This window comes from Diadema antillarum, unplaced genomic scaffold (genome assembly GCF_040938485.1).
Source record: "Diadema antillarum isolate AM-2024a unplaced genomic scaffold, OU_Dant_1.0 seq00001171_RagTag, whole genome shotgun sequence".
NCBI lineage: Eukaryota > Metazoa > Echinodermata > Echinoidea > Diadematoida > Diadematidae > Diadema > Diadema antillarum.
Window position 1 is genome coordinate 573692 of NW_027271974.1, and position 72089 is coordinate 645780.

General features: G+C 38.0%; 1 protein-coding gene across 1 annotated transcript; it reads left to right on the plus strand.

Annotated features, from left to right (window-relative positions):
- Window positions 1-344: 344 nt before the first annotated feature.
- Window positions 345-41392, plus strand: LOC139744409 (ecdysone-induced protein 78C-like). Its single transcript, XM_071654849.1, is given in 10 exon segments — window positions 345-540; window positions 25328-25512; window positions 26078-26222; window positions 27712-27720; window positions 30098-30100; window positions 35024-35373; window positions 36488-36663; window positions 37467-37747; window positions 40195-40253; window positions 40255-41392. Coding segments are annotated over 9 exon segments (1377 nt in total). The 5' UTR covers window positions 345-540; window positions 25328-25359; the 3' UTR covers window positions 40456-41392.
- Window positions 41393-72089: the final 30697 nt, after the last annotated feature.

Consider the following 72089-nt stretch of genomic DNA (forward strand, 5'->3'; position numbering starts at 1 on the left):
GTAGCCATTTCCTGGACCTGTGTAGTCCTCGGAAAGGTGAGAACCCATGTGTCATGGTGTAGTTTGTGAGATAAGGAACTCTGTGGTAAGATCATGCCACGCAGTTTTTTTTTTTTCTCTTCCTTTCTGTTGTCTTCCCCCCCCCCCCCCCCATGACGTGGTTTGAACAGCCCGCTCTAACTTCTTCTCGGAAATGGGAAAGAAGGAAAGCGCATTCCCTCTTTCGTAAATCCCTCTTGTCATTTGGAAGCAGAAGTTTTGCAGCAAAACGTTGGAAGGTTTTCATTTTTTTTCTCTCTCTCTCTCTTTTATATTATCAAATGTGGATTCTTGTGGACATCACATATAATTTTGTTTCTTTGTTCTTGGGTATTCTGTGTTACTGTTGGTGTGCTTCAGTATATTTTGGATCAACTGCCATATATCACTAGCCAGTGGAATTATGTCTCAAGTTGCGGTGGTTCCTTTCTGGCTGTGAGCTGGTCCCATATGTAGCTGCACCTGTATGGAAACGGACCCACTGGAAGCATTTGAACACAGGTGAGATAGGCCGACATATCACTTTTGAGATAGGCTTGATTATCACAGAGAAGACAAGAATCATTGTATCAGGAAGATATTTCTTTCTGTTGACTTTTTGAATATCTTGATATATTTTGGTTATATCATGCTCTATTTCTGTTAGTGAAACATTTGCTTCAAATTTTCTTTATTCATTTGCAGTGAGAAAAGACTATGGTGGAGGTAATAGGCAAAAGAAAGTAGAATATCATACATAGGCCTATATATTCATACATGTTTGTTTGTCTGTGTATGTATCATGTATGCTTGTATGACATTTATGTTTGTATGTCTGTGTGTTTTGTGTGTTTGCATGTGTGTATATACCCGCTAATGTAAAAGTATGTGTTTATCGTTGGATGGGATATGAACCAGACATCTCGTTGTCCAAAACAACAACAGCAAAGAAGAAACACAACAAATCTGTTTGTTAGTTACCTGGTGCTAGGCAGACTGTATCGAGATTATAATCTACTAAAAAATAAAGAGAAAAAAAATATTATTACCAAGTAATATGTAACCAAATATTCCTGTAGCATTCATGGACACTTGACCATGAATAGAGGGTCCAGACCGAAACAGACAGTGTTATTGTATTCAAAGTCTGTAGCTATTTCTGACCACTTGTGTGTATGTGTTTGCTTATTTACGTGTCTGTGTGTGTGTGTCTCAAGTGTGTATGTGTGTGACAATCATATGAGCGTTGTGGTCATTTCAGTAACCAACAAGTATTGTCTTGTATTTAAGCTCCACTGGTGCGTAGTGCCCCTGGCATTGCCAATTTAAAGAGGAAATCCAGTCCAAATATAAGTTAGTCTGATAAAAAAGAGTAAAATTTTATGAGTTAAACGATAAAAATTTGACTGAAATCACATGAAAAATAAGGAAGTCATGAAATTTTGAAGTTTTGATAATTTTCCTAAAACAGTTCTTGTACAATGGGTATGAATGTGCAAATGAGTGAGCTGACCATGTCATACCCTCACAATTTTCCATTGATTGTATACAAAAAGTGATGAAAATTCAATGTTTCTATCCTTGAAGTCTGAAACATGACGTTATTCCTAGTTGAATAACTTCAGAATAGTAAATCAGTCAGATATAGTATGTGGATTTGAGCCTCGGGCATAATTGTGTTTGAAGGAAAAACTGGACATTTCAAAATTTTATGTATAAACTATATGGCAAGTTGTGAGGGAATGACATGCTCACTTTGTCATTTGCATATTCATATTGACCGTTAAAGAACTGTTTCCCACAAAAATAGCGAAACTTCAAAATGTCATAACTTCCTTATTTTTCGTCTGATTTCGATCAAATTTATACCGTTGAACTCGAAATATCTTACTCTATCTCATCAGTCTAACTTATATTTTGACCGGATTTCCCCTTTAAGGAAGCACACATACCAAGAGAGCTATCTGAAAGTTCCTGTGATATTTGTGATATCACCATATTTTCTTGGGTCATATATATTGTAAGATTGAGTATGATAAAAGGCAGCACTGTGATTTCAGCAACTACATTATAGTTCAGATTGATAAATTTCTTGCATCAAGTTGTTTGTATTGCAAAATCTGATTGACAAATTGAGTATGTGTGTGCATTGTTTTTTTACATTTTTTTATCATGGCTACTTCTAAGACACTAATTAATTTGGTGCTTATTTACGTCGATGTGAGGCAATTTGGTGCTTATTTACGTCGATGTGAGGCAATTTGTCAGTCATTTGCAATACAGTATAGTTTGTGTATGTGTATCAAGTGATCCATGTATTATCATATGCTGCATACAAAGTACAATGAGTTTTGCTTGTCTACCAACTTTTTGTAATTTTTTCACTTGAACAATTGTCTCCATGCATCGACAGTAACAAGTGTGCTTGTATCCCAATTTTGATATTTTACCAATTTACAGTGTACTTTGAAAGAACTAAATAGTACCAGTCATTCCATTGATGCTTCTCTATAGGACATGTTTTGATTCACCTGATTGGGGGTGGGGGAGGGGGGCAGAGTCTCACCTTTCCACTACCGCCTTATCAATGACCTGGTTAACACCAAGGAGGTTCAAGAGAATGGAGTCACAACTGTCGTATTTCCTTTGAAGTCACGTTCGATGCCGCTACTCGAAAGTATTTGAAGCATGTAGCAAACTGGATCTGCCGCGCAGATAGGAAGACAATTGACTCATGTCTCAATGCATAATCATCAGCCACTTTCTAACGAAAACATGTTTTTGAGATGGTAATTACTTTTCGCCATCCCTACTTATAAAAGATAGGTGGTGTATGATGGTAAAGACACGGGGATGCGCGAATAGAAATTGCGCAAAAAATGATGAAATGAAAATGAAAATTACTCGATTGGCCGTGCCCAGCCACTAATCTGATATATCTATTGATATAGAATTATACTCGAAGATTATTCCATATCAGTTTTATGTGGAGGAATTAAGTGGAAAAGTGATAAAACCGGCTTTCCGGGAGGGTACAGTTTTAAACACTTTCACATGATACAGCTCTGATTTATACTTTTGCACATACTTCTTGAAGGGATTGACTTTTGTTTAATGAGCTTTATCATTAAGTGAGATTTCGTTTCATTTAGTAGATAAACAAGCAAAATATAGCCAACATTAAGTTAACGTTCAAAATGAATCTTCAGATTGCTCAGCAAGACGGCGGCATCAAACCCCGCCACCAAAGGCACTGATGTACCTGTGGAATTCTTTTGTACATCACTAGAAAAGTGACAACTGTTTGAATAATTACAGCCAGTTGGAACTCCATCTCATAAACCTCCTTGTTAACACCTACTGCAACACAACACAACATAGCTTTTAGATAGTCCTTAGGGAGGAATCAACCACCATTTATCAAAGGGTTAACCAAATGAATGTTTCTTCTGGTCAGCAAAGGTCTCATACTAGAATAAGGAAACTAAAGTGAGAAAGACACATTCGGGGAAGGGGGGCAGTTTCTATCTAAACCCCATGCATGTATGCAGAATATTAACCCAGAACACACAAGAACCCAGCAAACTACGTGTGGAGCATAGTGATGATGACCATAGTTAGGAGGTAAAGGGTTAATACCTAAGTCTGAAGATTATACCCATGCTGCTAGTCCGGAAGAAGAGAGGATATCCGGTAGCATAATCTCATTTCAGTTTGAATTGTATCAGGTGAAAAAAGTCTTTTTCTCTCCTGTCTCAGAATAGTCTGGATACTCTGACATTATTATCTGTGACATTTTCTTTTCTCCCTCTTCTCCAAGGATAGTTAATCTTCCAGCTCTGACAGTGATATATACGAGCCTCTCATTTTGTTGAATAGATAGTGAAAGGGCTTTGTCCAACTTTGTGCAGTTTGAAAATGACAATTTCTGACTCATCATGATTGCCATTGTTGACGTTCTCGACATGATCTCCTCCGTTTTTCTCCTCTATGTCTCCAGAGTGTGGTGGCACGGAAATGTTTTGCCATTTATCGATGATGACAATTTTGTTCCTTTCACAAAGTTGAGCATACCAGGTCCTTGGTATTTACAAAGCCTTTGTGGTGTGGCGCTGATATACCGTCCTCAGAGAATTAAGGTTTTTAGATGAAAGAAAAAGAAAGTGCCCATCATTTTAAATGTCTGATCGTATCCTTCAAGTATTTCCGCCCTTCTAATAAGCTCACTTCCTATCTTTCTCTACCAGTCTTTCCTTCCTCCCTTTCTTCATCCATTTTTTTTCCTTTCCAACTCTCACCTCTCACCCCCAACTCTAAGAAAACATATTCAGAGATTTAAAAAAAAAAAACTCACCTGTAAAAATCTACAGCTATTGTATGCCAACTTCCATTAAAGGGACTGCACAGTAGTGGCTGAGGTGGGAATTCATGTTATGAACATTCCTAAGTGAGATGATGAGAAACCTCGTATGAAATATGAAAGAGCTTGTAATTTTAAGAAGGATTCAACATTTATTTGATGAAAATTGGTTTTCAAATGGCTGAGATATCCAAAAAAGTGATAATGATAAAAGGCGACAGGCCATGCCTTTTTCTTTCACCTTGTTTTTGGATATCTCAGCCATTTCAAAACCAATTTTCATCAAATAAACTTTTGATACCTCTTAGAATTGCATGCTCTTTGACATCCCATAGAGTGGTCTCTGAATATCTCGCAAAATGTTAAAAGCTAAATCCTCACCTCGACCAGAACTGCACACACCCTTTAACAAGAGCCCAGTTTCAATTCCTATTGTCTTATATTCCATAATTTCGTTTTGCATACTTGTGAAAAAGCACATCTAGTTTACTTTCCTTCAAAGCTTTTTGTATATATGTGTATCATTTGTTTGTGTTGGAAAATATGGAAATCATTGTTTTGATTGAATAATTGGAAATGTATAACATCTTTTTTTAAAAACAAATTCAGGCTACTAAGTCACTGCAACTGGAGCTCTATCTGACATTGTCCAGTCTAATTTGCATATCGTCGCTTGGGCGACAAGACCTCGTATCTGAAATTTGGGTGAAGATGACTTTTTTGGATTAATGGTCAGATAATGAGATAAGTGATGTCCTGTCCAAATCCTAGCTGTTGTACCCCCAAAAATGAAGCCACCACAGCATGTCAAAGGAAACACTCTCCAATTTGATGTAGTGCCTTGGCTGCCATGTTTTGTTGCTCTCCTGAACATTTGACATTTTGCAGATACGAGGTCTTATGTGACTGTGGCCATAATCATTGGGTATAATAGGCCTGTACTTTCTTTCTTGAGTTACCATGAATTTATTCTTATCTTTGAAAGTGCAAGCTCACAACAGAACAAGTAGGCCTAGACTTTTGCTTGAAGACAATATCAGTAAACATTCGAACTTGTGTGAAGTGGACGCCATTACGCAAAATTGCAATGAGGTCTTCAGCCTGATGTATCTTTGCATTATGCAAGTGAGGTTGGCGGACTGTTGGTGGCTTTTTCTTTGTTTCTTGTTTGTTTTGGGCTTTTGTTTAAGATTAGAAAAAAAAACAATGAACAAGCTGTAAATTTTAGCAATTATGCAGAAGACAAAAAGTCTTTTTTTTTTTTCATTGTTAACCTCCAAAACATAACATCAATGCCAGGAGACAGACAGTAGAAAAATACCAATGCATGTAGACAGCTTATACCCCATTTGAACAGGATGCTTTATTCTCACAGGTTACTGCACACTAGAAGTGCCGTAGGTTTCCTGGACATAATTGTCTTGTATTTCTCAAAAACATACGTAACCTCTATTTCAACCCAAAATTTTAGACAGGTCCTTCTAGAAATTTCCCTTTATATGACTTTTGAGTAAATACAGAGTGATTTGTGGATTACATGCGGTTGTAGCATCCCACAGACCCCCTGTGGTTTCCCGCAGCAGTTGTAAAGATATATCAGTTTTCAATCCGGCATCAAATGCCATAGATGTGTATCGTGCGGTCAATTCAGTAAAAGTTTTCTTGAAGATGGTTTCCTTGTACAGCAGAATGCCACAAATGGGAGAGAATAATAAAAAGCATAGTGAAAATGCGACCAATTCTCTTTTTCTTCTGAACACACAGGTTATGATATCTCTTGCTCTGTCCAATCCGTCAACAACATGATAGACGTTGATTTCTCCTGATATACTGCGAGGAATTTCGCTCCCCCTCTTTTTGAGTCACACACGAAAACGCAGATAAATCCTTCCTTTCACGCGAAATGCTGGTAATATATCGTCTAGACAGGAAGCATTAAAAAATCTCTCTCTCTCTCACATTTTTTGCCTCACCATTTTGGTACAAGCAGGAGAGGGGAGACAATTCCATCCTATCACAAATTCCGACTGGAAGCGGGCAGCGGGGCACTTTTGGTTTCTGCCAAACCACCAGATTTCTGCCAACTCATTCCCCCTCTTCATCGCAGTTCTGTTCCGACATGTCTAGTTGCATTCCGACAGTCATATGAATTCTGTCGTTAATGTTACATGCACATGATTATTTTGTGTCATCCATAATGCTGCACATCAAGTCAACAATAATCATGACATTTGTTTAAAAGTGCTGCATGCACAGTTTACATGTGGATGACGTAAGATCATCGTACAAGATGATTATGATAGGAGTACAATATTTCCTAGTTGACTTTTTTTTTGTTATGTCTATTAGCCTGTTGAAGACACTCTGATTTTTCCCATAACACGCATTTCCCATTCACTGCAGCCAAAGAATACTTGTGAGTTTCAAGGGGTTAATGGGATAAGCAGAAAAAAAGGGGGGGGGGGGAGAATGAAAGATTGAAGGTAGAAAGAATTTACAATAAGTTACATGGTTATCTTGGCTCCAATTTGTACCCGATAGGTCAAAGTTTTGGTGTTTTTTTTCAGATTGTGACAGACAATTTTCTTTTTTTCAGATTGTGACAGAAAAATCTGAATATGTTTGGAGCAAAACAGAACCCTTCTCCATCCCCTTTAGCTTTATTTTTTTATTTTCCTTTTTTCTGCTTCTCGCTGTGTGTAAATTTACATTCGTGTGAAAGATGCCCGGTGAAGTAATGAAACTTTTTATTTGCACCACTGTCCATTCTGTCTGACTTTTTCTCTCTCTCTATCTGTCTTTTTGTCTGTCTCTGTCTCTCTCTCTCTCTCTCTCTCTTTCTGTCTCTCTTTCTGTCTCATTTTGGCTCACAATATTTTTTGTCTTCATGCTGGAGTTTGGCAGAAAACCTCAAATGATTGATGGTGTGTATATTTCATCAAAATATTCGTGCAAGATATGTGAGTTTTCATCTGTGGAATGCTGGGACTGCTTTTTTTTTTCATTTCTTTTCATCCTCAGTCTAGTCTTCCTCACAGACTTCTGACAAAAGAAATAGCTTTGAATTTGGGGAAAGTTTAGTTGATATGAGAAAGATTACATTTAAGAATTTATATGACAGGTGAAATCAAACGTGCAATATTGTAATGAGAGATTTACACCTTTGTAGTAATAGCAATCACAGGTGAATTTCTGTTTCGGATGTGAGAAGAGATGTCTAACAAGATTTTCAAATCAGTAGAGTTGAAAAAAACCGCCATCGAAAGGTAATTAGAAATAAAAAAGACAAATTTCATGTAAGTAACAGGGGAAAGGGATGTGAAATTGATGGTTTAGTCTGAAGCGTATCTGTGCTGTGGCGTAGGCCAAGCGTGAGAGAAAGGAGAAGAGCTGGACAAAAGGGGAAGAGGTCGCAGAAAGCTGGACAGAGGAATTTCCAGACAGGAGGGACGGGTGAAAGGATGGGCTGGGGCAGTCACAGCATTGACCCAATTCTCCTCACCTACAGACAGTCTGGTCGGTCATTCAATATGAAATATCCCATCACCATGGCAACGGCATAGTTGCGAGATACAGAGAGAGGGGGGAAGAAGGGAGGGAAAGAGATGCCTGTTACATACAGTATTACCATCCCCCCTCCTCCCTCATTCTCCTATGGGTTTCCGTGGGCCACGCCCGTGAGTTGCACCCATTCATGGCGATGTGGACATGTGTGGTTTGCACATTTATACAAATGCACTCTGCTAGCCTCAGTCCAAGGGTGAGTTTTTGGTGTGCTGAGCTCGCATTCAATTTAACTCTCGATGTGTCACACTTGTGTATTCACCACAGCATTACTCAACCCCATTGCTCGAACACAATAGGACCTACGGCAATGGACGGAGACCAACAGAGGGCGGTAGATTGTTAGGGCAGCGTGCCATGCTAATCAGGCACTTATTCCAACAGAGGAATTGACAGATACGTGAGGAAAGATACACCACTGTGCCAAGTGGCCAGAAACTCATTAAGGCAACCTGATTATTCTCCTTTCCATTCTCCATCTACATTTTTTTCTCCTTTTCCTTCTCTTCTTCGATGGGTATGCAAATGAATTTTCCTGCCGCCGTTGATGATATTCCAGTGACTGCCTTGTGACAAAGGGTTGCTTAGCAACAATGGTAGAGCTGGCGGACGTTCTTGCCGTGTTGAGCCGTCAGACGAGTGACCCAAATTTAGCCTCCATTCTCCGGATTTCGGAGCAGGTGGGGGAATAGAATTTGCATTCATGTATGGCCCAGTTCCAGTTGCGTTGAATATAAATGTTTGTCATTGACTTCCACAACAACAGCTGACATATTTCATGATATAATTTAATATCCTCTTCTTATTTTTTCTTCTTTTTTTTGACCCTCCATCCAGCTGGTCTATATTTTGTTGTTTCTTAAATCTCAATATGCATACTTGGAATCTAGGTAGATCAATTTCATGTTTGTTATCAGGTAGAACTGAATATCTTTACCCTTATTGCTCATGCATGTCTCAAGAATTCTGTTCTCTGTCATATTATCGAATAGCACACTCAAGCAAAGGAACTGACTTTTACTTTCAAGCATTGCTTTCAGTCAGTTCCATCATATTTCACCGACACTCGTATTCAGTATGGACCTAACTTTGGTCTTGTCATTTGTTGAAATATAGCCTTTTTTTCTGTAGGGCCTATCTACTCATACATAATTATATCAACCTTTGTAATTAGTTTTTTTTTTTTTTATTGTACTTTGATGGCCTTGTTATTGTTTTGTCCAGTCATATTTTGTATGTTACTATTGTGCAGTGTGAGAAATTCAATTCAAATTCCATGAGATCCAAATTCAAACTCACATTCAGTTCAGTTTTATTCAAATCCAAGTTTCTTCTGGCAAATGCAGAAGAATATCAGTGGTGTTTCAGGCCAAGCTAATTTAAAGGACAAGTTCACCTTCATAGACATGTGGGTTGAGTGAATGCAGCAATATTAGTAGAGCACATCACTGAGAGTTTGAGGAAAATTGGACAATCTATTCAAAAGTTATGAATTTTTGAAGTTTCTGCTCAGTCACGGCTGGATGAGAAGACTACTATAGCTTGTGATGTCACATGAGTACAACGATATAAAGAAAGTATAAAGAAAATTCAACATATGTTCATTTTTCTCACATAACAAAAGCACACTTGACTTCTCTCTTTCAGAAGGCAAGGGGAATAATATTTCCCTTAACATATGTCAGTAACAAGTCGAAGAAATGCGCACTTTATTAAAAAAACAAAGTTTTGTGAAATTCTCTTTTTATTTTCCTTATACCGTGGTACGCATGTGACATCATACACTGTAGTAGTCTCCTCATTCAGCAGTGATTGTGCAGATGCTTTAAAAAGTCATAACTTCTGAACGGATTGTCGGATTTTCCCTAAACTTTCACTGATGTGTTCTTCTAATATTGTTGCATTCACTCAATCCATATGTATATGAAGGTGGACTTGTCCTTTAACAAGTTCTTTACCATTTAAACCACTGGCTGTTGGAATCTGCAAGCTCCTTCACAAAGTCTGTGGGGATTTCAGAATCTGGCAAGAAAAGGGTTAATTATCACAGGCCTACATTGCATTGGCCGGTCTACTGTAGCCAAATTCTCACCAACTTGAACTTGATTTTCCATGCAGCAAGTGTGTTGGGCTGACCCAGTCTTATAGTCAGTTGGTCACTTGATTTGGTAGTTGAAATAACAGATTGACTAACATTAAAAGGAGAATTGCAAACCAATAAAAAGCTAGTCTGAAGAAAAGAGTAAAATTTTCGTGAGCATGAGCATTAAATTTTGTGTAGAATAAAGATTAGATAAAAGTTAGGTAAGTCATGAAATTCAGAGGTTTTGCTAATTTTTGCAAACACCTTTTTTACTAACACTGGATATATGTAGGCCTACACAAAGGGAGTTGATGGTGTCATCAACTCCATTTTTCATTGATCAAGTAAAAAAAAAAGACAATTCAGTGTTCCGTATTAAAAGGGTAAAACACGGTGTTATTCTTTGCTGAATAACTTAAAAATAATCAGTCAGATAAATGGGATTTGAGACTGGGGCATAATTCTGTTTTTTTTTAAAAAATTAAAGGATTGTTGTGAAGCTGTGGTATCACCACGCCACTCATTTGGTTATTCATTTTGACTGCTCGAGAATGGTCATTAGAAAATTAGAGAAAAACTTTACAATGACATAACTTCAGAGATTTAGGGAGTGGCTTTGATGTTATACGTACTCACCAAGATATTTGCTAGTCATGCAGCCTGGACTGGAGGCTAACATACTGCCGTGAAGGGCAGAATATATTCTGGGAGTGGGAGACTTGTCCTTGGTCTTGTGGGGTGAATGGTCCAAGGCTTTTGGTCCTCTCCAAATATATATCCAGGAGTTTGCTGCTTACCAAGGGCTGTAAATATTTGTTATTCCACTTCCTCCTCAAACCCCTCTCCACCACCCCATTCCCCATGTCCCCCACCCCCCCCCCCCCAAAAGGAAATAGTCATGTGATCTTATCACATGTCTTTGCCATTGTGTATAGGCAGGACAGCAGAAGAGATTTGTCAATGCAGAGGTGGGGCTAAGCATCGCCCCTCCCATGCCCCTTTCCTTCTCTTCGTTCAGATGAAGAGGAGACTAAAAGATGCCTTTATGGGAGTTGCAAGTCATTTCGTGCATCCACATTGCAGAAAATCCAAATGCACCTCTGATTCAGGTTCTGCTGATCATTTCCGAGAGCACCGGAGCATTGAAACAGAGAGATAGACACACAGATAGACATACAAACAGACTGACACTCTGACAGGCATGCAGGCTGCTGGTGATGATAAAGAGAATAAAGCACTGTATTCTAAAGTGTCAAAAGAAAAGTTAGCTCTAATGAAGGAACAATATTTCTTCAAATGTATTGGAGACTTTTTAATCCGGTGTGCTAACCTGCCATGCAGCACCAAAAACCTACACAGATCCAAGCTTCCTTGTGTGTGTGTGTGTTTGTGTGTGTGTGTGGGGGGGGGGGGGGTGGGAGGATAACCATTAACCAGTTTTTAAGGTAATCGTTTTGAAACACATGTTATAACTCCAGCCTGAAAGACATGAGTTGAAGAGTTCAAAGTTTTGCTCCGGCTTTCAAGTGATAAGGAGTAATGACCTCCAAACCATGTGACGCAACTTGTTCCAGCCCAGTCAGTTATCACTGCTGGTTATCACTGCTATGGTGACTAATGTCTGCTAGTAAAACCAAACTGCTCTCATGGCCATTGAATGAGTGTTTCACAGGAGCTTGTCACAGCATTACAACATGTTGATGTAAACAGAAAAAAAAAGAGAATGGCAAACGTTGGGATTCCCTTCTTCTTTTGGCTGGGAATAAAAAAAGGAAAGAAATGGGTCTGAGGACCTATTACCATGGCAGAAATATTCTTGAATGCAGTCACAGAACAACTGTGAAAGAGGATCATTCTTGCTTTCTTTCACATGCAATTACTGAATTTGACTTTTGTTAGTCAAAAAGCAACAGGTACTTCCACTATTGCCAGTGGCAGTGTAGGAACATCCTGTCCCCTACTATTTGACAATGCCTTTTTGGTTTCATTAATGGTGCATCCAAGTCATGAAAGCAGTGTTCCGCTACTCTCATCTACAATATTAGAGCATGATTTTTAGCCACTGAATGTTCCCAAGTGATCATATCCCAAACACTCATGTGTAATTGGAGATTTACATGTAGATAGATGGATAGATAGATTGATTGATTGATTGATTAAAAGATGAACAGATAGATAGATTGATAGATGGATAGATAAATGCAATTATATAGATGTATCGATCTATAGATGGATAGATGGATGGATTAAAAGATAGATGAATATATAGATAGATGAATAGATAGGTAGATAGATAGATAGATAGATAGATAGATGAATAGATAGATAAATGAATAGATACATGTAGATAGATAGATAGATAGATAGATAGATAGATAGATAGATAGATAGACAGACTTAGGCCTATAGATAGATAGATAGATAGATAGATAAATAGATAGATAGACAGGCAGACTTAGGCCTATAGATAGATAGATAGACAAAGAGGTAGATAGATAAATAGAAAGAAAGAGAAGGAGAGAAGAAGCTTTTAAGCCAGTAACTATTAGTTTGAACTGGACATAACACTTTTGAAAGGTCAAGTCTATTCAAAGACCACACAGGGAAGAGACAAATCTTATGAAGGGAAAAAAAAAATTGTGATGATAATTGTGATTATGTCACCTCAGGATGTTTATTCCAAATAGTTTTGTTTTTCTTGTTTGGAGGCAAATTTTCTCTTCTCCAGCCACCCCAAAACAAAGGATAGAATAAGATATGTATATCTCTATGAAAAGAAAGAATCTCTTGGTAGCTGGTAGCAGTATTTTTGTATGAAACCTGACAGGGTGTTAGTGCTTTCCTAGATGGAATGATTGTGAAGATGATAGCATGGGGTGCAATGGACACAGGTGTGCTTCTACTCAATGGGCTAAAGCTATTAACATTATGCCATTGTTTTGATTTTGCTTCGCTTTGTTTCTGTTTTTGTTGAGGATCAGACCCCGGGTGCCTGAATGTATATCATGATGGCTTAGTTTAGGGACCCAGGCATCGCGCCGGGATCAGGGTAAACTGTCTCTCCGTCGTCTCATGTGTGTGGTCATGTGATGCGCTGCTTGGCGGGCCGCCAGGATCTAAACTATGATACCCGAGATAGGATAGCCGGTGTTTGCCAAGTTTAAAGGGGATGGCACAGTTTGGTTTAGATGGCTGCAAGTTTCCAACTTTTGTGTGTGTGTCTGTTTGTGAGATATGAAACCTCTTATGAAATATGACAGAACATGGAATTCTTAGATAAATTCACAGTTTATTTGATTAAAATTGGTCCTGAAATGGCTGAGATATCCCCACAAAAAAGGGATCCTAATATTATGTGACAGGCCTTGACTTTTATTTGGATCTCTTTGTCTTTCATACCTCATGTTTGGATATGTCAATGATTTTAAAACTGATTTTCATCTAATAAACTTTAGAGGGATGCTCTTTAACATTTCGTTAAATGGCTTCTGAATATCTCGCAAGATGTTAAAAGCTGAATCCTCACTCAACCAATACTATGCCATTGCTTGAAAGGGCAAAACGGTCTGTGGCCGGCAAAACAACACCTGAAGGGAAAGAAGAATTTCCTTTTATAGTTATGATTAACCCCTTCACTATGGGATACTGGTATCTTCTGATCATAGATTTTACACTATCAGGAATAAATTTCAAGAGTCAGTGTGTTGCAGGGGAACCTGTTACTTGTTTTAAGTGTGGTTGTTTCTGTCCAGTCTTTGCCAAGCTTATAACTCATCAAATCCTATAGAAACCGCTTTTTTTAGTGTGAGTGCATGTGTGTGTGTGTGTATGTGTGTGTGTGTGTGTGTGTGTGTGTGTGTGTGTGTGTGTGTGTGTGTGTGTGTGTGTATGTATATGTGTGTGTGTATGATTTGCTGCTGTATAATCTGTTAACACTGTATAGTATGCCAGGGATTTTAGACAACATGTGCATTGCTATGGGTCTTCTATACTAATCAACACTCAAAGCACACAGAGCATTATTACTATTTTTTTTCCTATTCATTGATAGTTTTTCATATGGTAAAAAGTATAAAATCCTCTTTCCTTTGAGCTCTTTACTGCTCATATATAATGGTTTATTTTAGTTGTAGGATTTTCAAAAACCGATTTAAAGGGATGGTACAGTATTGGTGGAGATGAGAATTGGGCTTTTGACTTTTTGCGAGATATCAAGAAAACACTTATGATATAGTACAGAGCATACCATTTTAAGAGGAATTCAAAGTTTATTTGATGAAAATCGGGTTTGGAATGACTGAAACATCCAAAAACAAAGTAAAACAAAGCAAATGTAATAAAGTGTGGGTCCCACACTTTATCAGAATCGCTCTTTTTTTTATATCTCAACCATTTCAAAACCAATTTTCATCAAATTAATGTTGAATTCCTCATAGAATCACTTGCTCTTTCATATTGCATTAGAGGTTTCTCATTATCTCATCCAAAAATGTTAGAAACCTTAAATGAGGTCTCAACCAAAACTATATGATCCCTTTAATGCTAAATGTATTGAACTGATATTGACTTCACGTTTTAAAAGGTTGCATTTCATATTCATCATGTCAATAATTGAACAGTTTGATCACAAGACAAGTTAAGTCTATTCATGGTAGTTTGAGATATTATAGCTGCTAAAAACAAAGGAAACAAGAAAATATGCAATTTTTTAAATCACAACTTAAAGAATATTCCTTTTTATGTAAACAAGTGAGGTATCCCTGGAGTTTATTTTTGCCTTATCTGTTGATAGATTTAATACTTTAAATTATTTAAAAGTTCCACTAAACCTGTTTGTGATAAAACTTTTTAATCATATCAATAGTTTTTTCTTCCACATTTCTATTCATTTAATGACTGTAGCCAGTTCCATTTCATCTTTTTCTAAAAGATGATATGCTGTAAAATTCAGAGGTGTCAATTTGATGTTGACATAAAAGAGAAATCCTGCAGTAAAATTACAAGATTTAAAGGGTTATGCATTGTTTGTTTTTTTATTTCACCTTCTTCACTTCTCAATTCATGTAATTCGTTTATAAGCTATCAGTGTCACTTTTATTAGTGCTTTGATTTACTAAAAGCTATTGTTTTTCACTGTCCGCTAAATGAACAATATCATGTCTCAAACTAAATTACCATGGTGAAGGAGGCATATGAAGGAATAAAAATGTTGTAGCCTTCACATAATTATGTCCAAATCTAATGTATGTATTATTTGGTCTAAAAAATGTATTAATCCTTCCATAAAAGACATACAGAGATTGTAGAAAGAGAGTTAGTGTTGTTGTCAGCCGTTTGAAGTAATATCAAACAAATGTTAGTGTTTGTCCTGCTATTCTTGTTGTTGTTGTTGATGATGATGATGATGATGATGGTAAAGAAATTGGGATGGGAAGGAGGAGGATAATAATGCTACTCCTAATGATAATGATGATGATGATGATGATGATGATGATGTTGATAATAATAATAATAATGATAATAATATGATGATAGTAATTATGGATCAAGCGCTTTGGGTGTATCCTAGTCTTCTTATAGCCCATAATTCATAAAATTTGAATACATTAGCTAGTATTGTGTACTTCATCAAATAAGACTGTTAAACTGTATGGCACCATTTCTGACAGAATTTGTGAAAGTAGCATTCAGACATTTGATCTTCAAACCAGAGATAATTGATCCCTGACTAGCAAGATAAAAGCCTTAGCACTCATGTTCCTTCATTTCCTACCCTATTCACCAGACACCAACCTCCCCTCCCCCTCAACACCTCCTACCAGATCCTTGGTCTGTGGGCTAAAGGTTGAAAAGTCCAAGGTTTATGTCCCACGGGATGGACATTCTTGGACCTGAGTCACTCAGCAAGGTCCACTCACCAGGCGAGACCTCCTTTTTGTCACATGAGTGAAGGTTATGTCGTAAATTGCTGTTGTCTCTGGCCAGAGAAGGAAAAATAAAGCTAGCGCAAACAACAAGGAATGACAAGCCATAAGGACAGAGAGAGAGAGAGAGAAAGGGAGAAAGAGAGAGGAAGTAGGATGGGGTTAAACTGACCACATGATCATTGATGTTGCAAGCAAAAAAGGTCGCATCAGTGACCTACTTCAAAAACTTTGGATGTCCAGTTGCCGTGAAGAGAACTAAAATGTTTTCGGAAAGAGTAATTCCCAAGATGAGCCCGTTGCTACAAACCTGCTTCTTTGTTTCATCTTCAATTTGAACAGTAGCAAATTTTGTCTTTTCAGAACATTGATTGATTCAGGAATCCTTTCAATAGTGTCATTGTTTGTTTGTTTGTTTGTTTGCTTGTTTGCTGTTCAAGTAAGAGAAAACTTTGTATGAATGATAATAAGGATGCACTATAATTATTGTCTTAGTGAAGAAAATAATGAATAACAATTAATAATTCTGGAGGGGGGGGTGGGCTCTTTGAACCAAAGCCTGCTATTAACCTTATGAGGGCAGGCTGATTTTGCTACAACACACATTTCCCATAGACACTTGCTCGAGTATACTCGGGACTCATCCTCAATGAGTTAAAAGAGGTTGGCGTTGAAGCCTAAACAAACATAAGAAAAAACGTTGTACTTATGTCTGCAGAGTTTTCCTTCACTGAATGGCATACTTCAATGGAATACAGGTGTGATAGTTCAAGTGATAATGTTTTATTAGGACAAATTCTGGCTTTAAATGTAGTTGAGCTGGACTATTTTGAAATTACACCATACCTAAGAACAGATTCGCAGTGTTGAGGACTGTTGAACCGACTATGAAAATTGAAATGAGTCTAGAAATGTGGGGTGGTATAGAACAGATTGTACTCCCATCTTTATCTCACTGAAGGTATTCCCGAATGTATAGACAGGGGGTCTATGGGTAATAGGTGTTTGAACAAAGTCAGCTCATCCTCAATGGGGTAATATTCATCCTCAAGATGGCTTTTTGCACAGTTGCATGGTACAATCAAGTGGATGGCTTCCGTGGCAGTGAACTCCCAAGTTAAGGTTCAAAGTTTATGGGAGCAAGACAGGGGGACCTTAATAAGGTCATAACTTTGAGAGAAATGGATTTTGAATACCAGCGTTCGATGAAGGTTGTTCATTTTTCTGGCTCTGACTTTTTTTTTCTCTCCTATCTCAATTGTGGAAGAGAGATCAATAAACAGTCTGATCAGCTCCATAAATAATTGATGCCTTTTTGTGTTTTGTTTTACAGCTCTTAGTCAAGATTGGAAGAACAAAGGGAACCTTCTTTCGAGGGGGGGTTCTTACCCCTGCACTTGGCCTGGTAATGATGAAAAATGGAAGTCCAGTAGAGTGACAGTAAAAAGGGCTCTAGATGTGGGACAGAGGAGGCAGAATAGGAGAAGGAGGGGGGAATAGGACTGAAAGGGATTGCATAGTTAGACTGGAAGAAAAAGAGGGGTGTAGGATGGACATGTGGTGGCTAGGATTAGGTACTGGAGGTTGCTGAACTTTTGGGGGAAGGGAGTCGCAAAGCTGCAGTGATGGAGCCCTTATCGGAGGATGAAGAAAGAGGCAATTGCAGTGGGGTTGGGGGCAGGGTTATGGAATGGGTTTACGTCTTCTACCAAACTAAGAAATTGATGCATTAAAAGTCTCTTGTTACCGCTGGAAGTTTACTTTGATGTAATTGTAATGTTGGTAGCATTTGTGTCAGTGTCAGTATTGCGAGGATTTCTTTTTGTGGGCTGGTGTGGGTGGGGCATACTTCAAGGATTAGAACCAGCACTGGCTATTGGGCGGAAGCTCGGTGGTCTAGTGGATTAGAAGCCTGTCCGGAGATCAGGAGGTTGTAGGTTCGAATCCTGCCCAAGTGTGTGTATGCTCATGATTTCTTTCGGCATGGTTACTAATAACACACTGATCAGTTTGGTGCTTATTTAAGTCGATGTAGGGCAATTCGTTAATCAGTTGCAACAAAAGATGTTAACTTGTGGAGTATTGCCAACATATGGATCTTGGAAGAGAGTGCTAAAGAAGAGGTAAGGTAATAGAAAAATTATGATTAATTGAAAGGATCCATCAAAGTAAATAACTAACAGGAATTATAAAACTTTTAGCAGAGAAGAAAAGCAGAAGGATAAGGGAAGGATGGGGAGGAGGGGGGAGGGAAGGGGGGGGGGGGGGGTAACAGGAGGAGGAAAATGCCAGCTGAGAAAGAGGCAGGCAGGAAAAAAAACAGTGAACCAGAGCTTGATCTTGTCATTAACAATGGCAGACCACAATTTATGATGTCCAGCAAAGAAGGCTGGAAGATTATGTGTGAAATTCTCCCTGGGGAGTTAAGTTGAGAATATGACAGAGGGACCGAGAGAAGAGAGAGAAAGAGAGGGGGAGGGGAAAAGGAGTAAGTTTGAGAAAGAAGGAGGGGAAAAAAATCATGAAAATAATCCTTGGGTAGCCTTGACCTGAGCAAAGTTAGAATGGACACCGCTGGCTGGCTGGACATTGGCCGGTTTGTGTGCCTGCCGCATACATCAATGTCCATGTCCGACAATAATGTACAGGGTCTGTGTGTATGACCATCCAGCAGTAACCAGTACCACCAACTTTAACCCCCCCCCCCCCACCTTCCCTTTGCGTACAGACCATCCTCACCCCCTATCTAGCACTTCTTGTACTTTGAGTACAGAAAAGGGCATTCGTGTTTCTAGCAGACATTTATTGTAGACACAGGTATGGTTTTTCTCTGAGGTTTGTAAATACTCCAAGTACACTCACCCACACACACACACACACACACAATTGCACACACTCAAGCACAATTGCACACATGCATACACTCACACACAATTGCACACATGCACACACTCACACACAATTGCACACATGCTCACACTCTCGCGCACACACACACTCTATCTTCTATGGAAGTTCAAACCTGAGTCCTGACACGGGACCCTCTTTGCAGTCACGCTGTTCATTTTGCTTCCGTCCCCGGCAATGGACTTTTGCACCAATCAAATCGGTCATGGTAAGTCGATACAATACCACTGGTACTTTCAGGATGAAATATAAAGGTGTGGATACCAATGCTCAGGAGTAATATTTGTGACCATGATCATGAGGTGGATTTTTACCCACGACCATTGTCTTGATAGGGGAATGGGGAAAGGTGGGTCCATGTTATTTTGCTGTTTGAATGTTTGTCACTACCACCTCACTGCAATGACCATGAATTTATGAAATACATTCAGTCTTCTATGCAACAACCACCATGCTGGTGTAATAGCCTCACAAGTAAAATATCAGAATTAGGCCATGTAGTTACACTCTGTCTACCATGTTAATTTCTAAGGATTTCCCTTTGCCTCCTGTGGTTACCTGTATTCCTTGAGTGTACCATATGATCTCAGTGTGTGCTGTTAGTATCATATCATGTGGTATTCTACCATGCAGATTTGTAATTGTTGCTGCTTATCAGCTGAAGATGAGTTGGAAGACTGGATTTTTGATGGCATCACCTTCCTTTTTTTTTTTCAAGTTAAACACATATTTTGTTATCTTTCGAGTTTCACTTGAAAAATGATTCTCATACTACAGACGAAGAATGCCACTTTAATCTTACATGCTATGAGCACCAAAAAAGGTGGACCTATATGTGCTATACAAGTAGCCACTATTATTATTATTATTATTATTATTATTATTATTATTATTATTATTATTATTATTATTATTATTATCATTATTATCATTATTATCAGCATCTTCATTACCATCATCATCATCATCAGTATCATCATTATCATCATTATTATTTTGTATGATTTGATTCGATTTCTACTGTCTTTTCTTTTTCATATCAGGTTATAACACAAAATCTAATGTCCTATGATAAATTCTTTCTGTGTCATGTCAGCTGAGTGGTATACAACTTGAACTTTACAGCATTGCACATGGAAAAAATTGATGAAATTATGAGTGGATCTGAGTGGGCAAAAAGCCTCTTGTGCCTCTAGCCCATGGTCCAGACCCCAGAAGCTCAAGGAGTTCTCGATGTTCTCTGGTGCTATCTTAGTCTTACTGATGGACACTAGATCTCTAGTCTGCAAATAATTTAAAGTTTGTCTGAAGTACTGAATGCCAGTGAAAAGGCTTAGCAATTCAAGCCTGGTGCCTGAGCATGATAAGGGTTAATTAAAAAAAAAGAACACTGTAAAGCACAATATATTCGAGGCGCAAAATTTTCATGAACTAGAGCCAACAGCCTTTTTTTTTGGCATGAAATTTCCGTGGATTACCACTGGCATTCAATGGGTATAGTGTAGGCAAGAACTTCCGCAAACATTTGGACTGTGTGAATCTTTGCTGTCACAAAACTTGCTGGATTAAAATGCATGTGAAGATACCTCGTTTTACAGTATATATAGCTGGATAGCATTTGATGGTTATTTTTGAATTGTCAAGAAGTCCTGTGGGAGTTCATATTCTGAGACTATTTTGTGAATTTGTATTCAAAAATTCTGTATGGCCGTAATCTCCTGATAATTAGATGGTGGAAAGTAAAAAAAAAAAAAAAAGTGAATAACCTCTGATACCACTTTGTATTGAATGAACAACAATTTTGTTTTAGTGTGTATGATGTAGATTTAGATCCTGAAATTTCTTGTGTGTCAGTATTATCCGCATGTTTTGAATTGTATCTGTTGATCAAGGATTGATTCAGAGGCTACCTCTTCCAAGAGTTGATTACTTCAACGTGATATTATATATTTGATTGTATTTTTCACTCACTTGGATATAATAATCTGCTTCAAGCTTACTAAGATTACCATATGCCAGTGAACCATGTGCAGTGCTCTCTGTGTTGCACAAATTTTCTTGAAACCTATGAAGTACTGGTTACGCCAAATATTTCGCGAGGTTTTTTATTTTAGCAAATTTCGCGAGTCAGGTGCTACTCGCGAAATTAAAGACACACGAAAATGATGATTCTGATCCTGATATGAATGTGACACAAATGTATACATTTCTCCATTTAGTACAGAATGTCACGATCGCGAATTTAACCACTCGCGAAATCGTTGAGAAGTCCAGATTCGTGAAAATTTAGATTCGCTTGATATATGGCGTATACAGTAAACTATGTTAAGTTTAGTAATCTGTCTTCAACACCAGAGATTGGCTGATTTCAGCCTACAGTTGCTAGATTGTTTAAGCATTCACATAAAATGTTGAATTAAAAACAAGTTAACCGTATGGAGTGTACCAATGTCATGAATTTCAGTTATTAAAGGATATTGCAAAGGCATGATTCTTTGAGAGATGAGATGATCTTAATTAGATGTGAAATGACCTTGAAGGACTTATTGTGGGAAAGGGGACTGTTGACTCCAAGAAGACATTCTTGTCTTTCATTGATAAGACTGAATTTGCTCATGGCCTTAGTACAATATAACATTCATTAGTGAGATTTGGTACTGTACTTTTTAGTCTTCAAATGTACAACTTGTATAAAGAAAGGATATTTTTGTCCTTTAAAGAAAAAAAAAATTCACCTGTATTTTCTCTGAAATTGGGCTCAGACTAAGATAGGTCTATACATGGTCTCATTTACAAAATGACATCTATGGCTGCAATACCTAAGTTGAGAGTTGAGAGTATATACAAGTTCATGTTATGAGATGCATTTCTTTTTCTGTCATTTTTGGGCCAGACTGTCCCCCACATTAAAAGATTTTTGATATGATAGACAGATTGGATGCTTGTCTGCCAAGACTTACAGCTGTCACACCAAACTACCTCAGGTTGGCTACTGACACTAGAGAAAGCATCTAAACCGGATCTCGGTTCCGCACAAGCCGAGTATAAATGGGCTCATTTCCCGGAAGGCGACTTTTGCCTCGGCATTGCACTGCGCCTTAAAGCATTCGTGTAAGAATAGGGGTAACCCCTGTAAACTATGGGGTCAGGATTTTCTGTGATTCTCCCTCTCGTTCTGTGCTGCTTCTGTCATCGTGGTCAGCCCCTCAATCCCCCAAATATGGGCGCAAGGTCAAAGGGCTCCCTCGCTTGGACATTCCTTGAAGTTGCCAGAGGTCCTTAAACTTGGGCCGTGTGTGGGTGGATGGGTATCATGTGTGCTGGAGGGAGAGAGACCAAAAGAAAATGAAGACTGGGAAACAGAGACACACAGCGGTAGAAGAAGAGGGAATTTGAAGCACAGGAGTAATGGGACAGAGGGAGAGATATAGAGAAGAGAGATAGAGATTGATAAAGATATATTGACAGACATATAGAGATAGATAGAGATAGATAAACATATAGGCCTATAGACAGACATATTAATATGTAGAGAGAGAGAGACAGACAGAAAGGGCATCCAGATATATATAATAAACATATGAAGAGTTTGTTTGCAAAAACCGGTAAGTCCATTTTTGAAGATTTTGAAGTATGGTCTCTGTCATAAAGTACAAAATAATACCTTTTAAATGATATATTGGTCACTACATATAAAGGTACATTTTTGAAGTTATGGTCAAAAGAAGCAAAATTTTTCTTATTATTCTCTTTATTTTTATTGACCTTCAATCGCAAATATCTCCATTTGGCAAATATGGACTTATCGGTTTTTGCAAACAAACTCTTCATATATAGACAGACATATTAATATGTGGAGAGAGACAGACAGGGCAACACAGAGAGAAACCAAGACAGACAGAGTCTATACAAGGTGAAGTATTGGAGTAGGTAGAGAGATATCTCATGAAACTTTGGTATTAGAAAGATCGAGAGAAATAGATAAATTGAGAGACATATAGACACAGACAGATCAGAAGTAAAGATGAACAGAAAAGAAAAGCTCAAGAAAGGAGAAAAGAAAAGGAAAGAAAGACAAACAAACAGTGAGAGAAATGGATATAACAGAGACAAACACAGGAAGAAAAACAGACAGATGGACAGACACAGATAGACAGGCAGACAAACAGACACAGACAGAGAAAGAATTGAGCAGATCTGAGGCAGGAAGAGTGAAGTAAGAGGTATAAAGGGTAGATGAAGAGAGAAAGAGATTGAGGTATACTGACAGACATAAGTATGAATAGAGGCAGAAAGAGAGATTTATATAAATATAGACAACCAAAGAGACACAGGGAGAAATAGACAGGTAGGCAATGGCAGAAAGAGAAAAGGACAGACATACAGACAGACAGACACCAAGAGACAGAGAAACAGACAGCTAGACAAGCAGAGAGACAGACAGACAACCAAACAGATGCAGAGAGGGGGAGACAGACAAACAGACAGTACACAAGACAAAAAGACTGACAGACAGACATGGACAAACAGACAGGTAGAGACAAAGAGACAGACACGCAGACATACACTGTAGACAGGCAGAGAGAGAGAGATACGGAGAGATAGACAAACATGGCAAGACAATGGTAGAAGAAACAGGCATACAACAGCCACAGACTGTTCTATGCACAATGAATATGCAGCCAAGTTTAACATTCTCAAGCTTCTTGATGCAGTTCAGTTCAATTTCAACTCATTCAAAATTGTCTGCATTGAATATGATTACTAATAAAATGCAGTCATTTTTATTAAAAAAAATATGATAAGGCATAGTATCAATAGTCTTGGTACACTTCAGATTCCTTCAGTCTTATCTGTGGTTATTTTTGTATGTTATTTTATGTATGATGATATTGATGATAATAATAATAATCATTAAACTACAGATTGTTAATTTTATCAGCATGAAATCATGATCTTTGTCACTTCTTCATGTACCTTCATTTATTTGATTGTTTGCACAGTCCAATAATAGTCTAGATGCCATTGGTAAACTGTAAATAGAATAGTAGCATCACAGTCGGATTTCAGTCTTTTCTCTGTCACAATTTTGGAAACATTGAGGTTGATTAACCGCATTGCGTGTCTGTGTCGTGTAGCTATGATTTGAATTCCGCAGCCTATATGTGCTGTCAGTCATCGTGATGATGACGCCAATGTCATGCCCTTGAGTTACCTTGGTTAGAGGCAATGAGTCTTGCTATATTACCTGCTATGTTTATTCTTTGCCTAATGATATTTCAAACCACACATCCGCTACCACAACCTGTAAGACGTTTGGTATTTGTGACAAACAACAAGGTTGAAGGTCCCTACAACCAGTCATTCATCAAGACGCCATTACATCATCTGTCCCATATTACCGTCACTACCGACTCACATCCATAAATATACAGGTTTTGGCAAGGTGTAGAGTAATGTTTTGTGCTTTCATTGTAAAGTTCCCAACCTATTTTTCTCCCTTCTAGAGCCTGTTTAGTACATCGAGCGACTCACTCAAAAGACTTTTGAAATCCAACTTTTGCCAGGAATATCCATTTTTTGTGAGCGACTGATCCACTTACTAGTCAAACATAACAAAAAGGAAGACATATTCTTGCTCGGCTTTTGTCTACTGTATCGATAATGTTGGATCTTGCACCTGACTAGCTAAACAGCAGCCAATCTGAAAATGTGGTACAGATGCATGTACTGCAAGTGCTTTTAATAGACACCATATATTTTGATTACATGATATTCTGCATATCGGGTTGTACGAGACAAATTGATGAGTGGTAAAATTGCCATCAAGAGCCTCTGTGATGGATGAGTTCTACAAATCTTGTAAATATTAGTCCTATTCAGGAGGCAAAGGTGGCAATTACCCACCTTACATTTCTTATGCATCGCATTTGTGTGACAAACCTTTACACTGATAAACATTCCATTTGTGTTACAGGAGGCAATATTTTGGCATTTTCCTCTCCTAAATATCAGTTGAACAGGGAAATAAAGATAAGATTAATATGAAACACATGTAGGCCTATGTTTTGCATGGTGACACAACATATGCTCCTGCAGCAGTTGCTCTGGTCTTATTTTCCCCCAAGGACTTAGGGATAGGGTTAGGGCTGTGATAGGGTCTTAGGTTTAGTTTGATGTGAGGATTAGGATTAAGTTTTGGGTTATGCTTGTGGGTAGAATCTTATGTTTGGTTTAGTGTACAGATATTTCATGGGAGCAATTTTCGCAAGAACAAATGTCACAGAACCGTTTTGCATATGCTGTACCCCCATTACACCTGTTTGAAACTCTTCCGTGAAAGAGAGCTACGAATCATGATGCAGAGATGTGCTGGTGATGATGAAGGTAAGTGCCACACCCTGGTATCTCTTCACCCAAGTGACATACATTAACCCCTTTGCCTTCACCCTCTTATCTCCAACTTTCCAGATGATACCTCAACAAACCACACACCCACCGCAATGGCCGCCACGAGTACCTCACACCAACCCGTCCAGAAGCCCACCTCCACCCAGGCCCACATGCAGTCACCGCCGCCAAACTCCTGCTGCCAAGTCTGCGGGGACAAGTCGTCGGGGTTTCACTACGGCGTCCTGGCCTGCGAAGGCTGTAAGGTGAGGCCAGCACTATTCACACACCCCCCTTTTTGGGCGGGGCCATTCTACCAAAGTGGTGACTGCCCCCCTAATCACAAACTTTTGTCAGGATTAACTCAAATCAGTCAAATAGATGTTAACCTGTTGAAGACTAGTCTCGAGTATACCTACATGGACAGGTGTCTGTGCGGAAATCCCAAGCATTCTCAATTTGGAGGAAAGAATCTGAATTTTGACCATTTTTGTAGACTTCAAATATACCCAGAGTTTCATTGCACTGTAATTTTACTCCATTTTTGTCAATTTTAGATATTTGTGATTGAAGCTGCTAAAAATGAAGAAAATGATAAGAAAATATTCAATATTCTAAGTCATTTCTTCAAGGATATTCCTTGTGAGATATCACTGGAAAGATTGTATTTTACTTCATATCTGTTGGTGGACATACTGAGAAATGCTTTAAAAAATGGCACTTATCTTTATTTTTCAATGTAAACTCTTCATATCGGATGTGAAGTAGACTTCTTGCCGAAGTGGTTATTTACTATATACTAAACCCCTTGTGTCTTTTCGCTGAATGCAGGGATTTTTCAGGAGAAGTAGCAAACGAGAGAAGGAATACACATGTCGGCATGGCAACGGCCACTGTACGATAGGACGGATGAATCGGAATCGCTGCCAACACTGCCGGTACAAGAAATGTCTCGCAGTCGGAATGTCCAGAGACGGTAAGACATGTGAGGACCCGCCCCTTTTTATGACTTTGAGTTCAACTTTTTGGTTCCCTTCTTTCCCTGTTGGTTTGGCCTCTTTTTCATTTCATTTAAATATTGTTTGTGCATTTGTTAAATGTTTGTTTGTTCATCGTTTGTTCATCGTTTGTTCCTGGATTTACATTAATTCATTTGTAGAAGAACCGGGGGTCTAGTGGACTGGACTCGGGACCTACAACAGTTAGGTCTCGAGTTCAGATCCTACCAGGTGTGATTTACATTTATCCATGTGTGGAAGAACCGGGGGTCTAGTGGACTGGACTCAGGACCTACAACGGTAAGGTCCCAAGTTCAGATCCTACCAGGTGTGATTTACATTATTCATGTGTAGAAGAACAGGGGGTCTAGTGGATTGGTCTCGGGACCTACAACGGTTAGATCCTGAGTTCAGATCCTACCAGGTGTGAACATTCTCAAGCAATTTATGTTTCGTCCATATTGTCACTCAACATGGTGGTATTATTAGTACCGTAGTGGTAAACTGGTAGTCATACAAAATGTAGTAGTAGAAGTAGTATTCAGTAATCATCCCAATCTTGACCTACATGTCGTAGTTCTAAACATTAGCCAACCCACTCTGATGAAGCACTGTGCCTCATTGAGATTAACAGGAAGGCCATGGGGAGACAATGGGGACTAAGGGGATTAGGTAATCTCTATTCATCTACAGTAGTTTCATCGATTATTTTGTAGAATTATGTGCCGAGGGACAAAGGGATTCTCCTGTTCCCACAGTTATCCCGTTGAAGACTAGCCTCGAGTATACTCGGGCAGGTGTCTATGGGAAATGTGTGTTGTAGCAAAATCAGTCCATCCTCAATGGGTTAATGATGTTGAGTTTAACCCGTTCTATGCAGGAACCTGGTAGCCTGTAAATTAAGTGCATGGGGATTTTGATATTCAGTATGGAATGGGTTAACATTATTGTGATTGTAAAATTCAACATGCGTTATAGATGTGGGATGTCTGTCTATTATATTTACCCAAGTTGCAATTGTATCAATGGAGGTTTATTCGCAAATCACTTATAACCTTAATAACACTTTCTAGCATGCTTTGCAAATACGAAAGAAAGGGGGAGTCCATTGAAATGTTTCCCAGTACTCATGCGCTCCCTCACGTAGTGCGGGAATTAACTGAATTAGGCAAGGAAGGGGACATCAACACACGATGAGTTCTCGCTCACTCTGTCCCGGTGAGTAAGGGGGTTAGTCAGTGCGCTAGATGTCATTGCATTTGACAGGGGGACGTGGGGAAGGTGTCGCCAGTCAAATGTTCTAATGCCCATTCTAATGCCCATTTGGTGGCAAGGAGCGCTAATCCCCCAATAATCAGCAGGACTTCCCATGAGTCGATGAGCATCACACTGATGTGACACAGTCCAAACATAGAGGGCGCTGTCTGTTGATACCTTATGGCGAGTATGCGAGAACCTGGTCCTGAGGTTCCTGTAGTCTCTCTTTTCATGAAAATCATTATCCCAACCAAGAAAGGATGTTATGTTTTCATCAGCATTTGTTTGTTTGTTACATGTAGTTTGATTTGTTTGTTTGTCTGTGTGCAAAATAACTCTTTAAGGATTTGTTGCCTGAAAATAATAAGGGTGTTTAAGTCGCCAACAAAGTCATAGTGTTTGAGACATCTTAACCCATTGAGGACAGGCTGATTTTGCTACAATATGCATTTTCCATAGACCCCTGCCTGTATGTGACCCACTACAACAAAAGGATCCTAAAGTCGCTGACGGCTGAGCCGAGAAAATCGAGTTTGAAGTCACATCATCAAAACTGGTTAAAACATTCAAATTTTCATTTTTGGCATAAGTTTGTAATCTTATGTTTTGCCTGTCGTCTGCTGAAATTTCCAAGCTAAATGATGAAAGGAAATGCAAGAAATCAGCATTTTTCTGGGCCATGATTTTCCGACTTTCAACGTAACAGAAACGTGTCCGAAGATTTGGATTTAGTGCCGCAGCTAGACTCCGCCCCTAGCAACAAGGGAGTGATCTTATTGGTCAGTGCGTGACATCCTGATTACTGATTGGTCGTGCGTAGACCGCTGGCGCTAAGCTTGAATGAACATCGCGGAGGTCGCTAGGAGCGTGCCTTCTATCGTCAAGCGGTGAAAACTGTCTCGCCTCCCCTTGATCATGATAGCGTCAGAAGGAAAACTTTGAAGGCGTTTTTCTCGAAACTCTGATATCCTCATCCACTTGACATGCGCTAATAAAATCATTGATATCTCCGCAACCGAGTACTTTTATGAGTTGTGCCATGTATGAAATTAAAGGAGAAGAGTAAGGGAATAATGTTATGCCATTTTCAGAAAATTATCTTCCCCGACTTTCGGGTCCTTTTGTTGTAGCGGGTCACATATACTCGGGACTTGTCATCAACAGGTTAATGGCATTCTCATTCTCGGCCGACGAGTTGTAGATGGAGTTGGATGAAATTGGTTGGAACAGATGATTAAATTTTGGTAGTGATCAGGGAAGTTTTATAGATTTTTGAAGGAGTTTTTATCTATTTGCAGATAGGATCAATGAACTTGTGAGTTAAAGCTGTGTGTGTTTGAGGTCTACGTATGCGCTCTGTTCAGGCAAGGCGCCGTGCTATTGGAAGCTGATGACATTAGGATAAACGAATAGCTTCTATATTGGAAAATTAGTTGATTTTTTGCATGTATGTATGGATGGATATTAACTGCTTGGCAAAGTTTTGTGCTCTCAGAATGCTTTTCTAGTCACAATTATTTATTGCCTGTTTGGCCATAACAAGAAAGAGTCACTATACTCTCACAAACTTTCCTTTGTATGTGTCAGTGAATGTAAATATCGACGGGCAAATGCATCTTGCGCATTAAGACAAAAGTTCCACTACCAGTGACTTTCCATTCTAAATACTCTTTTAATGATTACATGATAAAACATGATGTATTTGGAGCATTCTTCCGGCTATTAGTAACTGATTCAAATGAAATGAAAGCATAATGTATGCTTAAGGTAGGGGCAAGATGAAATTGTTTTCTTTACTTTGTTCATCTTTTTAGTGAAGCATTGAAATTTATTGTCTCATGAAATGAAGAATGTGATATGTCTTAAACATGATATTTTAAAAGGGTATTCTTTTTTAAGGACCATGCACAAGGACGTTGTATTGTAAGATGACTTGCCTCTGGAAAGTCGCAATTTCCCAGAGAGGTGGGGGAAGGAGAAGGAGGAGAAGAAGGAGGGGGAGGAGGAGGAGAAGGAGGAGGAGGAGGAGGAGGAGGAGAAGGAGGAGGAGGAGAAGAAGGAGGAGGAGGAGGAGGAGGAGGAGGAGAAGGAGGAGGAGGAGGAGGAGGAGGAGAAGGAGGAGGAGGAAAAAGAGAAGGAGGAGGAGGGAGAGGGGGAGAAGAGAAGGGGGGGGGAAGAAAGGAAATCGAGGGGAGGAAACAAGGAAAAGATAAGTTGAGGAGAAATGCGAGAAGGAAAGAAGGAAAGTTTGAATGGAAGGGGGAAGGAAGGGGAGATGGAAAAATAGGGGAGGAGAAAGAGAAAGGAGAAAAGGAAAGGGAAGAGGGAATGAAAGGGAAAGAAGAAAGCAAGAGAAGAGAGGTAAATGATGAGTAAAAAGAAAAGATGACAGAAAAAAAGAGAGGGTAGGCCTAAGCGAAAGAAGGAAGGAAAGGTAGAAAGGAAGAAAAATAGAAGGAAGGGGAAAAGCAAGAGAGGAGAGAGGATGAGTAGAAGAAAGAGAAAGAAGAATAGAAAAGGAGATGAGATGAAGAAGAGAGAGGGAAGGATGAGAAGAAAAGACAGAAAATGGATAGGGGAAAGAGAAAAAAAAAAGAAAGTAGGGCCTAGAGGAAGAAAAGAAAAAAGGAAAGGAAGAAAGGAAATGGAGAAGGAAGGAAGAGAGTCAATCTCTGAATTCCTTTAAGAATAAATTAAAACCATTTTTATTGAAACTTTACAACATCCAACAGAGTTAGTTTCCCTTTATCATCTCAGTCAAGTCATCATTTTTTTTTTTTTACATAAGTCCTCCTATTAAACTATGTCCCTCTCTGTGTTCTAAATATAACGATGTGTTTTTTTTCTCCTGCATTCTTACCAACATAACTACGTATAAAAAATGTTTTGCATTACATTCAATCCAGCTTGTATTTTATCACTTATTTTACATTATGAAATCCAGATTGCTTGCGTTCACGATGGCACATGCTGTAGTTCCCTCTTTTTTCTCCCTTTTTTTCCTCTCTTTTTTTCCTCTTCTTTTTCCTTTCCTTTTCTCTCTTTTTCCTCTTCCCAATCATATTGATGTCAGTTGACATCGGTTCGTTTATTGTGTTTTATATTGATGTTTTGTGTATTTTTCTGAGGGTCCCATATCGTACAAGCTTTGCTTCTTAGTGGGACCCTCCACTTCCATCCTCATCCTTAGTTGACTTGTATTATACGCTTTATGTATTTAACAAAGATGTAATCACATCTACTTTTCACTTTCATAATTTTCTTATGTACCTTTTCAAGTTTTGTTCTGTATCACAAATATCCCGTGTATACGCAATGTACATAAAGTTCTTTGTTCATTTTGATGGAGGTGAAAATAAAGTTGAAAGTTGAAAGTTGAAGAGAGTCGAAAGCTGGAGAGGAGAGAGAGGAGGAGGAGAAAGAAGAGAATTTAGTAGAAAGAAAAAGGAGAGAGAAAGGGAAAGTGAGGGGAAAGCACAAGAGGAGGAGGAGATTGAAGAGGAAAACAAAGGAAAATGATAGTGGAAGGGGAATGGAAAGGATGAAAAAGCAAGGAAAGAGGAGAAGGAACATAAGAAAGTGAGAGGAGAGTGGATGGGGGATTGAAGCGAGGGAGGAAAATGAAGAAATGATAGGAAAGATGATGAAAAGGCGAGAAGAAAACTCAATATAAGAAAGGAAATGGAGATGAGTAGGAAGAGATGAGGGGAAAGAGTGGGTGGGTGACTTGAGGGAGAGGGAAAACTGGTGAGGTAGTATTTTGTGCTGTCTCTGTGAACAGGCGTGTTCATTAACACGAAGGATTACATTCACCGGTAGTCACCGGCACCTTCTCGCTGTGCTCCGTAGGAAGTGACACACTGCAATTAATTTAACCCTGTTAGTGCCATGGATTCATACAAGCCATTGACATGCTATACAAGCCCTTGACATGCTGTACAATGTATATGGCAAGCAAGTTGCCATTGGTAGTGACAGCTAAAATCGAGGACTTGATACCTTGAATGTTCAAGCCTCCCATATCACTCCTGTACAAGGCAAATGACACTATGAGGATTGAAATTAAGCTACTCAGGGTCTCCAAGTTTTGTAAAGATAAGTGTTGTTTGTTTCATTCATTTTAAAGATGAAATTCAAAAAATTGGTTAAGTCACTTTTTTCCTTGTCCTGATTGTAGGCAATGGTAAAAAATTAATTCCTGTCAAAAAGATATAATGGAAACTTTGAAGGAAATGCAAAGCAGAGGTTTGCATTTAAATGTCCGTCATCTGGAGTTGTCCACACATAATGTAATAGAGACATTTTTGATTTGAGAGTAACATAATTATGATAATGGTAGTTTCCTTGACTGCAAGTACAAAATGCTCACAGCTTATTGGCTGTTGTCATGTTCCTGCCATGGTAAATATGTTTGATATTTAAAGTTGCAAGGTGGTAAGCACTTCCTAAAACAGGGCCCAGGTACAACGTAGGAGATGACAGGGAGTTTGGCAGCGTTGTACTGCTGCCTTTAAAAGACAAGCTCTCTCTTGTCGCAAACTCAAATTGAACTCCAAGTCGGTGATTTTGCACCTTGCGCATGAAGTGTGACTCACCATGTAGGTGGCTTAATTGATTCCACCAAGGACTTACCCTCTATTACCCCCCCCCCCCCCATGCAATCTCTCTTACTACTCAAGCATGTAGATAGTGAAGTATATGAGCCTGTTTCACCAATAGATATGCATCAAGCATAAAGCTCATATCTGAATATTGTGTTTTTCTCCCCAAATATGGTGATGATATATATGAGCCTACCACAATCAGCTCAAAGATGCCACAACAAAATGAGATAGCCAAAAGTCTTTAAAATTGATGATTTTAAAATCAACAGTTATTAGCAAACACCAGTTGCTAGATTCCCTGAAATATACTATGCTGTTAAGTACAGTACCAAGTCTGGAATGATCAAATCCTTCTTGGTTGTGGAGATTGCTCCAAATTATAAGGTTTTTGTTTGTTGGAACTCAGCAAGATACTGGTAATTCTTGAGTAGACCAATCCATATTGTACTAGTCTAATTGCATGTTTCATTTAAGAGGAAGCTTAGCCACCTGAAATAAAGTGGGGATTGCTCCAAATTATAAGGTTTTAGTTTGCCGGAACTCAAGCAAGATACTTGTAGTTCTTGAGTAAACCCATGTTGTACCATTCTTATTGTGTACTTCATTATATCATGAGGCGGTTTTGCCACCCAAAAGAAAGTGGGGGTTGCTCTGAATTGTAAGGTTATAGTTTGTTGGAACTTGGCAAGATACTGGCAGTTTCTGAGTAGACCATGTTGTAGTACATTGTAGTTGAATTGTATGCTTCATGTATGAGGAGGTTTTGCCACTTGAAATAAAGTTCTAAGGCAGAGAAACAAACATATGAATTTGCAGTCTGAAATTCCCATTTTTTATATCTTACATCCCTGGTACGTAGCCTCACTGGTCCAAGTTAAACTGTATTTTAGAAACGTCGTGGGTCTATTTGTCGATGACATCATACCAGACCCCTACACTGTCCTGTGCATCTTAACAGCATAATTTGTTATTTTAGATATTATAAAAGAAAGAATAAAGAATGTAACACTTGGCAAGAATCTTGTCTTCATCATTGACATGTGAATGTCATTGGAATTATCTTGTAATGACTTGATCCCAGTATATGGTAGGAGAGAGTTTTGTGTAATGTACTAATAACTGCTGGTCATCCGTAAAGAGCAGCAATGATAACGTAACGTTGTTAGTATCAAGGTTACAGGTGGCTTTTACCCCAACAGCTGACGTGCCGGTGTACTTTTGCCGGACCGATCAGCACCGCAATGTGGCATTGACCACTGGAACAAAAAAGAACAAAACAAAACGAAACAACAACATAATGATAGAAATATAAATATAAAGATAATAGAAAAAAAAAATGACCAAAGATTTCCCCAGAATTCAGTTAACCCATTGAAGACGAGTCCCGAGTATACTCGAAGAGGTGTCTATGGGAAATGCGTGTTGTAGCAAAATCAGCCCGTCCTTAACAGGTTAAATGTAGCCTCCAGAGCATGTAAAAAAAATAAAAAATCTTGTCTGAGACTTAGTCTACTGCCTTAACCCTTTCATTACTATACCAAGGACACCTTTCCTGTATTGTCACTTTACTGTTGTAATGTGTATGCACAAAATGAGTCAAGGGGTCTCAAGCAGGATTTAACTGAACAGCGCCATCTACTGTTCAATGTACACACAGCATTTGCATACATACCCTTAGTGCACATTAGTTTGCCCCCTTGTGGGCTATTGATTGTATGACACCTGAACTTGTTTCCTGTGCAGCATTTTAGCCCTGAATTCACGCTGAATGCAGTACCAGGTAGCATAACTTTCCTTACAGTCTCCTCACTTGCAAAGTGCTTTTACACCACTCTAGCAGCAAAGTGGCATCCTTCTTTAGTTCTACATGAAGAGTTTGTTTGCAAAAACCGATAAGTCCATATTTGCCAAATGGAGATATTTGCGATTAAAGGTCAAGAAAAATAAAGAGAATAATAAGAAAATGTTTGCTTCTTTTGACCATAACTTCAAAAATGTAACTTTATATGTAGTGACCAATATATCATTTAAAAGGTATTATTTTGTACTTTATGACAGAGACCATACTTCAAAATCTTCAAAAATGGACTTGTCGGTTTTTGCAAACAAACTCTTCACATGTAAATGCAGAAGTGAGATGGCAGACTAGCAGAGATCATAGCTGCCTAGCTAGCAGAGATCATAGCTGCCAAGTGTTTCTGATTCTGCAGGCTCTCCTAGGCTCAAAAAAAAAAAATAGAAAAACCTTGATATCTATGTCTTGAAGGGAGACTATAAAAAGCCTCTATTAACCCTTCAATGATGAACTGATTGTGATATAACCAGAGCTGCCAAGTCTCCCTGATTCTGCAGAAGTCTCCCTGAAAATGTCAAAATCTGTTCATATGTCTGAATAAGAGAATATTAGAATCTCCCTGATTTGGGAATTATTTTCGCCCATTGAAATGCATGTAACGCACAGATATCTCCCTGATTGCTGTGTGGAATCTTCCTGATTTGGACAAGGGAATGTTGGCAGACCTGTATAACATTAACACACATTTCACATAGACACGTGGTAGTGCTGCAAAGTCTTTCCACTTCTGCACTAGGCACCAAAAAAATATTGCTCTGTGTCTTGACATAAGACTATAAAATGCTCTTGCTCGTTGAGGACAAGCTGATTTTGCTCTAACACAATTTTTTTCAGAGACACCTGGCCAAGTATACTTGTTGAGATGCATGTAACAAATGAGTTGCTGATTGCTCTTTGAGAACCTTCCCGATGTTGATATTGTGTTGATGGTGCCAACCTTGTTGTTGCGTAAAATCTTACCATGTGGTATTCAGCGACTCTGGTAAAGAATGGAGACATTTTTTTTAGCCCACAATGATTGTGAATCATTTTGATGAATGTGGTCCGTCTTCTCCCATCTCAGCTGTTCGCTACGGAAGAGTGCCGCAGCGGGGCAAGAAGAACGGTCCCGTCGGGACGCTGACTCCAGGGGGCGCCACAGCCATGCGCAAAAAGAGCACGGACTCCGAGTACGGCCCCAGCGACAGCGACGACATCCTCCAGCCCTTTCCACCCATGCCGGTCAACGGCTCCACGACCTTCGACCTGACCCCGCCACATTCCATGCACGCGATGAGCGGCGGGGACTCAACGCTACACCTCAAACAGGCCGAGATGTACGACCTGGTCAACACGATCTCGTGCGCCTTCCGCATGACATGTCTCTACACACCCTCAAATGCACCGTACCTCAGGGGTTTCACTTTTCCACAGGTAAGCTTGTCACAGTCTCGTGTCCACCTTGTACTCTGTACACTTACCTGGAAGTGCTTATAAGACAGAATTGAGACTTTGGGATGAAATTTGTGATATAGTGTATGAGTATTTAACATAAAAAATATCAATAATAGGAGAGAATTGAAACAACTTTAACCTTGAAAAACTATCTTAACAAATTAAATCTTTAAGACAAGCCATTATTGGTCCCAAAAACTGATGCTTCATTTCATAAATACAAAATAAAGTAAGTTTGTATCAGTGCACAATTGACTGTACTTGTTTTAGCCATCAAGGGCCTACGTACATAGTCATATTTTGTGAGCTCTTTGTACCTGCCTATATAGATAATTCTTCCAAACATGATTGCTATTGGGTAAGTTACATTGATTAATCAGTGATGTTTAACTCTTTATGTGCCACGTTCGCACGTCCGACTTGGTCGACAGCGTGCCAACTTCGCACATTCTGCTCAAACACACAAAGCCGCCAAAACCGATCAATAAATCGCCTAATCCTGCGGTACAATGAAAGCGTTTCTCACCCTTTTGTTCCTCTCACATCCAGCTTGCATTCTATGTGGTGATTGTCTATCAAGCGGTGTTCCCGACTAGATTTGCGTGTACATTCTAAGTTTCTGTCACAGTTTTATGTGCAAAAGTTATGCCTTCACAGTAATGTAGGAACTGGTCATTCAAAAGAAAAATTGAAAATACATGTGTCATACAATTTATATCAGAGCAAAGCTTGGCATTCCTCTTCAACTTTGCTCACTATTGTGTCCAGCTTAGCAGAAATTTGTAGAAGTTATGCAAATGGAAAAAACAGAATTTGTTCTCAAAGCATGACTACCTTCGTGTCTCAGAATAACGTGGCACACAGGGGGTTTCCACCATGGCACATGAAGAGTTAAGGTGGTGATCATATAGTCCACCAGGACAGCCAGCCTGACAGATGAGGGAGAAAAGTATATTATACAATCCAAGTATCATAGGTGGAGAGATGCTAAATATCTATTCAAATGAGGCATGTTATTGGGTGTGAAAATCTTGAGCAAAGACTTGAAAGTGTTGAATGTACTTCATTTGTCCCTTCCCCCCCCCCCCCCAAGGAAAACCAGAACTCACACTTCGCCACGGAGGACATGGACGTCCGCGGCCGCAACCAGTGGGTCCAGCTGTCACAGATTCTCGACCAGGCGGTCAGCGGTCAGGTGGAATTTGCCAAAGCCATCCCAGGTTTCAGGAATCTGACCCAGGATGACCAGCTCCTGCTCCTGAAAGCAAGGTGAGGCTTCTGCATCCAGAAAAGACATGAAGAGTTTGTTCGCAAAAACCGATAAGTCCATATCTGCCAAATGGAGATATTTGCGATTAAAGGTCAAGAAAAATAAAGAGAATAATAAGAGAATTTTTGCTTCTTTTGACCATAACTTCAAAAATGTACCTTTATATGCAGTGACCAATATATCATTTAAAAGGTATTATTTTGTACTTTATGACAGAGGGCGTACTTCAAAATCTTCAAAAATGGACTTATCGGTTTTTGCGAACAAACTCTTCACATGCAGACAATCAAAAAGACATTATACACTGATGCAATCAATATGACATCATACACTAACACAACCAATACACATTCAATACAAGAGTATACACTACCACCATAAATTATAAGAATCTATGGCATTAAATATATCACTGACACAGTCAATATCACATTATGTACTAATGCTACATTTTCCAAATGTGCTTTATTCCAAATATGTTCGCTACCGGGTATGTGCTAGTTTGAAATCTCATTTATCTGTGTATTGTATATACTTTGTATTCTAGTCCAAATCTGCGACCAGGTGGTTAAATTTGTATGTTTGGATATTCATATTTTTCTTTGCTGTTTGTAATCAAATTGCAAGCATTTATCCCCTGGTCAGAAATGCCTCGCTATTTCCTTGATATCTTTCATCTTCAATCTCCATGACGTAGATGTTGAAGTTAGAGTGTGCCTCAATTTTCAAGTAATGGTATTTTTTCGAGGCAGTTGGCATTGATATTTCTGAATTGCTCACCCTGACTTCTCTCTGATAACAGCTTCTTTGAGATGTGGGTTGTGAGGATTGCCCCTCTTCTGATGATCCCTGCTGCACCCCCGGCCAGCAATGGAATGGGCCCTCTGATGACATCGCTGACTCTGGACCTCCATGCGGGAACGGGCGTGGCCACCACGGGGTCGCTGCTGTGGCAGCAGCTCTACCATGTGGTGGGGGGAGACCTGTACCACGCCATGCATCAGTTTGCTCAGGAGTTCAACCAGCTGGGCCTTCTGGAGACTGAGGTGGCGCTCTATACAGCATCAATCTTAGCGGCAAACGGTAGGCATGCTGTTTCTTCCTTTTCTAATACTTCTTCATCATCTCCCCCGCCACTACTGTAAACCCAGAGATTTTTGCATGCATGAAACCTTTACATATTTTGTGAGCAGCTTACATTTGGGAAAGTAAAATGCACGCTAAAGTTTTTGTCTACACAATGCGTTGAATGCCAGACGCCAGTTCGTGAAAGTTTTGTGCTGCAAAAAACATGTCGACTCCAATTCGGAAAAGTTTCATGCCACAAATGGTGCTGGTTTTGCAGTAATTTTCCAACCAGCACTGGAACCAGCTATGGAACCAGCAATGCATTTTCATGCCATCCCATTTCTTTCTCTTGTCAAACTACCATTGTCTTCTTCCTCCACTTCATCCTCCTTAGCTTTTTGTTCTGCCTTCCCTTCCTGCTCCTGCTTCTGCTTCTCCTACTCCTCCCCCTCCTCCCCCTCCTCCCCTTGCTTCTCCTCCAAACCTCCTTCTTCTCCTCCTCCTCCTCCTCCTCTCCTCCCCCTCTTCTTCCTCTTCCTCCTTCTCTTCCTCCTACTTCTCCTTCTCCACCACCCCTTCTTCCTTCTCCTCCTCCTCTTCCTTCTTTTCTTCCTTCTCTTCCTCCTACTTCTCCTTCTCCACCACCCCTTCTTCCTTCTCCTCCTCTTCCTTGTTTTCTTCCTTCTCTTCCTCCTACTTCTCCTTTTCCACCGCCCCTTCTTCCTTTTCCTCCTCCTCCTCCCCCTCTCCCCTTCCTCCTCCCCCTCTCCCTTCTTTTTTCTCTTCCTCCCCCTCTTCCTCGTACTTCTCATCCTCCTCCTCCCCTCCTCTTCCTTTTACTCCACCTCCTACTCCACCTACCCTTCTTCTTCCTCTTCTTCCTCCTCCTTCCCCTCCTCCTCCTCTTCCTCCTCCTCCTCCTCCTCTTCCTCCTCCTCCTCCTCCTCTTCCTCCTCCTCCTCCTCCTCTTCCTCTTCCTCCTCCATCCCCTCCTCCTCCTCCTCCTCCTCCTCCTCTTCCTCCTCCTCCTCCTCTTCCTCCTCCTCCTCCTCTTCCTCTTCCTCCTCCTTCCCCTCCTCCTCCTCTTCCTCTTCTTCCTCCTCTTCCTTCTCCTCCTCCTCCTCCTTCTCCTCCCCCTCCTCCTCCTCCTCCTCTTCCTCGTCCTCCTCCTCCTCCTCCTCCTCCTCTTCCTCCTGCTCCTCCTTTTGCTCCTCCTGTTTCCTATACTCTGTCCTGTAGCCTCCATCTTCTCATGGTACTCCTTTTCATCCCCTTCTTTCTCCAGTCTACTTCTGACTCCTGTCTTGCATCCATTGTTCTTCCCACTCCTCTTTTCATTTCAGTCTCTTCATTTTCATCCCTATTTTGTTTCCTTCCCTTTTGCTATTCCATCTGTGCTCTGTAATTCTTTGTGTAATAACTTAATTCTCAAGTTTGAGTTTCTTCAGTTTGTCTCCCTCTACAAATGAAAATTTGTTAAGATCGCAACTGCTGATCTGTAAATTAACAAACATGTCGGAAAAAAGGAACCAGTGGGACTCGAACCTGTCATCTACTGCTTTCCGGGCAGCGACACTACCACCAGGAAAGCAGTAGATGACAGGTTCGAGTCCCACTGGTTCCTTTTTTCCGACATGTTTATTAATTTACAGATCAGCAGTTGCGATCTTAACAAATTTTCATTTGTAGAGGGAGACAAACTGAAGAAACTCAAACTTGAGCCTTCACCCCTCTGAATAATATCTTTCTTTCATTTAACTTAATTCTCTTCGACTTCTCTTCTTTTCGACAAGTAGGATTGAGTGGAATTCAAGCTGTAGTACACTGAATCTGTTCTTCATTAATTTCAGACATATCAATTCTTTAATTGACAAAGGCTATCATCCTGATTGACTACATGTTCTTGTTTCAAAGTGAAGATTTTTTTTTTTATATTCCTTTTTTCCTGAGAGGGACTCAGTAATAAATGAACTGCATCATTATAAAGTTGATTTATTTTCCATTCATCTATTCAAATGGTTCAACGAAGTAGCTCCCCTGATGAAGGCAAAAATGAATGCTGGGAAATCTCTTCCAAGACAAGGGGGTGTCAGTTAGAAAAAGAAAACTATTTCTAAATGTGATAAAATGTAAAATCTGATAATTGTATTTTTGCAAGCAAGATGTAGGCCTACACTGCATTGAAAAAAAAAAATATATATCACTCTTACATCACCTGAGTCTGAATTTCTTTGAAAGACTGGCATTAATGAAAAGGGGCGTTGCATAATCTTGCTTATATTCTTATCTTTGCAACTCATTGACAAGTTGTTCTGTGTCAATAAGTAAGCACCAAATCAGTAAAAAGAAGATAAAAAATAAACAACTTGATGCAAACATTTGTTTGACTCGGATTCATATCCTTGCTGAGATTTGTTGGAGAGGGGTGCTAAAGATGTGACTCTGTTGCATTTCTCCACCAGATATCATGGGTCTGGGTAACCCTCCAGCAGTGGCCGAGCTCCAGCACCAACTGGTGGAGGGCGCTGCAGGTGCAGGTGGACGGGAACCACCCGTCCGCCTCCGCCCCCCTCATGGCCACCCTGTACGGGCGGGTCCAGGAGCTGCGGCGGATCGGTGGCATGCACCGGGACTTCGTGATGGGGTGCTCCCAGCGCTGGCCCGAGCTCTGCCCGAGTCTTCCAGCCCTCTACACGGAGATGATGGACATCACGATCATGTGATTGACGGGGCGGGAGGAGGTGGCAGCAGCCGACGCCCCAAGATGCAGATGTTGACCTGAGATGGGATGGGGTGTGCAGCTGCGTCTATCCAATTGTGATAACAGGAGCAAAGGAAATAAGAAGGAAACGGGAAGTTTGCGGAAGCAGAAATAATGCAAGAATATGAGCAGAATGATGAGAATGCGATGAAGTACACAATTTTTTTTTTCAATGAAATGAATGCAAAGTTCTCTCTGTGGTCACCAGGAGAGTCAACCCTTTCAGAGCTACATCTTGAAAGGAGGAGACGGGGATGAGACGATGATGCAAAAGAGTAGAAAATACAGATCTGGAAGAAATTGAAATTGCACAATATCCTCATCGTGATGCTCATTATGAATTTTCTTTGGTCATCACAGGAGCCAAGGATGCACTGTGGAGATCCCTCAGCAGAGTCTCAGATGTTATTTCCTTTGAGAGAAGAACGGTGTTTCAATGTGTGAGATTACAAGTGTTACGATTACCCATGTGACTTGAGAAAACAAAAGGTAATGTTGGTGTTCGTCGCGTCTGTATGTGTGGAATTTTGTGCAGTTGTTGTAACCTACAATGTACCTTGTTCCCGTTGTGGCTCTTGAATGTCTGTCGATGTTGAGTCGTAAGAGAACTCTCTGTGATAACTTGAAAGACGGAGAAAAAAAAACAAGAAATCAAATATTCAAACTGTGTGTGAATTCAACTAAAGCGTTTACAGTTCAGGGGCATTTTATTATGTTAGTGTAGTCCTCACATCAGCATTCATATCTTTGTTTACTTTGTGAGTATTATTATCTGTAGTACAAGCTTACAATATAAAAAGTATGTTTATATATCTGGTATGTTTTTTGCTCGTAGAAGATAAATATCAGATTTAATCAGTGAACATGCATGACGTGGTGCCAAAAGATATGAATGCAAATTTGAATGTAAGTGTGATCTTGGCCAATAAGATGCCATATCTGGTTGCCATGGTAACTGGATATTGCACATCCATGGCTTGCCTAGAGCAATCGCTTGTAATGTTTGCATATTTAAATGCAGAGCAAGAAATATGCTGAACATTGCGAGATACACAGCACAATGAATAGATGAAAGAAACCAAGGAGCATTTCATTTTCCTGTATATATGTTACTATTCTGTATATTCCATGGTAGGTGTTTATAACGGCAGGGATATTTTTAGTGTGATTGCGTGTGTGCGTTATATACATACAACACACTCTTTATTATTCTTTTTTTAGGAGGGCATTCACAATCAGAGATATTAGTAATACATCTGCTTTAAATCCATTTTGTCAGTGATATCCACATTATTAGCAAGCAAGAAATCACCTCATCGGAAGTTTTCAGTACCGCATTGATACTAGTAAAAAAAAGTGAAAACAAAATTCATATATTAACTTTGTTATGCCTGTGATATCCAAGTTTGTTGGGAAAAACAAAAACAAATGATGCTATCACAAGTTAACAAGTTGGTAACCAAGACAGTGAAAGGTACAAATGATATAAATTTACTTATTAATTTCAAAATACTTTAACTCCTCTTAACCCTACCAGTACTGTAGGGTGCCTGAATGACCTTGTAATGTTGTGGACTTCAAACATAATACCATTCTGACTAAATAAGCTGCTGTGATTCTAGCTTCAGCAATCTGATTTTCTGCACTCACATGTGCGGAGTCCAATTACTGGTAATACTTTTTTTTAGGGCAGCAACATCATTATTACCATTAAAACAAATTCTGCTCAGCTGATTCAGTCGATAAAACAATCTCTTTATAAGAAAAAAATACTATTTAGAAAGAGATCATTTTCAATGGGCAATGGAAAAAAATCAATTTCGACAGTGTCTGTTGTGATGCATAAGGCTTAGGCTGTTTAAGAAGTTAATTTTTCTGTATATTTATAACAAATATATATAATTATGATAATGATGATTAAGATAAAAGTTTTTATATTATCATTGATTATTGATACAATGACAATGATAATTAGAAATAATTTTGTAATCGCAATAACAACAACAATTAATATTATAATTGCGACATCAATATCAGGATTAATTATGATAATTATACCTATTATTACTGTTTTTATTATCACTATCATTATTATTATGACTGTTATCATCAACATCATCATCATCCTTTTATTTCACATTTCATATCAAAGTAAATGGAACACCAGTCAGTAGCATACCTGAGAACTGAATGTGGTTCCCTGACAGCTTTGAAAACACACTTAGCTGTGAATGGGTGAAGACATTGGTGTCTCCCATTAGAGAAAATTGAAAGGGGAAACATTTTCATTCATGTCTATAGATATTTTTGGCATCATTGTTGGTTCAATATGAGGTTGATTGATGAGTTGAAATAAAGGCATGTTGAGCATGGATGGCTTTAACAGAAGTACCAACTGCCTTTGTACTTCTTGTATGATGAAAAAGGTTTAGTTCGATCAATGTCTTAGCAGCATACGCACAATCTACGCAGATCTAATCAGTATTCTTTACTTGCCAATATTTCTTTTTAGCCTTCAAGAAAAGAAAAGAGAAGAAAAACACCTCTGCAGTTTGTCATTTAGTGCATTCATATTCATAATCCAAGATCAGGTTGAAAAAAAAAAATAAGAAGAATGAGAAAATTGTCTCAACTTATATATTTTTTACATCAACCTCTTCCATTCAGGAAAGTATCTTGTAAAAGTTTTGCCAAAGTCCCGTAAGCACATTCACGTTACCTCCATTTTTTGCACTAGAGATTTAGATTTTTTAAAAGGATTAAAACAGAGAGAGATGAATATTATTAATGTTGGAAGGAAAAGACGATTTGTAATATCAGGGATATGTATATGCATTGTGTTGTCATTTTTGACTGTCTTGCTTGTCTACCTCATTATATAAACATTGTGCCTCGTTCTGTTCGTGGGAAAAAAAAAAGGAAGAAAAATTAATAGCCACAGGCTGGGGTATAGATATAAGTAAAAAATGTGATATGTGTTTTGGGCCAAATGATTAGATTTGTAATTGCATGCCAGGTATGACAGGATTACTAAGCATAAGATATATAGCTCTTGCAAGAGATGCTGCTGTGTAGTTGTCATTTTTCATGCCTTGGTGATTCAAGTTGAAATGGTGAGAGGGGAAGGGGTGGGGAATGTATTGTCACATGCACAAAAGTAAATAACAGCTTCCTACCTGTGGATAGTGGTTCAATGCAGAGATAACACTTATTCAATGTTCAAAATTTGATGCAGCCAAAAAATTCATTTTTTTTCATGTGCGTCTAAGAAAGATACTTCATGTGATAAGCCAATGAAATTTATCACGTAAGAAATACTGTATATGCTGGATGTTCGCGTATGGATATTTTTGCAAATGAGGAGGTCTTGGACATTTTTGTGAGATGTTGTTATCGCGAATTGACATGAAGCTGTCCCAAGTGCACAATTACACCAGCGCATGGGCGACATTTTTGCATGTTGCTAAATTTGCTGTCCAACAGTGATTTGCAAAATTCAAAAAAATTAAACCCTCACAAAAATAACTGCTTACTCAGTAATGCGAAGCAAATGTCTGTGAAAGGTTAATGCTTCTTTTTCACACAGGCACACCAAACTATTAATGTATCGATACAGACAAATGGAATTAGAAAAGGAAATGCATCAATCATTCCCAATGTTTATCAGTGCGAGTCAGTGTTCTGCAAACAATATTTCCTTCGTTGTTTTCTCTGAGAAGAATGGGTCATAGCAAATTTCTGAAGCAGGTTTGACTGCCAATAGAGTTTGCCTTTAACTTAGTCAGACTTGATCATGTGATCTGCTGTGGTCATGTGATTGGCTTTGATCATGTGATTAGCTGTTATCAGGTGATCAGGGTAATTCCCCCCTCTGTCCTCCAGTGCGGGTTATTTCAAATTGTGCCATACCAAGTATTATGAAATGGTTCTCATGTCCAAGTGACAGTAATGATTCATCACGCACTCAGCTTGACTGCCAAGGATGAAAATGTTGTCGGTACCAAAGGATACACATTATCAACTTTTCTGTGATTATAGTAAGCTCTCTTTTTTTCTTAGGCTGGCATGACATTTGAGATTGTGGACGACGAAAGGGAGAAACAGTCAAGGTCTTTGATTTCATTGAGGATCAATGTTTCTGACACTGCTCCAGCCAACAAGTGATTGATAATCCTTTGATTGGCAGGCGTACATTATGGATTTTTTTTTTTTGAGCGGTTACAATTGGGTCAACGGTTTAAACATTGGGAGAATTTGCCTCGCATCTATCATAGAAAGATTTAACAAAAAAGTGATTAAACTCTAAAGATGAAAATTTGGAGGCATGTCATGTTCTGAGTTGATTTACTTGTGTCTCGTGGTATGATGGATTAAAGACACAATATGAGTCATTTGTTCTTCACTATGTCTTCTCTAGGATGGAGATACATCAGATTAGATAACCTTATGAAAATGCTTCTCTTTTTGCTTACTAGTCGTCAATTGCCAACGTAAAATGATGCCAAAATTGAAGGTTAGGTGATCAGGGCTGCGTGTCCCAACGGGTTGCAATTGACATCAGGATTGCTCTCTGTTGATAGTCCAAACTGGATCAATCAGTTTGGTGCTTTTTGAGGAAATGATGTAGTTCATATCACCTATCTACCTGTAGTAATAATATTACCATGTTTACTCTGTGTGCCATTTCCATTTCTCTTTTACCTTCCTTATTTTGTTGTTTGCCAAGCAACCCCTGAAATATAAAACGTTGCATGCTTGCTGCCATAAACCATGTCACATGTTTGCTGTTTCACATCGTAAATTGTTAATCCAGAGGAACTTGTTCACAGTAAATTTTTTTCTTTTTGGGCACTCCTGTTTAGACAGGATTTCCTAATCAGAACATTTTTAATTTGATTGAAACAATGTAATAAAGTCTGTCAGTTAAGCTCTCCCCTTGGAAAAAAAAAATGCAATAACTGAAAATTTCTCATTTTATTAGTAGTCTTTGAATGACAAAGACCTCAATAAAATTGAATCGGGAAAGTTAATCAGGATAACTAACTAGTATTGATCCAAACTGATTCTAATTTCTCATGTAAGTTAGTGATATATCCATCAATATTTGCCCAATTAGGGGTATTGATTATGAATCATGTTAATGATTCACTGAAATTGTGATTTTGCATTTAAAACTGAGGAGTATTGATCATTCGCAATATATCTGTTTCTGATATCTGAGATTACTAAATTTAAAGGGGAAAATAACTCTGCATTTCTGTCAGTAGACATGATGTTGCCACTGAACTGAAATACCGACAAGAGCTTGAAATGCCTGTCAAGTTCACTAATGGCTGATTTACCTTTTTCTCTTTACAAGTGCCAAGTTTTATCACAAAATCCAACTCAAATTGAAATAGTGTTTGTTAGTCCTGTCGTCTGACATATCGAACTTGCCAAACAGCCACCATGTGTTTGCACATTTAGCATGTCCTTGTCTCCTACCGTCTCTTTCCTACTTTTGGTCGAAAAGTCCCTCACTGTATGGCTGCAGTTCTTTTTGTTTTTATTTTTATTGTATATTGGGGGGGATTTTTCTTCCCCTTTGGTGTACAGTGTGGTTATTATGATTCTTGGGGAAACTGATCTCACCTTTGGAAAATGTTAGACCTGGATTGCAGGCATCCTTTTTTCTTTCCTTTTTTTTTATATGAGCATCATATTTATCGTATATCATTTAATATGAGCATTCATCTGCAAAAGGACCTTGTTGAAAGTCCAGTGTATTACTCATTCTTCATGAGAGAACTGAATGTGGACAAGAAGACGGTGAAAAGAGTGTTTGATTGCTCAGGTCACTGGTTGCTCAATTTGAGAAATTGTCAAACTTTATTGGCAGAGTTGTATGATGTTCAAATGCACGAAAGATAACAATCCAGAATACAACAGTTTTTAGAATTTTGCTGTGACCGTCATTGGTTTTAGATGAACTGATATCACCGTCGATGGTAATGTACCATTTACTTGACTGGTAATACAGCACTACTGTCTTAAAAAAAAAAAAAAAAAAATGTTGAGTATAGTAAGATCTTGCCACTCACATTGGATTGGTAACTTGATTGGTTCAAGAAATATAATTATTATATTTTCTTCTTCTTTTTCTTGACTTTTTTTGACAGCATTGCATTTTAATGGTTGCTCCAAATGCTTTGAATGTGTTTTCAATATTTGTTGTTTTGCCCTGAAAGAGGTGTTTGTTTTTTGTCGTTTTGTCATGTTTTTGCTGGAAGATACAGCGTACATTCTTTGGCCTATTAATTCTTCTAGGTTCTACCTCTCAAAAATGACTTACAAGTTGTATTTCAGTACTCTCACTGTAATGTCAAAAACAATTATTTTTCTCTAACCACTCAAAGTGTTATCATTATTACTATCAATATTTAATTTCCGTGTCACCCCCTGTCTTGGGAGACACTCACACAAGGGTCGAATGAAGGTGTACTTACTTTTAGTTGTGATCCAGGGGCATTCTGTGAATCAACAGGGATTTCTTTTTCTACATACACTGATGCTCAGGTGGATATCCCCCTCAGAAGAAACTTTAAGTCAGGAATTATTTTTGCTCACACTTATAGAAGCGGGTATTAGTGAATTAGAATTCTGATGTATTGGCATGTCTGTCTCCGGCTGAGACGATTCCTGCACATCTAGTGCCATTTTTATTCATTTATTTGTTTATTTTTTAATTCATTGATCTATTTATTTCTAATTTAGAGGTTAGGTCTGATGGGAATCTGGTGTATACTTTTGAGAATTTCAAACACAAAGGCCAGGGGGCTTAAAAGTGACCAAATCCTTTAAACTTGTGGTGTTTTTATCACACCCAATTCTCATATTTAGAATTGTGTACAGCTTGCTGGTGGGAATTTACCTCACACAAATTACCTTTTGCATAATGGTAAGCTTATGGGTTCCCCAAGCAACAGGCCAGTGTGAAGCTGCTTGTTTCCCTTGTTAAAATGGTGCTATGTCAATGGGAAATGCTAAAAAAAAAGCTTGGTACTATAAAATATTGGCGTGTCGTGGAAATGGAAACTGCCTCGCCGTACAAGCACGCAAATCCCCCCTTACTTGAAAGCAGAGAAACCTCTTGCACTGAGATGTGCTCTTGCAAATACATTTTATCCTAACCTACTAATCAGGTGGAATTTATGAGTAAAACTAGAAAGCATTAGCCAATTGCCTATAATGCTCCAGTCACATAGACATGCCAGATCACCCCAAACCACCCCGGATCTGATCCGGGGTGATCCGGGGTGATCCGGAGAGAGATCCGTGTTGACGCCTTGGACATCCTTGGACATCCGTGTATGTCTGTGTAGATCCGGGGACATCCGGGATGCCAACATGGCAACTTTTGGAAGTCAAAAACATCCGGCGTCATCCGGGGATTGCCGTGTTGACATAGCAATCTAGGGTGGTCCGTGTGGCTGCAGTGTAGCTGCCGTGTCAGTCCGTGTAGATGCCGTGTTTGTACGTGTAGACGCCGCGCTCTTCCTGCCTTATCCGTGTAGTTGCCGTGTTGATACCGTGTGTACGGTCATACCAATATGCTCGTCGACACTCCATCGAGGTCGGAACTATCCCGGATCTCCCCGGATCACCGTATAGATCCTTGAGCATCCGTGTTTATATGTGACTGGGGCATATTAAGGGAACTGGGCCTAGGGCACATACTAGTAAACTCTACAGGCATAGAGTACCAAAATGTGATGTTATAGCCATTCATCGCCATGGAAACTGGTTCCAAACAGCCTCGCTTGGCCTGAGTGTTCATGCGCGCACCTGGTTCCAGCCCGAGCTATAACAAAAGACTGTGACATCATCACTAATGGGTACTCTATTGCCATGTCTTAGACAAAGCTTAAATGATTACAATTGAATATTATGTCATACGGAGAAAAACATTTAAAAATATTGCAGAGATTGCAGTCACATAGCGTTTTGTTCAACTGCAGAATAGGAATGGGGAAAAGTGTATTTTACTCTCTTTTTTTGTATCTTTGTAGATATATGCATGAATGATGCATAGTAACTGTGTGCCAACATTGTTATGAAAGCGCAAGTCACATGTTATGTATTATGTGTGGCATTCTTCGGTAGTGTAAACACTGTTCTTGTACGTGGGACAACTCAATTATGTGTACATCAAGTTGCCATTTTATGCAATGTTTATCGACTGTGTGTGCATCACATTACATATTGGGTTGCACAGATATTCATGATTTGTGAACCCACAAAGTATGTGTGGTATATTGATGAATATTCACAATGTGTAGATTTTGGTTGGAGGGAGCATGCAGCCTGTTGTTGTTGGGTTGTTGTTTTTGTTTTTTTGAGTGATGTTTTGCTATTTTGTGTGTAAATTTATGGAGGAAATTGGTGGCATTGAAAATGCCGGTGGATATTCAAATATATAGCTGATACTTCGAATTTTTGTGTTCTGCATTTGTACAGTTTTAGAACAATAGTAGATTAGCAGCCGCAGGTGAATAGATTATATCATATTGGTATAGCGTATTACTAAGATATAGCTTCTTTGTCTATATTGCCAAATGGGTAATTTAAACTTGTGTGTAGAAGACAGATATGTTATTCTAGTGAATATTATTTCTTTATGATGCATATATATTCAAATCATGAAAAACTGGACAGAAAAAAAAAAGAAGAGAAAGATTTTTTTTTTGTTGTTGTAGAGAAATTGTAAGGATATTATATCATGGAAGGTTTATGTGAATTATTTCAAGGCGATGCTCTCAAAACCGTGTGATTATAGAAAAAAAAAATCAAAGTTTTGTGTGAATGTGAATTGATAGAAGTCTGTCTCGTCGTAATGTATATTTCTTAGTGTATCATGTGAATGCTGGCATTTAAGAAATGTCGAGCAGTTTTATCTTTTTTAAAAACAAAAATTTCTATGATGTCATCTGCTTGAGTGTGTCTCAATTTGTGCTGTGTGTAAATCAGCACAAATTGTGATTATTGTAAAGAAGAAAAAAACAGATATGATGTAAAAAAGGACTTTTGTAAATGTGTGTTGTATGTATGTAATGTTTGAACCAAATAGAGATTAATAGCATTTGGAGTGGTTGATGTGCAAGGGGAAGATTGTTCGAAAAGTTTTGTTCAGTATGAGCAATACGGGAGGATAGGTTTTTCAGTTCTGTGTATGTTTTAGAAAACATCATTGTGTTTTGATTAACACATAATCATCTTATCTTAATTAAGTATGGAATTCCAATACGCTGGCTCAGTGGAGCATTTAATTTCCAGTATACCAGAAACGTGACATGATAAGTAATATTTTTTTATCTTATTTTATATTTAATAATTTTTCAATTTTGAAAATTACCAATCTGGAATCAAGTGAGATTTCTGTAATTTTAGATTCCTTGCTCTTGAAGTTTTATTCACATGAAATAGATGATTATATAATGATATCATCTGATGTGGAGGATTTCACATCGATTTCAGCTTTCCTTGCCTCATTCAAACATTCTGAAACTTTAAAGGTATGTCTCTTCTAAGATGGACTACACCCAACTTGAAAATCTTTCCTCTCATTTTTATACTCAGGGGATTAGAACATGTTCTCCCTCTTGCACCAACAGTCTTCAATGTTTATTTGTCTCCACTTGTATGATATTGTGATGTAGTGCAGACTTGACCCCCATTTCCCTTCCTGTTTTCTTTTCTCTCTCTCTCCCTCTCTCTCTGTCTCAGTTTCCCATTGGGTTATCTCATTAACTGATTTGATTTAATCTCATTAATTGATTTAATTTGAGAGAGAGACACATCCTACGATAGATGAAGCAAAAAATGAGAAAAGCAATGTTTCAAGATTAACCAAGGCATGTTGAGATAAGTAGTTCGAGTTGACCGTTAATCGCTATTGTGAATTCGCTGTTTTCTTTTTCATCAAGATGCATGGAATTTTAAAGAGGTTTTTTGATAAACTAAATGTAATGAGATGTAGAGTGTGTTGAATTAATTCCCTGAACTGCAAGGCAATAAAGACATTAAATTGTGCAACATTGCAAACTTATACAAGGTATGAATAGGAAAAATGTGTTCAGTAATTTGAATTTTTAAGAGAGAATTTTAACATATGATATTCCATGCTTTACAATAATTAGAGTGAATGAGTAGATTTCTGTAGTGTCGAGTCAATTTCTTTGTGTGGACATATTATTTCATTTTATAACATGATAGTGTGTGATTTTCTTTTTTTTTTCATATTTCATCATGTGAGTGATCTTCTTTTCTTGTAGAATTCCTCAGATGAGTGAACTACAGGAGAATTTCATATTTTCGTAACAATCACACTTACAGGGGGAAATACTTTTTGCAAACACTGAAAGTTCTTGTAATACTGGTGTGCCTCATTTTAGGAGGTACAGCTCTTTGCTCAGTATTTATCCCCATTTCCCACTAAATTTGAATGACCTCTAATTATGAAAGACAAGGTCCTAAACAAGTCTCCCAACTGCAGAAATATATTATATCATTATAGAAGACATATGTTTTGCAGACAATATTGGAGGCACCTTAACTGCCTGGAAAGAGTTTATGTATGATTGTTCAAAAACTGCTTCAAAAGACTGGCCTTGCTATTCTATATGTTACCCTGCATCACAAATCCAACACAAAAGTTGCCAAACATGGATTCTTAGTTCAGAGCAGATTCTGAAAGAGCAGAATTTACACTGTAAAATGATGTTTCACTAAATTCACATGGACTCAGCTAACCTATCTACATATTGGAAAGAAAGCACACACTCCCGAAAAGTGTGAACTGAGAGAAAAAGACTCTGAAGTGCAGGGTCTATTCATGTGCTTAATCTTTACCAAGCCGTGCTAGCTGTGTGATGAAAGGGACAAAAAAAGATTTAAACCACTGGGGCAACAACAATGAAGGGATTATGAGATACTGTAAAATGAGGAATGCTCGTGTGCATTTTAATTTTGCAAATTTCGCAAGCGCCAAGATTCACGAAATTAAAATGCACGCAGAAGTTCTTGTCTACATTATATGCATTGAATGCTTGTGGCAGTTCACAAAAATTTCATCCCACAAAAAATGCCGTCGGCTCCAATTCGCGAAAAATTCATGCCGCGAATATATCATGTTTTACAGTAAAGCTGAAATTGAGCATGCTCTATAAAACACATTCTATCCATTATTAATGCCAACTTTCAAAACAGTAGCATCATCCTTTCTAAAGTTATTAGAATTGAAAGTGAAGAGTGTGTACAGGGTTTCTAAAAAATAAAAAAGGGGACGCTGTAAGACACACATAATCACATCATTCTACAAAGAGTGTTAGAGAAAAAAGAATGGTAAAAACACAGTTTCTTGTTTGTTTTATGATCCGAAACTTTAACATAATGTAGAAGAAGACTTGCTCTATCAGAATGTAGGAAAAACTTCAGATTGGCTGGGTTGACCCATTTCACCTATTTTCAGTCCTCACGTAAAATCAGTGTGTGCGATTTTTTCGTGGTTTTGTGATGCACGGTCACATAATTAAGGGCAAGAGAGACGTTTGTTATATGTCAAGACATGGAGCCATTAGTACCCCTATTGTTGGTTTTTGTTAGGGAATGCCCCGCATATTTATTCAATGGTAGCTGCTGGGCTATATCTCTACACCTTTACAGCCAGGCACTACCCATTTTGAAAGGAATGTAATCATTATGTGTGCATCATTTATACATTATCAGCATCACCACTGGAAATTGATTCTTTACTACTATGATAATATTTGAAGCGAGAATACCTTTGCAAATCTGTGACTTTTCTTGGCCCTATATTTTGTGGTGACTGTGTAAAGAGAACTTGTTTCTAATGTTGTTTTTTTTTTTCTCACCTGAAAAGGCTTGGAATATTAAGTATGCTTGAAAGTATAATAGGTTATAGTAGGATCCGATCAACCTCAGATCTGCCCGAGTTTAGATGAAATGCTAAATTCTGTAAAAGATTCTTCTCTCCTGTGACAGAAAAAGAACAAGAAATCCACTCCTTATACCGTCTTGTGGAATATTCAAGAGTTGCATTGGCCAACCGTCAGAATGTTATGTTAGTTATGTGTTGGCCGACATGCAGAATATTATGTTAACTAATGTACGTGTAAGCCATGGAATATTGTACAATGCATGTCAGAAAGTGACAAGGAACTAGGAATATGATGATTGTGATGAAATGCCCTCTTGCTTTTGATCCATGTAGGGAGATGTTTAAGAGAACATTCTGAGTCAGTGTTAAGCACATTTTTTTCTCTCTCTCTTTTTAACTTGTATATTGTAATTTCTCAGGGATGTATGTGAACTAATAAGGCGAAAATGTATACGTGTTTTGCAGCGTCGGATTTGGGTGTAGGATTTTTTTTTTTTTTTTCATGAAGAAACGAACCCAGTTCTGTTTTTGTTCTTACCCCATTTTTCTTTGTATATGCTAGACACCTTCTATTTTATCTCTATGGTAATATCAGTCTTCTTGTGCATAAGCCAAATTTAATGAGTGGAGCCTTTTTTATGATGGTGGTGCACACCTTATCTGGCTGTGTATATAAATGTTCTCTATCTTTTCATCTTTATTCTTTATCCTGATATGGCTTGCCAAAGTGTTGTACCATTTTCAAACTTTGCTCCTTTTTTTTCCTTGATTGTTTGTTTGTTTGGGTTATTATTGTATTTTTTTTCCTTCCAAATCTTGGCATCCTGAAAGAAATAAAAAAAAAAGATAAAATGTGAAACATTCTCACAAATTTTGTTTCTCTTTCTTGCATTGCTGTGTAAAGATGATATAATGTAGCTGAAATAAGAGCAGATATCAAATCAAAAATATTATAAGATAGTTACATATAAGACCATGTATTTATGTTCGTGACTGTGTGTGCTGTGTGTATGCGTGTGTGTGTATATATATATAATTATATATATATATATATATATATATATACATATATATGAATAGTTATGTGCAAAATTAATCTAAGCACCATTTTTAAACATTTCAAACTGAGGCCATCATATTAAGATAAATTAAACCTTTCCAGTAGTACCTCACTTTTGATATAACAAGGAAGATTAAAAATACTCTGTATTTTCTTATTATTTTCTTTGTCTTTCAGCAGCTTTGATCACAAATGTCTTAACTTAAATAGAATGTAGTTACCTTGTTTTGTGATAAAACTCTTCACATATATATATATATATATATATATATATATATATATATATATATATCCAGGTTTATAGATAGACATATCTACATGGTGTATATACTATGAATGTTATACACATGATGTATAAAATATTATGCTCATGTCAATATTTGTTTGTATAATACAAATGAGTGAATGTGGGTTGGCCTATGTGTCTCAATGACAGTATAGAAAATGTCTCAATGGCTGATAATAGCAATTTCAGGGGCCAGCAAATATGCAGAATGCATGACATTTTTTTTTTCTCAACACACTTATCATATACAATGTATATCTAGTTTTGTCTTGTGTCTGATGTAAAGTAATTAAGCATGAAACAGTCTGGTATTAACATTTTATTTGATGTGTAAGCAATAGCAGTACTTCTGGCATCAAAAAAGAAATTGAAGTAGTGGTAGTAGTAGTAGTAGTAGTAGTGATAGTGGTGGTGGTGGTAAAGTAGTAGTAGAAGTAGTAGTAGTAGTATAGTCGTCGTCGTCGTCGTAGTAGTAGTAGTAGTAGTAGAAGTAGTAGTAGTAGTAGTAGTCATAGTAGTAGTAGTGGTAGTAGTAGTAGTAGCAGTTGTAGTAGTGGTATGGTAGTAGTAGTGGTGGTGGTGGTAGTGGTAACAGTAGTAGTACTAGTAGCACTAACAGTAGTGTAGTATTAGTGGTTTTTGAAGTAGCAATGGTGGTGGTGGTGGTGGTGATAATAGTAGCAGAAGTAGTAGTAGTAGTAGTAGTAGTAGTAGCAGCAGCAGCAGTTGTAGTATTAGTGGTGGTTGTTGAAGTAGAAACAGTAGTAGTAGTGGTAGTAGTGGTAGTAGTGGTAGTAGTGGTAGTAGTGGTAGTAGTAGTAGTATAGTAGTAGTGGTTGAAGTAATAATAGGGGTAGTACAAGTATACTAGCAATACTACTACTAGAGGTAACATATAGTAGTGGTTGAAGTAGTACATTGTAATACAGGTAGTATAGTACAAGTACTATAGCAATACTATGACTAGTATTAGTAATAGTAGTAGTAGAAGTAGTAGTAGTAATAGTAGTAGTAGTAGTAGTAGTAGTAGTAGTAGTAGTAGTAGTAGTGGTAGTAGTAGTAGTAGTGGTAGTAGCAATGTCAGTACATGTAGTAGTAGTATATAGGAGGAGGAGGAGGAGTAGGGTAGAATTAAAGTAGGTTGTATAGTTGCAGTGGAATAGTTGTGCATAGGCCCATATTTAGTTACAGAGGTAAAACTGATGTTAAAGCAGTTGATGGTGATCGGCCAGTGAATTATATGCTAATATAAGGCTGAGTTGCTTGTAAAAATGGACAACTTCGACCTAATTTGTCACAAGCACTGTCTGATGTACGTCTTATGTTGTTGAGGTATGTGAAAACAAAGTCATATTGACGTCACTGAAATCACTTAGCGTTGATAGGGCGACAAAAGCCCGAATCTCAAAAATGCCCCCCCCCCCCAAAAAAAAAAAAAAAAAAAAAAAAAAATCAGGAGTGCGAAAAACAGCATAGCCAAAGCAATATTAAAATTGGGATAGTCTTTTCGTTGACATTCCGCGGTGGCTTCATTTTGGGGGCAAGATAGCCAGGATTTGAACAGGATATAACTTAACTGATTATCTGACAATCATGTGTTTTTTTTTTTATGTGGTTTCACCAAAAATTGAGATAGGCCTACAAAATTGTATCCTCCCGGCAATGGAAGGCCTAAATAATTTGTATGATTGCTATGTAGGCTGTCGTGATTGGCTTCTTTAGTTTTGCATCCGTTAGGGGCCGTGCTACATGTACCTGTGTTTGTGTTTGAAAGAGCACCAGAGTCCCCTAATTATGCCTTTAATACCCGTTCTACAGCAAACCACACCACACATGGACAATAACTTCACATTGTGAAGTTCATTGGGGTGTGTTCGTGCTCTGTGTTTTTTTTTTTTTCAGACGTTTGTCATGCCTCAGTTCGAGACCAAGGTTGGCTGTTCCATGCAACAACGATTTCTCTGAAAAGAGTGAATCAACTGGAAATAGCTTTATTTCATACATTTCATGAGGGGCTCGGCTAGTACAAAACAAGACTCGTGTGAAATATGAAAGCAACGGATGAAAAAAAAGAAGGTATGCTTCTCTATTACAATTGTATATGCGACTAGTTATGGGAAGCAACGTGGGTGTTTGGTGAACGAGTGTTCTATGCGAGCGATGCGCTTATATACTTCAGACGTGCATACACTGTGAGTGCTATCTTTGATATTTCATGGATACTTTTCTAAGCTAAACGTCGGCGCGTCGTTCGGGTAGAAACCAAGCAACATCCCTGCGTGAAAAAAGAAGGTAAGATTTATAAAGGCACCCTAAAAAATTGATGTTTCTTTGCAACACCGCTTACATTTCCCCATAGTTTTCACATCGACCACTACACCTCGTGTCGACGGGGGGTGTCGAGAACGTGCCGATACGAATCGTCACATATTTGCCATTCTAACTCATGACCAGACGGCTGACAGTAACTGACTTGTTTTGGGCAGACTTCCAGCCATTAGGAATGACACCTTGACGCTGAAATGTATGCAATTGTAATCGTCAGCGTTTCCTCAGTAATCATGAACCCGCAAACGTCGTTGTTTCACACACACAAAAATCTGAGTCAAATTACTCATTTGCGTGAGTCTTCAGGTTGTCCGTGAGGCGACACACTTTTTCCATTAATTGAGTCTTTTCACTCACGCTTACTGAGTCACTTGACTCAGTAGAGAAACAGCTGAGTAGAACAGCTGAGTCAAATGACTCATTTGCGTGCCTCTTCAGTTTGTCCGTGTGGCGACAAACTTTTTCCAAGAGTATTGAGCCTTTTTATTCAGTTAAGTCACTAAATGAGTCAAGTGACTCACTGTGTGTGAATCGAAACGCAAAATAATTAGAACGTCTCTTGTTCAGCATGATGATCCAGTCACTGACCTACGCATGCAGCACGACCGTAGACGGAGTTGGGAACCAGATCCTTTATCTTGCGGTAGCCTATAATCCTCTTCCTAACCTATTCCTAATCTATTCCTAACTTACTCCTAATACCTAATTTCATATCACGAGACAATGCTTCTAATATATACCCATGTCGTAAAATCGTATTTATTAAAATTAGTGTTAATGTGATTACTGTTTTCAAATATATTTTTATTCATTTATTCAAGACTAAATAACAGAGCTGAATATTTCATAAATTATATGAAATTATAGATATTTAAAAATCATACAATTTACTATCCGCGAAAAAAAAAAATCGGAAATACATTTCAGAGAATATTTTCTGAAAAATAGTTAATTCTTTTGCTTGAAGTTATTTCATGATCGATTATAATCGTCTCATTGGACTCACATGTCACATAAAATGAGTCGGTTGACTCATTAATAACAGTTGCTGAGTCAAATAGAGATAATGCAATATCAGTTATCGATTTCGTGACTCATTATTGTAATTCGGTGTGAGTCATTTTACTCGTTACATTCGGTTAAACGGGTCTGTTTACTCAGAAGAACTTAAAAGATGTATCACAACAGCTATGACTCAGTAGATTTGACCTAAGATGAGTCAACTGACTCGGATAATTTTTTTGTGTGTGTTCATGGGAGAGTAAATGAGCTGTAGCTGTTGCTGTTGTTGTTTTCATTAGTGCTGTTGTTGTTGTTGTTGTTGTTCCGTTCCGCAACTGTGAAATCAATGTCTTCAAAAACTCAGATGAATCTTCAGTAATCTCACCTTCGAAATGCAACCGATAGGAAGGCCTTAAGTATAGAACAGTCAGTAAATTATTCTAGTCTTAGCATACAATATAGTGGCAAAATACTGTGGTTAATAGACAGTTGGTGGAGAAGTAGTCAGTAACACTAACTTTCGTATTGACAATTGATTTTTGCACCCATTTCCGTAGTGATTTGTATATGAATGTTATTTCTCATCCCAATCACAACAAATTCTGAAACTCTGCACCCTGTTTGTGTAACCAATTTGTGTTCGTATGTAAAAGTCTGAAAATCATCCGGAGATAATAAAGTTCATGTGCTCAGTCATGCATGACATTTGTCAACATGATTAGGTATTGATGGAAAAAGGAAGAGTTTCCCTCTCCTCACAACTAACATTGTGCTCTCCATTGCTGACAACTGAAATAGTATGCCTCCACAGTTCGATTCATTGGATGGTAATAGCTTTGGTTGAGATGGGAATTTAGGTTTAAAGTTTTTGCGAGCTAATTAGAAACCCCTTTATATGAAGTTACATAAAGTTTATTTGATGAAAATCGGTTTTGAAATGGCCGAGATATCCAAAAACAAAGTGAAGCTAATAGAAGGTGGGGCCCACCTTTTATTACGACCAATTGTTTGCTTTGTTTTTGGATATCTCAGCCATTTCTAAGCCGATTTTCTTCAAATAAATGTTCGAATTGTATGCTCTTTGATACTTCATGTAATTGGTTTCTAAGTAGCTCGCAAAAAAAACAAACAATACAATTTGAATCTCATATCTCAACCAAAAGTACACGTCCCTTTAACTTGTTTTTGATATTGATTAAGCACTGTATTGCACAAAACCCAAATTGGCGACACGGGTCTCATTAAAAAAAACACACACACACACACCTCAGGACCTTTCAATATGGTATAGGCTGCGTTTATAAGGTTTTATTTCTGGTCAGAAACAGTGTCAGAAACAGTGTTTCAAACCTCAGCACTTTTCAAAACAGTGTTGCTATCAAGAAAAAAAAAATCTTAGAAACGCTAGTCATAAATTTAAACAGTGTTTCACTCTGTTTCAAAACACTGTTTCTGGCCAGAAAAAAAAAAATCTTATAGACGCACCCTAAAATAGTGCGTTTCAAAACAGTGTTTCTCTATACAAACAGTGTTTTGAAAATCTTATAAACGCAACAAAAAAAAATCTCAAACACTGTTTAAAATAATGACGTCACAATGCCTTGTGCACGCCCTGTTTGACCTTTTGCTGAGGAACAAACTGTGCAGAGTGCAGCTGCGCAATGGCACAGTCTGAGCGAGAGCCCCAACACTTCATGACTTGGGGAAAAAATGTTATAAGCTCTATAACCTGACAAAACCATGTTTCAAATCAGTCGGTCCCAATCATGCCAATCAAGTGTTTAAAAACAGTGATTCTCGGCACGCAAAATCTTATAAACGCGGCCTAGTCATCGCCTTGTGCAAAATGTTGAGTACATTTTAGTTCATTATGAATAGCTAGGCAGTGACTGGTGTGAAATACATTGCATGGTATTGTGTTGTGTTGTATTGTAGTGCATTGCATCACATTGCATCATGTATTGCAATGATTTTGTTATTGTATTGTATCGTATTGTATTGTACGGTACTAGTATTGTATTGTATTGAATGTCGGGCTTTTTAACTCATGAATGTCTTGCTCTGATTGTGAGCACATGCTTATTATGGTTATGGCTAGGTGCACACCATTAGTACCCATTTTTTTTTTTTTTTTTGGCTAATTTTAGCTGATTTTTTTTTTGTTTTTTTTTTTATGACTACATGGAAGGCATTTCTTTGTCTCTTTGTTTTTACGCGTGGAGCTATTTAAAGTGAATGCAGGAAAAAAAAAATGTTTTAAAGCCCAAACAAAGTTCTGGTACGCCTGCAAAAGTTGTCAAATTTCGCTCCCAAATGTGAACGTATGCTTAGGAAATGTCCAGGATAACGATGTTATTACAAGATATTCGATGGGTAACGACGAAAATGCGAAATATTAACCAAAAAGGTTCAGTCTCAGTACTTACCCGAACGCAGTGCCGTATACGGCACTGCCCGAACGGGGTCAAGCTAAACTCGGACTCGGGGATTACTCGGCTTCGCTTTGACGGCGGGATGAGTTTAATGGTTGTCCCTCTGATTGTACAGTGTTGTCCTGTGGGAGCGGCCTGTATAAACTAGCGCTTCGTGTTCTGGCTACTCGCAGTAATGGTCCGAGTTGTTACAACGCGCGCATCAAAAACCTCTTTTGCGCGCATGCAAAATTATTGTGCGCCTATCAAGCACCTCTAAAACAACCAAAGGCGCTTGATAAACAACAACAAAAACTCCAAAGACCGCGCGTCTCAGCAACTGAGGACCGCGCGCTGTCATTTTTGTTTTGTTTTGTACAGGATTACGTTAGCATGTGCACGCACTTTCCTGTCCATTCAGTTAGGCCTCAGTGGTATTATGCAGTGGCCAGTATGTGGCGATCAGTAGACTGCGTGTGAATTGTCTGAAGTAGGGTCGAATTTTTCCCGAGACCGAGTTAGTCTGGAGCCTTCTGGAATAAAAGTCGGTTTTCCTACTATTATTATTTTTCTCAAAATACTCCAAACCGACTCATCATTCCGGCAAACCGCGTCAGCCAGGTAAGTTTCTTAGTGGACTCTTTCGATATATTGCAAGCAAAAATGAAATGGTGCTAGACGGGTTCTCAAGCACTTACCGAAACTTAGTTTTCACTTTAATAGCATTAATTTTGAAACATGAACAATAATTAAGGTTCTATTTCAAGGGAATATATGCATTGCAAAATAAATGCATGTTAACCTGTATAGATTTGCATTTAATACCCTGATTATCACTTAATATGTGCCAAAAGAACAATATAATATCTGTCATATATTTTACAATAATTGCCGCAAGCAATATAGTAATGTACACGCAAAAAAACAAATAGCGCAATTTTTCACAAAAAGCCTGTCCTATCGAATTAATACATACAAAATGCAGGAGACCGACATCTTAACCTGAAGCTTGAGTTTGATGGCGGCCTCTGGAAAAGCATATGGCTTATATTTCTTTACAAATCATTTAATACATAACTTGTCAAATGTGGAACCGAATTGGGTAGCTACAAAATGCATCAGTGCAATGGTGAGTTAGGGCGCAGTGCATATGTGCAGATTTTATCATTGTTGATGCTATTTGAGAGGGGGAAAAAATCTGTGTAGATAAATATTTATATAAAAGATTGATACTTTATATTTGTGTGTGCGTTTTATGTATCACACTACTTTGGCAGTGCTGTCTCTACACTCATTTTATTGATTTACTTCGGTGTGGAAATGAGAATGATCTGTTTAGTCATGCATGAATGGCATGAATGATCACAGAGTAAAGATAAAATTGTCATGATTTTCAACAGTCACAGGAGTCAGTTTTAGGGGTTCTTTGGAACAAGACTGTGACAAGTTAAAGTGCTGTTGTTTTTTCCCCTCAAAACTATCTTGATACTTTTGACTTTTTACAGCTGGATGAGCCCTTTTTTTTTTTCTTTTCGGGTAAATGACTATGTCCATCTTTCATGAATTTGAAAAGTTATCATTCAGTTAGCTTAAAAAGTTGACATGAGGTGTTGTCGCTAACATGTACAGGCACATTGCATGCTGTGTAAATATGAATATTACTTTCTGAATACAAAATAACGCACGTACAGATGCCAAAAGTTCTCTTTGTTTGTTGTTGTTTTGTTTGTTCTACCGGAATTTCCTAATGACATATTACAGTAAAATGTATGAGGATAAACTCATGCGTTCCAATTGTGTAATTCCAATATATTGTGTAATGATTATAACAATAACGTTGTTGTACCATTTTCGGCAGGTTATATAATTGATTGTCTCTCGCTGTCTTTCTTTCTGTTTGTCTGTCTGTCTGTCTGTCTGTGTACCTTCTCTCAGAATAGCCTACGCTTTGACTATGGCAGCTGCAAAGCAATCGACGATAGAGAGGGCCAATTACTACGGGCGCGCCCTCAAGGGTGGTCGTGGAACAGTGCGCGGTTCGAGGACAGTGGCAGTCAATGGCTATGTGTACGGAAGTCTCAACCATCCCAGCACGTCGATGTCACCTAGCAGGACACGTTAGTTGTTATTGGATTTTTTTTTTTTTTTTGCGAGAGTTTGTATAATACTTTTTTCATTTTCTCGTTGTAAACTTTTGTTCAAGGTTGAGTAACACATCTCCGTTTACCTACTTCCCGAGTAACAACAATACAACAATTGAAATAAAGTCTGAAGTCTAGACTAAAACAAATCAGAATATTTAGAATGTTTATGGAAACTCTAGCACAGAGCGAGAAAGAAATTGAATTTTACCAAGTCGTGATTTTAGTTGTAAGTTTAATTAATGCAAAGTAGATGATGTGGTACTCTAACTGTAACACATCTTTTCCAGTTGATTTGAACAAAACATGACGGAAAAAATACAAGTTCCAGCGTTTTTCTTAATAATTTGACAGCTAAAACCCATCCACCTAAATTTAATTATTACTACGCTCTTAACATGATATTCCATTTGTGACACTGCACCTCAAAACAAACAAAAAGTCGCCAGACATGAATTTTTAGTTAAGACCATATTCTGAAAGAGCAGACTTTAAGCTTTAAAATGATATATAACTCAAATCAAATGGACTCTCCTAACCTATCTAAATATTGGAAAGAAAGCACAAACTCAGGAAAAGTGTGAACTGAGAAAAGAGGCTTTGAAGTACAGTGTCTATTCAAGCGCTTAATCTTTACCAAACCGTGCTGGCTGTGCCATGAATGGGACAAAAAACAGGAAGTAAACCACCAGAGTGACTACAATGAAGGGATTATCAGATTAAACTGAAATTTAGCATGCCTCATTAACACATTCTGTCCATAATCAATGCCAACTTTCAAAGCAGTAGCACTATCCTTTCAAAAGTTATTAGAGTTGAAAGTGAAGACTGTAGACAAGGTTTTTCAGAAATGAAAAAGGGATTCTAAAGACACACCTAATCACACTATTCTACCAAAATGTTCGAGATAAACTGCTAAAAAAACACACTTTCCTGCCCGTTTTATGATACCAAATTTTAGCATAATGTAAAAGAAGGCCTGCTCTTTCAGAAAATATGAAAGAGTCAACTTCGGCTATATAGGTTGACCCATTTCACTTATTTTCAGTCCTCACACAAAATCAGTGTGTGCGACTTTATGTTCGTTTTGAGGTGCACGGTCACATTTAGACTTTATCGCGTCTAACATTAATCTCATTGCTCTTTAAAATGCAAATTCACCCCAGAATATATTAACTTCAAAAAGAAAGAGAAAATATTCCCTTATTTGAATATTCAGAGGGACTGGTCAAAAAAAGGAATAAATTTCACTTCAAACTGTTACATCTTCTTCATTATTTCTCATCCGATTTTCCTCATTTTGTATCGTTCTGTTGGGAATATTATTTCTCTTTCTTCTAAAGTTTATTGATTTTGAGTGGATTTCCTCTTCAAAGCCTTCTGTGAAAAACAGAAAACAAAACCTTTTTTTGTCTGCAGCAACCGATTACGTTTGTAAAAACAATGCATGACATTTAAGAGATAAAAATTAAATGTTATCATCATCATATCTAACTGGCGACAGGTGTCCAAACTGGTTTTGACTATAAGTATCACCTCCGTTGAAAATAAAAGTTTAGGTGTAAATCGTAAATTAAGATTCCATGACTTTGCTTTTTCTGACCTCGATTTTCATGAACTATCGACTGCATTGTTTGTTTTATTTCACATAATGAGATGAACATTGACATAAACGAAATTAATCCGTGAAGAGGTATGCTATTCATGTACAAATAATAATTATGGCTAGTTTGACCATTGAAAAATCATATAACTTCAAGTTTTATCAATCCAGCATCGCACCCGATAAACATTCGGGAGCGCATAGACTATTTTCTCTGTTTTTTTTTTTTCTTCTCTCTTGGTAATCTATATACCTTCCACGAAGAAAGTCTCTCAAAGGGAAATTCCCGACTAATTAAAATTAGTATGAAAATAACGAATGAAATATAACGAGCGCAACAGTGAAAATTTGATCAAAAGCAGATCAAGGACAAGGGAATTATGAAATTTCAAAGATTCATTATTACTTGCACAACAGTTCTTGAACAGTTGACATGTTTTAAGGATATTTAAAAGAGTGAGCTGATGATGTCATTAAAAAAAAATGGAGAATGAATTGTTTCTTGTGTACAGGTTTAAAGTATCATTTGATTCCCGGTTGAATAACTTCAAAATGATGATCCGTCAGGATTTGAGACTGGGCCATGCATTTGATCAAAAAAACTAAACATTTTATGATTTTATGAAGGAGATATATACATACTGTACGTAAAAAAAAAAAATGTGAGGGGATAACATCATCAATTCACTATTTGCATATTTGCATATTCATATTGTCTGTTCAAGAACTGTTTCACGAAAATTAGCGAAACTTTACAATTTTACAATTTCCTTGATTCTCATTCAATCTTGACCAAACTTTTACTGTTGTGCTCTTAAGATTTTACTTTTTTTTAAATGTCAGACTAACTTATATTTGTCCCGGATATTCCCTTTAAGTGTCCTTAAAACATCATGATTTCGCCAGTTCAGTAACTATTTCGTAACTAGAACAAGCAAGGAAAAACTCAAATGATAAGTACAACCCCCTTTTAATTCCTTGTCACCTCGTGTTTCTATTTCACTTTTCTTCTTATACATTTTATTTTCAGCAAGTCTCGATAGACCGAAAAATATCAAAGAGATAATGAAATTCCTGGACGATGAGAAAATGAAACAAGTGAAACGTAAGTACATCACTGTATTATGAAGTGAGAGACAAAGTTGCAAATGTACTTATGTGTACATTTTCTGTCTAGGTTTGTACGTAAAATCGCATTATAATATTCTGTCAATGTGCATTCTATGTATGAAAATGTAATCAATGTTTGCATATTATTATACACACACACATATACACAGATCTTTTTTTGTTAATTCCACAACGCAGTCGTGTAAGCATGAGTATGGAAAGCAATTATTATTCAAATTCAATTCAATTCAGTTGTGCTATATGTTCAATCCAACAAAATGTGATACACTTGATAATTTATACTGCAAAAGTTCAAATTTTTAAGAAATACAATTCATAGATTTAATTATAGTTTCGATACGAACGAATGGATAGACACAATAATCATCAAGATTGAAGTATTGATCTTCCTCAGTCTGTCCTACCCCCTCCTCTTCCTCCTCCTCCTTCTCCACTTTCTTCCTCTTCTGTCTTCCGCCTATTGTTACCTAAAGCTACGGTCACAAAGGTTCGTACGAATGTCACTGTTCGTACGAATTCTGGAGTTCGTAGAGATTCGTAGATGGGGCACAGATTCTTACGGCCTTCTTACGAATTTCGTACGAACGCTTTTTAATTCGCAAGAACAAATTGTGTATACCTACGCCTTACGAGTTTATTACGAACGCCTTACAAACTCGAAAAGTTGTTCGTAAGAATGCCGTACGAATCTCTGTTCGTAAGGCATTTTTACGAAGGACGTGCGAGTCCTCTATGAACAACTTAAGGCGTTCTTACAATCATCGTAAGAATTTAAGGCTTCAAGAATTGTCTCTCGACCCTGCAAAATCTTGCGTAGTTGTTTCGATGTTTGTACGACGCCTTACGAAGAGAGGGTTTCGTACGAAGTTCAAAAAAAAATCTTGGACTAGACCATCGACCAGGCTACGAACTTACGAACGGTCTACGAACGGTCTACGAACGCTGGTTTCGTACGGCCTTCTAAAGAAGATCTACCGAAATTGTCTACTAATCGTTCGTACGGAGTTCGTAGCAGTTCTTAATAGTATTTGTGACCGAGCCTTTAACTCCTTTGTTCCTTCATTGTTAATAGTCATGCTTTCCTTCTTCTATTTCTTGTTCGTCTCTTCCTTTGCATTATATTTTCTTTCATTATTTTTCTAATATTTTTTACTCTTTGCTCGTTTCCTCCGCCTCTTCTGTCACCTGCTTCCCTCTTTCTATAGACACCTTTTTTTTTTGTTTATAACATCATGCCCCTATTCATCTTTCATTTCCTCTTCTTTTACTTCTATTCCTCTCTTTCTTGATTTCTCTTTCTCTTTTCCTCAGTCTTGTTTTTTTTTTTTTGCTGTCCCGTCTTGCACCTTTTTGCCCTCTTTCTACCTCGCGCTTTTTCATCATATGGTCCTTTTCAAGGGGTAGATCTAGCTTTTTGCTATCAAAAAAAGGGGGGCGTCATGTTATCATTCTTTCCAAGTCAGTTGACAAGCAAGAACAAGAAAAGATCTTGGCATTTTTTGCTGCCACTTCCCTTCAAAAATCGTCTGACAAGGCAAGCACCCCCCCCCCCAAAAAAAAAAAAAAAAGAAAGAAAAAGAAAAGAAAATTACATCCTGGTAGTCTAAGAGAGAGGGGGTTGAATCCCCTAACCCCCCCCCCCCCCCGTCATCCGCCAATGTTCTCTTATTTATCTTCTTCTTTTTCCTTTTTCTCTCCTTTTCACCTGTTAAAGGGAGACATTGTAGCAATCTATCAGCATTCACACCGTCTTCCTTTTACCTTTATACTCCACAGTTCGACAACAGAAGCAAAAGTTCAAATCTTTTGTGGCAGAGCCGATGATTGGTCGACCTGTGATCGATATTCCCGGTATCGGCGAAATAGAAGCTGATAGGCTCTATCGGCATGATATTACGAAGGTTCGTTGAATTATTTAAAAAAAAAAAATGTCGGCAAGGTGACTTTTACGCATCATATGTGAAGCAAAATGAGAAACAACAAAACAGGAACAAAGTCCAAAAATCCAAAACAAAACAAAATAGATTAAATTTATTGAGATTTTGATTGCAATATATTGTCGCTAACACCCGATTGATGTTTATAATACCTCACTCTTTTTCGAAGGACACTTTCAGCGTTAAGCAATATCGTAGACACAGAAACCATTCCAAGATTTATTCCTGTTTAAGCAACACCATTATGTTTGTGGGGTTTTTTTAACAGTCATTTCATTTTCTTTTTTACAGGCATTGATTATGTATTGATTATGTGTATACTATACTCATTGTTTAACCCCTTATCAATAATTTATTCATTATTCAATATATATTGCTGTACATGACGAGTATGTAAATACAATTACTGTATATAGTAATTATATCTGTCATGTATGATAATTAGAAATTTGACTCAGTGAGGCAGTACCTCATTAATTAGTGCCAATTATTCAGTGTTTAATGTTGTTTTACACAATTAATGCTTGAAATGTCGCGCGTAGACGTAACACAATAATGGAATGTTTAAATCTTAATCAGTTATGGTAGATGGGATCGAAATAAATAATTTTCTTTTTTAAAGAAACAAACAAACAAACAAACCCCAGGAGCAATCGACGATGAAAATGTGGATATTCTTTCACTTTTGAACTTTCGCGCAGGCCTCCGACCTTCGGGAAATATTCCTCGATCTCGGAAAAGATGAGTTCATTGACTGGCTCGCGTGTCTCGGGATTCCCAAGCCCAACGTACGGGAATGCGCGGCAGCGATCAACAACTGGTGTCTGAGACACATCCGTCTTTCGCAATAGGAGCCGAAGTCAATGACCACGACAAAACGTCTTTCGATTATGACGACGGACACGACATCGATGAAAAAATGAATTGGAATAAAAAGTGACTCCTTTTATTCTGGGACAGCCGCCATTGCATGTTCTATTATAGGGAGCTTTAGATTTTGACGCGTGGACGTTTGAGACGACGGCGCTTGCGCTGGACGTTCTCCTCTCCCCTGCATCGTGTAGAAAAGTAGAAAATGCGCTGGGACGCAACGTATAAAAAATAAAATGGCGCCCCAATATGATCGGCGCATGAAGCAGTTCTCTACGTTGCAAACTGTGCGGACGTAAAAATAGCCCAGTACGCGTAGTGAAAAACTCAGGCGACGCAAGCTAAAAATAGATCGACTTGACGCGCGCTTCTGCGGATGCTCAACACATGTTTTGTTTTGGGTTTTTTTCTCTCTCTCTGAACGTCCTCGCGTCAAACTCTAAAGCTCCTTATAGTATTATCACTACATACATGACATACACACCCCTGTTATCTTTCTTCTGTTGTAAATTGTCATTCAGCTGAGATGAAGCGTTGCCATGGCAGCGAAAGAAGCTAAGCCCCTATCGTAGAGCCATTCGGGGGGGGGGGGGGGGGGGCTTATGAATAAAATTTAACCCGGCTTCACAAAACCAACAAAAAAATCGCTAAGTCATGGAATTTTAGTTGAGAACAGATTCTTAAAAAGTAGACGTTAAGCTTTAAAATGACACGTGACTCATTCAAATTTAAAGTCTCCTAATATATCTAAATATTGGATACAAAGCACTCATTCTGGGAAAGTGTGTATTGAGGAAAAGAAGCTCGAAGTATTAATTGGGTCTCTTCGAGACCTTAATCTTACCGAGCCGTGCTCTGTGCAGTGAGAGGTACAAAAAAAAATAGAAATAAAAACAATTAAAAGTAAAACTGCAAAGCAACAGCTATGACGAGATTATCAAATTGAGCCAAATTTGATCATGCTGTATTAACATGTTCTGTCCATGACTTACAAACTTTAAAAGCAGTAGCATCATCCTTTCAAAAGTTGAAAATGAGATAGTGTAAAGGAATTTTGAGAAATGAAACGGGGATCTAAGATACACGAAATTACAGCGGTCTACTAAAAAACTGTTTCAGAAAAAAAAAAAACTCCTAAAAACACAATGTCCTTTTCGTTTTACGGTCCCAAACTTTATAATAATCTAGACGTATTTAAAGAAAATGATAATAATGAAAACTCCAGATTTACCAGGTCGACCCGTGTTACGTATTTTGAGAACTCATACAAAATCACTTTTTAATATTACTTTTTGTTAGTTTTGTGATGCACTGTCACAAATGCGTCCATTACTTGTGGTTTTCATCTACGTCTAACCTGTAATCAATGTGGAAATCTCGGCGTTTTCTATACAATATCTGTATGAATTATGAAATGTCGCGAGGAACGGAATATTCTATGCTTCACTTTTTCATGTTCATTTTATCTCCGTGCATCTTTCTTTCTCCTTTCTTTTCTTTCTTTTTTCTTTCTAATTTCTTTATTCAGTTCTTTTTATTTGTCCAGCCAATAGTCATTTTTCACGAATATTGGTCTTATCTGTCTGTTATATATTTCTGGTTAATTTCCGCTATTGCTTTCATCATTCGAATTCATAGTCCAACAGAACAAAGCTATAATTTAAACGTTGGTACGTAATACGGTGCAACTCATATTTGCAATGCGGCTTTTGTGCATTAGTTATTATGACGTTAGATATGCCTGGAAAACATTTTGACTAACATGATAAATTTATTATAGTGAAATAAATATTATTATCATTGTATGTGCATATAAATGTGTGTAGGCCTATGCGTGTATGTATGATATTTGGACGCTTATGTGCCTGAAATGCGCTGATATCAATAGGTTTTTAGAGCGATCTATTATAGTCTAATACCCAAATAAAAAGTCCTTCACAACGCATGCAATGATTTAAGCAGTAGCGCATAAACTGTAGCCACATGGTGACGTACCATGTGTACGATGAGTACTAAGTACTACAGACAGTTGTGTGTTTTTTTTTTCTTTCTCTCGACCACTTTCCAGACACAGCCGAGTGGAAATGACTTGTGACGTTAGTTATTACAAATGTTCGTTAATTCAAAAAAAAAAGAAAAGAAATATGGTTTGTTGTTCGTAAGGTTCGTTAATCCGAAAACGAAAGAGGGTTCGTTATTCCGAAGTTTCGTCAATCCGAAAACGAAATAAGTTGTGTGTTTTTTTCCGAAACACACAAATTCCCTATACCTACAGCTGTTCGTTAATCTGAAAATGAAATGGGGTTCTATATTATAAACATTTGTGAAGTTTGAAGGGATTGTATATAGTCCTGGTTGAGACATAACTCTAGGTCTCTAATCTTTTTCTTTTTTTTTTCTTTTTTTGTGAGATAATGAGAAACCTTTAATGAAATATAAAAGAGCGTGTGGTTCCAAGAAGGATTCCACATTATTTGATGAAAATTGGTTTTGAAGTGGCTGAGATATAAAAAAGAGGTGCAAGATGCGTATTGATAGGCTGCTCCTATTGCATGTATTAAAAGTTACAGAAGATACTTCTGGTGTAGGGTTGGTTGTAAGCAGTCATTGCACCTGTTTCGTGTGGATATTGTTGCAGTGCTGAGGATGCCTTTAGCAACTTGCGTGAGATGTACATAATGCGAATGTAGTATTTTATTGTCCACTAAACCGATCTAGTTGAAGAAACTAGTCATAAACGAGATGAAGTGTCGAGCTCAAATGCAAAATTGTATGACGACATTGTAAGCATTCAGTGATCATAGAAGTGGCGTCCTTGAAATGGACAGAGTAATAAAAATAGAATTAAATTGTAAAATAAATTTGTAGATGTTTAATCGATGTAGGATCCTTGATGAAGTTGACAAGTAAATAAATAGATGTCAGAAGCGACGGTAATACGTCAATCAGGGCATCGGAAAGAGAAATAATCATAACCATTATTGTAATGCTTTAAAAATTATCATTGTTTCCATTATCGCGAAGTGAATTCACATTGATATCATAAATGTTGCTTGGTAAAAAGCCTTGGCTTTTCAACTCGTTGTAATGTTATTGGAGTAGATGATTCTGACGTGTTATAGTAATACACATTGCAATTCACATTAGTGAGTACATTATAACTATTTGTGTTTGTCTATATCTTTAGATGCATAAAAATACGGCACAGCTCTGGTACTGGTAAGTGGTTCAGAGAAGTGCATGCAGTTTAACATAATTTGTATAATATATAGTGGCTAGGACGCATATGTGTGTTGTTTTCGATTTTCTCTTTTCTTTCTTGCAGAAAATGTGGTTAAATGCAATACGCAATATTAAGAATCCCAACATCTTTTTTATAATACATTGTAAATCACAAGAAATAAATAAGTTTGTATTGACCAAACAGGAATGTTTTAAAGTTGTTCCCTTTCCGTTAGATGTGTTTCAGATGTTTGTGGTGAAGGTTCGCTTTGAGTTGTAGGGCCTATTTGTGCTTCATTGTGAGAGTAAAAAGAGTATTTTTCATGTTGTTGCCTTAATTGCAAATCATTGTTCAAAGTCGTTACGAAAGGGTTGAAGATGATTATAAACACATTTTATTACGAGTACTCAAAATGTAGAAACACAATGCCAGTTCTTTCTTCTTCTCTTTCTGACGTCATCGGATACAAATATAATGCATGTATATATTATGCAAATATGATAGAAACAGAGAGAGTAGGAGGAGGAAAGACGGAAAGAGAAAGGCAGGAAATGATGAAATAACTCAGAATACCAAATCTTAAATGCTAGATTTTAAAACTATGAAAATGTGGATATCGCATTTTAATATCTTCGATCCGTGATCATTGTTTCAGATGTGTCTAAGTGTGTGTGTGTGTGTGTGTGTGTGTGTTTATGTGTGTGAATTATACCTCAGTGAGGCGATTAGTGTAATCAATGTTAAAAGGCCTGTTGTTGTTGTTATTTTAAAGATCGAAAGAAGAGAAAGAGAGAGAAATGGGGCCCTATACAAATAATTTGCCCCAGACAGCACTTAAACATAAACCAAACATTATAGATCTTAAAGAGATATAAACAAGAATATTAAATGCATACCAAGTCTCCTCGAGGGAGCTCATATTATCGTCTCCACGAGGGAGCTCATGTTGTCTCCACAAAGGAGCTCATAAAGTCTCCACGAGGGAGCTCATATTGTCTCCAGAAAGGAGCTCATGACGTCTCCACGAGGGAGCTCATATGATATTGATGAATACCTCATATTCTTCAGACAAACTCAAATAACTAAATAATACACGCGCGCGTGTACCGCACACTAACTCATCCACGTGCACACACTCAACCACATACACACACCTCCAACCACGCACAGACACACCCATATCATGGTTCAACCCAAAATAATGTAAAGTATTTAAATAGAGCACACACACAATGATATGTTTTTTACGAAATAGATAAAAATAATTACTATAACTGTATCATTGTTTCGAAAGAGAGAAGAAAAAAATATATATACAGTGTTTATATCAAGGAGCTCTAAGACGTTGATACAGAAAAATATTTGCATATACAGAAAAATATTTGCAGTGTGTATATCAAGGAGCTCTAAGGCGTTGATACAGAAAAATATTTGCAGCAAACAACGGAGAAATATGATACAGATATAATCCTGGAATCAAAGACGTATGAGTATACCTGCGGGCTTCAAGCCCCAGAAAATAAAAAGTACAATTTAGTGCCAGAAAGTGGGAGTCATAACAATCTTCAAAATAAATTCAAACCACAGATTTAAAGTATTAATTAGGTGCAGGCGACTCATACGAAAGGGGGTTAACAAACATTTTAAGTTGTTCTCACCACAGAAATAA